Below are 72,089 nucleotides of genomic sequence, written 5' to 3' on the forward strand. Positions count from 1 at the left end.
TGCAGGAAGAAGCTATGATGAACAGTCACCTAAAGAACAGAGCAAAAACCTCACTATTGGACAGTTTCAAAATTGTTTTTTTTTTCTGCTTACAGGTCAGCTGTTGGTCCTGGCCTCACAGATGCACACCTTTGAGACTAAAATAGTGATGACTAGGCAATGTCACTGGTCGTCTTAAAAACTGCCTTCAGTCATCAAGATGCCTGAATTGGATTTATCACCAATGATCATATCGTTTACTTGGGGTTCAATTGCAATCTAAGTCTTTCAGTCTTTCTGTACCTCCACTTCAGTTATTGCATTAAGATGGATGGGTTGGTAATGCCACCCCTGGGGGAGGTCAGGCTACAGAATTCTGCCTGAATGGAGCCTTAGGGATGAAAATAAACAGCATACAGGGGCAAAGGAACAGAGAAACAGGATTCTCTGTTCACCTCCCCTGCTGCACAGGGAGCCACTTGGTCTGCGGCTGGTGGTGACCACTCACACGGGGCTGCAGGCACTCACGCAGGACTCCCCTCACAGGGTGTGTATTTGCTGAGCATCAACATGGTTTCATGGAGGGCATGGAGATCTTTAGAGCTGTTTGTCCCAGACCTGGCCTTCTTAGACTTCATCACTGTTACAATTTGGGTCTTGGTCAGTCCTAGTAGGTCCATCTCTGCTGTGATTGGGAACAGACTTCAGTGGAAAAACTAAAACGCTCTTCAGGTTGGTGGCCTGTGCCTGTGGGTCCTTGCGAACCTCCTGGAGCAATTACAATAAAACAGTGCAGGGAATAGACAGCTCCTGACCTCTTCTGTTTTGTAGTGATTGGCATCCGCCAGCTTGGTGTTCTAGCAAGGGCCTCCCCGACTGCTGGCCTGGCAGCCCTCTGACTCATCCTCAGCCCACCGGCCGCTGCTGCGGCACCCTGCGGACCCTTGCTGTGCAGCTAATTCATGACACGGTTGTTCCCACCCTCCAGGATGCTGGGACCCCAAGAGGCTCCTTGCTCCCCACTCAACACAGTCCCACACTTGCATGCATTTGTCACACTGAGTGTCCCCTTCACTTTAACTTTATGATTCCAGCCTTTGGCAGTCTGGGGGGTAGTTTTTGGGGCCTCGGTCACCCCAAGAAGACACCACCTGTGTCTCCAGGGATTTAAGTAGAACAAACATTTCCAGCTGCTGCTTTGCAGAACTGCTTCACTCAAGAGTAGCCCTGGGCTCTATGGATCTATTCAGGACATTTATTCCCAAACTGCTGGCCCCCCTGCACTGCGCCCTGCATGGTGACATGCCTCTGGGCACCTTTTGATGTTAGAGGCAGACTTTCATTCACAGTATAATTTAAAACTTTGTCTGGATGTCATAGTTCTCATCGTTCCTTTACTGGAATCCATAGTGGGGCAACTCTGGGTGAATAACCTGCTTGGACCTGCCTGGACCCCCAGGCCCACTCCCTTAGCACAGGGCCCTGTGGGTGGCAAGCAGGCCAGGCCGATGTGCTGGCCCTTTCTTGGGAAGCAGAACCTGGCTACTCCCACCTGTGTTCCTTGACTCATCAGTTCTTTCTATTCAGTTATAGACAGATTTTTTTTTTTTAAGGAAGAAAGTGTTTAATCTTTATGATTCTAATTCTTTCACTCCAGAGCCTGAAAATATTGATTGCAAAAAGCCATTTGATGCTCACAAAACCTACAGAACTTTTTAATGAGCTGCTAAAAACTTTTGTTGTTTTTTTTTTAAACCACAAAGATTGTGTTTTACTGAATCTGAACAGCCAGCCTTCTTTGAGAAAGGTTAGAAGGTTGTTTGAACCGAGGTTTTCCTCAGGCTGAGGAGGGAGATGGTTGCTTTACATGGGAAGCAGGAGAAACCCTCTGTCTTTGGGCCAAGAGGCTGCTAATAATTAGGGCAGACTCCCGTGTCTGCTACCTGCCGACACTGGTCTAAGTGTGTCACATGTATGTCATCCCACAGAGCCCTCCTGACACCACCAGCAACCAGGAGGAGGGGGAATGTCACCAGATGGAGACTTGACAGCCCCTGACCGTACGTGCAATTTCAGTTTCTCTGATTGAAGTGATACAGAAATCCAGTTCCTCTTGTCTCACGGTTCCAGTCTTATAAAGAGCTATTTTTTTTTTTTTCTGAAAAATCATAAGCATAGTTTTGGAGAAGGTAGGCCACAAAGAAGGCTTGGGTTTAACCGGCCTTGATAGTTTCCAGCCAGGTGACCTCGGCCTTGGACAAGACAGTTTCTGTTTCTGGGGGTTGTTTATTCACGGCACATTCCTGAGTGTCTTCCACTGTAGGAACTGTGCCGTGTTCTGTGTAGCTGCTTGACAATAACGATCACGGCAGTTCTAATGGCAGCTACCACTGACTGAGCTTGTCCTATGTTTTAGGCACTGGACTGTTTTATATGCAACTTTTCATTTGGTTCTTCCATAAATCATTAAGATAAGCAGTATCAACTTGGGGAAACTAAGGCTAAAAGGATTGAATTAATTTCTTAACAGTCACACAGCTTATAAATGACGTAGCAGAGACAAACTCAGTTCTGCTAGACTTCAAAGCCCATGTTATAACCATCAAGTCACCAAGATGACTCGTGGTAATCCTTTGCTCACGGTTGATAGCTTAGAGAAGAGATTAAACCTCTATGTAACTATGACTGGTGTCCTTAGAAAAACATTAACTTATCAGACAACAGATACTAAGATACCAAGAATTCAGACTACAGAGCAATTGTTTCCACCTGTGGGGATCAAGGAAAACTTTGTAGAGAAGTTATTATTTAACTTGAAAACCTGGTTATCGTTTGTGAATGAGATATGTGTGCAGGTATTGGCTAGAAAGGGGCCCCTTTCATTCTGGGTGTTCTAGCAAGTGCTATGCTAGAAATTAGTATGAGGCAGAATAGAGATATGGGGGAAGAAAGGGTTGGTTCTGTCTGGCATCTAGCATAATACATTCTTAGTCACGGTAAGCATATGAATTTACATATCTTTGCCATCTACATCTGTCTATACCTTCATTCCTGTATCTACAGCTCATCCATCTTATAGGGATTAATTTCACCCTGGGAATATGCCCCTCGCATGAAGACATGAATATATACTGTGATGTTTTCCACAGCATTGTGTGTGTGCTTGTCAGGGTCTGGGAGAGCACAGATGCACGCCACTGCTGACCGTGACGCAGGTAGAAGCTCCCAGAGCAACATGCATGCGCCTTAAAAGCACAGTGCTGGATGGGGGAAGATACGCACTTCAATACTATTTATGTAAGTGGAAAAATGTATGTACCCCAAATAACAATGCATCTTTTATAAGGGCATTTACAGATGAAAAGGCAAACACAAAACACATAGATCTGATTGCCTATGGATGGGGGATGAAATGAAGAATGGGAATAAAAGGGGTCACTAATTAAATCAAGGATTAGCCCAAATCAAGGATGATAATGTGTCATGAACTAAGGGACATAACTTATTCAACCCTGTGAGATTCATCCCTTCCACTCACACCTGGCTGGGATGGGATGGGCATCAGAAAAGCCTGCACCCTGATGACACATCAGGTTGTCCGCTGTCGCAGGTGGCCACTGTGTGTGCAGAGAACTCCGTGATCTTCGGACATGGCTCTGCTCCCAAAATCTAGACAATATGAGTAACAAATAGACCCAGGATCTTAGAGACTGAATACAGCAAAAAAGAGTCTGACCTGCAGGGTATCTGCATGTGCTGAGTCAGAGAGAAAAAAATAAAGTCCTCACCTGAAGGAGACGAGCAGAGGTGGGAAGTTCTCAGAGCGGGGAAGGTGGGACAGAGACAGAGCCTGGGGAGTCTGTGCGCAGAGCACGTGCACTACACAGGAGGATGGAGGGAAGAGGAAACATGACACCAAGGGGGCTGGGTAGTAAGTCAGAGGATGCTGCCTTTCTACGAAGCTTCCAGTGTGTTGCTCAAGCAGAGGTGGCTCCTTAGAGGTTGCTCCAAGACAAACATTGCGTGCACTGGCCCGCGATCCAGAAGATAAAATTGTCCAGTGATCATGAATGTATCATCATTTGGCCTGAAATTAGTTTCTATGCTTTGCTAACGTAGTTTCACTGGCATCATGCAGGGCGGAAGTGTATAGTGGGGACAGTGTTCTTTAGTCACATCTTTCTCTGCCATATGAATGGTCAAGTTTTCCCTCCAGTCAAGCCACCCAGCTAGCTGGGTGGTTCTCCCCAGATAGCAACACAAGCTCATCGGACAGCTCTCTCAAAAAGCAGTCTGACTGGCAGGTTCTTAAGTTGACTTCTGAGTTTTCTTTTTCCACAATTGAAATTATAATTGCTTTTTGCATTTCCTCATAAAGCTCATCTCTTTTCCTTAAAGAAAAATGCACTCAATAACAAAGGCAGGAGGATGCTGGCATATTCAGTATCAGCAACTGAGAGAGTAGCAGGTGATGAGGTCAGTGAGGAAGGGCCAACGAGACCATGTAGGAGACGGTGGCCGCTGCAAGGGGTTGGATTTCATTTGAGTGAGATGGAGTGAGAATGGAGGGTTTGGATCAGAGGAGTGACATGATCTGACCTGGGATTTAAAAGAATTTTGGAAAATAGGGAGCATGTCTGAGTCACTTTCGTAATGCTAGTGTCAGAAAATTATTTGGCACCTGAGAAACTTAACAAATATGAGCAGAATTGTAGTACCTGGCTAAAAACAAGCAAAAAAAAGTAAAAAAAAAAAAAAAAAAAAAAAAAAGCCACAGTCCCAGGTCATTGATAAGAGCACAAGTTGTGTTTGAGGGAGATGATAAAAAGACTGGTTTGGGGCATATTGTATTTATTATTTTATTTATTTATTTTATTTATTTTTTTTTTTAATTTTTTATTGGATTATAGGTTTTGGGGTACATGAGCAGAGCATGCAAGACAGTTGCGTAGGTACACACATGGCAGTGTGCTATGCTTTTCTTCTCCCCTTCACCCACATTTGGCATTTCTCCCCAGGCTATCCCTCCCCACCTCCCCCTCCCACTGGCCCTCCCCTTTTCCCCCCAATAGACCCCAGTGTTTAGTACTCCCCTTTCTGTGTCCATGTGTTCTCATTTTTCATCACCCACCTATGAGTGAGAATATGCGGTGTTTCATTTTCTGTTCTTGTGTCAGTTTGCTGAGGATGATGTTTTCCAGATTCATCCATGTCCCTACAAACAACACGAACTCATCATTTCTGATTGCTGCATAATATTCCATGGTGTATATGTGCCACATTTTTCCAATCCAGTCTATTATCAATGGGCATTTGGGTTGATTCCAGGTCTTTGCTATTGTAAACAGTGCTGCAATGAACATTCGTGTACATGTGTCCTTATAGTAGAACGATTTATAGTCTTTTGGATATATACCCAGTAATGGGATTGCTGGGTCAAATGGAATTTCTATTTCTAAGGCCTTGAGGAATCGCCACACTGTCTTCCACAATGGTTGAACTAATTTACACTCCCACCAACAGTGTAAAAGTGTTCCTTTTTCTCCACATCCTCTCCAGCATCTGTTGTCTCCAGATTTTTTAATGATCGCCATTCTAACTGGCGTGAGATGGTATCTCAATGTGGTTTTGATTTGCATCTCTCTGATGACCAGTGACGATGAGCATTTTTTCATATGATTGTTGGCCTCATATATGTCTTCTTTTGTAAAGTATCTGTTCATATCCTTTGCCCACTTTTGAATGGGCTTGTTTGTTTTTTTCCTGTAAATCTGCTTGAGTTCTTTGTAAATTCTGGATATCAGCCCTTTGTCAGATGGGTAGACTGCGAAAATTTTTTCCCATTCTGTTGGTTGCCGATCCACTCTAGTGACTGTTTCTTTTGCCGTGCAGAAGCTGTGGAGTTTCATTAGGTCCCATTTGTCTATTTTGGCTTTTGTTGCCAATGCTCTTGGTGTTTTGTTCATGAAGTCCTTGCCTACTCCTATGTCCTGGATAGTTTTGCCTAGATTTCCTTCTAGGGTTTTAATGGTGCCAGGTCTTATGTTTAAGTCTTTAATCCATCTGGAGTTAATTTTAGTGTAAGGTGTCAGGAAGGGGTCCAGTTTCTGCTTTCTGCACATGGCTAGCCAGTTTTCCCAACACCATTTGTTAAACATGGAATCCTTGCCCCATTGCTTGTTTTTGTCAGGTTTATCAAAGATTGTATAGTTGTATGTATGTTGTGTTGCCTCCGGTGCCTCTGTTTTGTTCCATTGGTCTATATCTCTGTTTTGGTACCAGTACCATGCTGTTTTGATTACTGTAGCCTTGTAGTATAGTTTGAAATCCGGTAGTGTGATGCCCCCCGCTGTGTTCTTTTTGCTTAGAATTGACTTGGCTATGCGGGCTCTCTTTTGGTTCCATATGAAGTTCATGGTGGTTTTTTCCAGTTCTGTGAAGAAAGTCAATGGTAGCTTGATGGGGATAGCGTTGATTCTGTAAATTACTTTGGGCAGTATAGCCATTTTCACGATATTAATTCTTCCTAACCATGAACATGGAATGTTTCTCCATCTGTTTGTGTCCTCTCTTATTTCGTTGAGCAGTGGTTTGTAGTTCTCCTTGAAGAGGTTCCTTACGTTCCTTGTGAGTTGTATTCCAAGGTATTTTATTCTTTTTGTAGCAATTGCGAATGGCAGTTCACTCTTGATTTGGCTTTCTTTAAGTCTGTTATTGGTGTAGACAAATGCTTGTGATTTTTGCACATTGATTTTATATCCTGAGACTTTGCTGAAGTTGTTTATCAGTTTCAGGAGTTTTTGGGCTGAGGCGATGGGGTCTTCTAGGTATACTATCATGTCGTCTGCAAATAGAGACAATTTGGCTTCCACCTTTCCTATTTGAATACCCTTTATTTCTTTTTCTTGCCTGATTGCTCTGGCTAGAACTTCCAGTACTATATTGAATAGGAGTGGTGAGAGAGGGCATCCTTGTCTAGTACCAGATTTCAAAGGGAATGCTTCCAGTTTTTGCCCATTCAGTATGATATTGGCTGTTGGTTTGTCATAAATAGCTTTTATTACTTTGAGATACGTTCCATCGATACCGAGTTTATTGAGGGTTTTTAGCATAAAGGGCTGTTGAATTTTGTCAAATGCCTTCTCTGCGTCAATTGAGATAATCATGTGGTTTTTGTTTTTGGTTCTGTTTATGTGGTGAATTACGTTGATAGACTTGCGTATGTTGAACCAGCCTTGCATCCCTGGGATGAATCCTACTTGATCATGATGAATAAGTTTTTTGATTTGCTGTTGCAATCGGCTTGCCAATATTTTATTGAAGATTTTTGCATCTATGTTCATCATGGATATTGGCCTGAAGTTTTCTTTTCTCGTTGGGTCTCTGCCGGGTTTTGGTATCAGGATGATGTCGGTCTCATAAAATGATTTGGGAAGTATTCCCTCTTTTTGGATTGTTTGAAATAGTTTTAGAAGGAATGGTACCAGCTCCTCCTTGTGTGTGTGGTAGAATTCGGCTGTGAACCCATCTGGACCTGGGCTTTTTTTGTGAGGTAGGCTCTTAATTGCTGCCTCAACTTCAGACCTTGTTATTGGTCTATTCATAGTTTCAGCTTCCTGCTGGTTTAGGCTTGGGAGGACACAGGAGTCCAGGAATTTATCCATTTCTTCCAGGTTTACTAGTTTATGTGCATAGAGTTGTTTGTAATATTCTCTGATGATGGTTTGAATTTCTGTGGAATCTGTGGTGATTTCCCCTTTATCATTTTTTATTGCATCTATTTGGTTGTTCTCTCTTTTCTTTTTAATCAATCTGGCTAGTGGTCTGTGTATTTTGTTGATCTTTTCAAAAAACCAGCTCTTGGATTTATTGATTTTTTGAAGGGTTTTTCGTGTCTCAATCTCCTTCAGCTCAGCTCTGATCTTAGTAATTTCTTGTCTTCTGCTGGGTTTTGAGTTTTTTTGATCTTGCTCCTCTAGCTCTTTCAATTTTGACGATAGGGTGTCAATTTTGGATCTCTCCATTCTCCTCATATGGGCACTTATTGCTATATACTTTCCTCTAGAGACTGCTTTAAATGTGTCCCAGAGGTTCTGGCACGTTGTGTCTTCATTCTCATTGGTTTCGAAGAACTTCTTTATTTCTGCCTTCATTTCGTTGTTTACCCAGTCAACATTCAAGAGCCAGTTGTTCAGTTTCCATGAAGCTGTGCGGTTCTGGGTCGGTTTCTGAATTCTGAGTTCTAACTTGATTGCACTATGGTCTGAGAGGCTGTTTGTTATAATTTCAGTTGTTTTGCATTTGTTGAGCAGTGCTTTACTTCCAATTATGTGGTCAGTTTTAGAGTAGGTGTGATGTGGTGCTGAGAAGAATGTGTATTCTGTGGATTTGAGGTGGAGAGTTCTGTAAATGTCCACCAGGTTTGCTTGCTCCAGGTCTGAGTTCAAGCCCTGGATATCCTTGTTGATTTTCTGTCTGGTTGATCTGTCTAGTATTGACAGTGGAGTGTTAAAGTCTCCCACTATTATTGTGTGGGAGTCTAAGTCCTTCTGTAAGTCATTAAGAACTTGCCTTATGTATCTGGGTGCTCCTGTGTTGGGTCCATATATGTTTAGGATCGTTAGCTCTTCTTGTTGTATCGATCCTTTTACCATTATGTAATGGCCTTCTTTGTCTCTTTTGATCTTTGTTGCTTTAAAGTCTATTTTATCAGAGATGAGAATTGCAACTCCTGCTTTTTTTTGCTTTCCATTAGCTTGGTAAATCTTCCTCCATCCCTTTATTTTGAGCCTTTGTGTATCCTTGCATGTGAGATGGGTTTCCTGGATACAGCACACTGATGAATTTTGGATTTTTATCCAATTTGCCAGTCTGTGTCTTTTGATTGGTGCATTTAGTCCATTTACATTTAGGGTTAATATTGTTATGTGTGAATTTGATACTGCCATTTTGATTCTAAGTGGCTGTTTTGCCTGTTAGTTGTTGTAGATTCTTCATTATGTTGAAGCTCTTTAGCATTCAGTGTGATTTTGGAATGGCTGGCACTGATTGATCCTTTCTATGTGTAGTGCCTCTTTTAGGAGCTCTTGTAAAGCAGGCCTGGTGGTGACAAAATCTCTGAGTACTTGCTTGTTCGCAAAGGATTTTATTCTTCCTTCACTTCTGAAGCTCAGTTTGGCTGGATATGAAATTCTGGGTTGAAAGTTCTTTTCTTTAAGAATGTTGAATATTGGTCCCCACTCTCTTCTGGCTTGTAGTGTTTCTGCCGAGAGATCTGCTGTGAGTCTGACGGGCTTCCCTTTGTGGGTGACCCGACCTTTCTCTCTGGCTGCCCTTAGTATTCTCTCCTTTATTTCAACCCTGTTGAATCTGACGATTATGTGCCTTCGGGTTGCTCTTCTTGCGGAATATCTTTGTGGTGTTCTCTGTATTTCCTGCAATTGAGTGTTGGCTTGTCTTGCTAGGTGGGGGAAATTTTCCTGGATGATGTCCTGAAGAGTATTTTCCAGCTGGGATTCATTCTCTTCGTCCCCTTCTGGTACACCTATCAAACGTAGGTTAGGTCTTTTCACATAGTCCCACATTTCTTGGAGACTTTGTTCATTCCTTTTTGCGCTTTTTTCTCTGATCTTTGTTTCTCGTTTTATTTCATTGAGTTGGTCTTCGACTTCAGATATTCTTTCTTCTGCTTGGTCAATTCGGCTATTGAAACTTGCGTTTGCTTCACGAAGTTCTCATATTGTGTTTTTCAGATCCTTTAATTCATTCATATTCCTCTCTAAGGTATCCATTCTTGTTATCATTTCCTCGAATCTTTTTTCAAGGTTCTTAGTTTCTTTGCATTGATTTAATACATGATCTTTTAGCTCACAAAAGTTTCTCATTATCCATCTTCTGAAGTCTAATTCCGTCATTTCGTCACAGTCATTCTCCGTCCAGCTTTGCTCCCTTGCTGGTGAGGAGTTTTGGTCCTTTCTAGGAGGCGATGTGTTCTGGTTTCGGGTGTTTTCCTCCTTTTTGCGCTGGTTTCTTCCCATCTTTGTTGATTTGTCCGCTGGTCGTCTGCGTAGTTGCTGACTTTTCGTTTGGGTCTCTGAGTGGACACCCAGAATGTTGATGATGAAGTATTTCTGTTGCTTGGTTTTCCTTCTACCAGTCTAGCCCCTTCGCTGTATGACTGTTGAGGTCCGCTCCAGACCCTGCTTGTCTGGGGTGCACCTCTAGTAGCCGTAGCACAGCGAGGGTTGCTACCAGTTTCTTTTTCTGCTCTCTTTGTCCCAGGATGATGCCTGCCTAATGACAGTCTTTTGGATATAGAGGGGTCAGGGAGCTGCTTGAGGAGACAGTTTGTACTTTATAGGGGTTTAATTGCTGAGCTGTGCACTCTGTTGTTCATTCAGGGCTGTTAGGCTGCTATGTTTGATTCTGCTGCAACACAGCTCATTAAACAACCCTTTTTTTTTTTTTTCTCAAATGCTCTGTGTTGAGGGGTTTGGGCTTTATTTTTGGATGTCTGATCAGGTGTCCTGCCCAGCTCAAAGGCAGACTAGCCACTGTTTGGCTGCCGAGGCTCCGCCCTGCTGTTGTGTGATTCGCGCTGTTCCTGCCGGCTCTGCTGTGGTCTCCGCCACGCCCTGCGGCAGAGTCTCTTCGTTGTAGCGTGTTGCCTCAGCAACGGCAGGCTGCGTCAGCAGTGGGCGTGTATCTCAGTAGGGACGGGTTGCCTCGGCAACGGCTGGCTGCGTCAGCAGTGGGCGTGTATCTCAGTTGGGGCGGGTTGCCTCGGCAATGGCTGGCTGCGTCAGCAGTGGGCGTGTATCTCAGTTGGGGCGGGTTGCCTCGGCACCGGCTGGCTGCGTCAGCAGTGGGCGTGTATCTCAGTTGGGGCAGGTTGCCTCGGTAGTGATGTACGCCCCTCCCCCACAGAGCGTCTCGGACCGTCTGCCCGGGATAGTTTGAAATCGCGGTTTTGTTCGTCCCACTGGGTATCCCAAACGATCTGTCCCTGCAATCCCCTGGGCTGGGCTACTGTGCAAGTCTCGTTCAGTCTCAAGTCCAGCCCTCTCAAGTCTCAGGTTGCCGGTTCAACAAGGCACCCGGACAAGCGCGCCCTGTGGGGATTGCTGGGTAGGGCCGGCCGCCGCCGCCCCGGCTGCCGGCTTCGCCAGGCAGACCTACTGCCTGGCGTCCCGTGTCTTTTTATACTTGGGAGTTTCCCCGTTCTGTGGGCAACAAAGATCAGTCTGGAAATGCAGCACTGACTCACCGTTTGCGAATTCAACGCGGGCTCCAATCCTGGGTTGTTCTCACAGCGCCATCTTGAGTCCCCTCTCCCGTATTTATTATTTTAAAGTCTTAATGTTTACATTCTGTCCAGGACTTCAATGCCCACATGCCAATACCATAGCTCATCCTTCAGAGGGTATCCAGTGAAAGCCAGCTCTTTCTATCACATTGATGGCGCTTCCTACAGCTCAAGAGGCTCTGTGTCTACCTTGCACCTCTACCTGGCCAGGACTGACTGGCTTTCAACAGTTCAGTTTCAATCTTCACATTGTGAGAAGCATGGAGCAAATTCAGATGTGAGCTGCACTGGTAATCCAGACATTTTAGTTATAATCCCTAGGAAATCGTGGAGCCAAAAGAGCTTTTTCATTGGGCAACAAAAAAGCTTTTATCCTCTATCCCCAGTTGACGTACTTTCACGGAGAACTTGTCTTTGATCTGCCGTATCTGTTCTTTGTTTGTTTAGAATGGGTTTGTTTCTTCATTCTTCAAGGCTGTGAGCTCCCTGAAGACAAACTTCAGGAGGGAAAGCAGATCAAGTTCTGAGTGCGAGGTCCCGGTCTCTTATTGCAGTTCTACAAGTGCCCTTTCACCAGGGTCCTAAGTACTTTGGTGGGAGTCCCACTGCGGAGTTTGCAAAAGGGCTAGCCTGGAGCTTGGAGATTTAAATTTAAACATAAAAGTTTCTTCCCTGTCTTTACCACCCATCAGCTGATGACCTTGGGCAAGGCAACTCATCTCTTAGCACAAAGGGAGACAGAAACATTCACTGAAATCCATTCATGGGCTCACACTAGGCCAGGCGCTAACAATGCATGATAGTCTAACGCTCATCACAACATTGTGAGTTGAATTATCTCCTTCTTAAAGGAAAGGAACAGAGCCTCAAAGATCTTCAATAAGTGGCCGAAAGACACGTACATGGCTGATGAGTCCTGAAACTAGAATCAGCATGTTTTCAAAGACCACGTACTTTCCCTGCCTCCTCTGAATCTGGGCTTATTCCTCTGTAAGATGAGTTCCTTAGTTATCCTTCAAGTCTTTCCAGCTTCAAAAGTTTGTGATTGAGGTTGGATTCTGAGAGCACGAGAATTCATTATATAGTGCTGGAACTCAGCTGAGTTCATAACCCTTCTCTTTCTTCTAACCAAGACTTTCCATTCATGAGGGCTGGTCCCCACCTCCAACATGACACCACAGCCTCACACACTCCTCATCACTCTTTGTGCCACACTGGAAATTCTCGCTTCCATCTCCCAAACCTGCTCATTTGCCTTTCTCCTTCCGTAGAGACCTCTTTCTCCTCTTCTCCCCACCTATGTCTTTCCCTCCTCCAACATGGCTCTCTGAAAAACTTACCTTCTCTTTGTCCAGGCGTATCTCATTTCTATCTGAAAGCTTTCCTGGTTAAATAAACAATTTGAATGGGTTTGGAAAAGTCACTTCACTCTGCACTTAGTTTTCATTTGTGAAATGAGACCATTGCATTACATGGCCTCCCTAGGCCCTTCCAGTGCCAAAATTCTGTGATTACAGATAAATCTGGAATGTCTTTCTTTCGCCTGTATTTTCTTAGCAGCTGTGGGCTTTGTTTCTGCGTTAAGTCCGTGTGCAGTCTCGGTCATACTTCTCTGTTTTTATTCCTGGATTTTTGCTGTATGCAGCATTTAGGTAGTTCTAAATGAACTGTAAACTCTTGAAAAGAAGAAACCTTGTGATGTCCTTCCTAACCCTTCCACACCTATCCCTGGTACACAAGACTAATCCGCAAACTCAGGGTTTATTCAAATAATGCCATCAACCCTTGGACAGATATGACAAGTCCCATCCACAGCCTTGTTTTTCTGGTGTCCTTGTCATATTCTCAACATTCAGCTCTTTCAAAAATATCTTTAGTTACTCATTAGTCTGAGAATTAGGCCTTAGCTGTGGCATATTCTATGAATTGCTTTTTCCATAGAAACTAACTGAATCTGTATCTATGCCCTTAATAAAGAGAAATTTAGATGAACTGTCCCCTTGTGATGCCCACTGAATTTCAGAAGTGAAATTTGGATCTTCTCAGTCTGAGAGAACGCATAGCACTTTCAGAGTTATCAGGAACCTGTCAGAACCATTATGGTCAGCTATAAGTGTTTTTCTAAACGCTGCTGTTCATGGGGTCTGATGTTTGCACTGGAGTGGTGGAAGGCAATGTGTGTGTGTCATTCACTCAGACACCATTTTATCGGGCACTTACTATGTGTCAGATACTGGGGTAAAAGGATAAGTATAACTTGGTTCTTGCCCTTAAGAGGTATTTGGGAAAAAAGGAAATGGGTATTAAAAGAATTACTGTAATGCATGGAGATGCACTGTTGTAATGTATGTAAGAGCATATACAGATAGGGAGGGTCTCCAGGGACGATGGAGTCTAATCAACTTGAGCAATCAGTCTGTTTTATGGCCTCCTGCCCTGCAGCCTATGTGGAATGCAGTCACCCTGTTGGTTTAAACTGGCTTCTGACAGACCCTGGCAACTTAGAGATGAACCCAAGCGAACTTTCCTCATTACCATGCCAAAGTCTCCACTTGGCAAGGAGCTATACCTGCATTACCATGACATGCAACCCGTGCACTGGCATCATGCCATGTCTATGTAACTGGGACCCCTCCTCTACCTGCCATGATGCACCATCTCCCTTCTCCATTGCCCCATAAAACCCTCCTGTTACCTGCCCTCTGAGAGACACTGCTTTGGAGAGCACGCTTAGTGTCCTTCTTACTTGCACCAAGTAATAAAATTCTTATTGATCAAAACCTGCATTCTCAGAGAGTTACTCACCAGCTGAACACATTTTTATTGAGGGTCACAGAGGTCCTGAAGAGCTGGGAATTGGATATAATCAGAGGCGTCATGGATGATGCCACAGAGTGTGTGAAGTTAGGGCTAAAATTTAGTAAGACTTGGCAGCAAAAGGGAGAAGGCATTTCAGTGATAGCAACACCCAAAGGCACAGGGCAAGTATGGAGAATGAGGGCATGGGTGAAGGGACTGGTGAAAATCACATTAAAAGGTAAGCAGGGGCCAGATAGTGAAGGGCTTTAAATGTCCTACAGAGGAAGCTCTATGCCAGTGGCACTCTGGCTGTAGTGGGCTGAAGGCTTATACAGGGACTTGACTGAATATGTAGATTTCTGGGACCTACTGATTTGATTCAGCCGGCTTGAAGTGGAGCTTAGAAATCTGCATTGTAAGCCAACCTCCTGGATGATTCTGATGTAGGCAGTCTGCTAATGGTCTTGTGCAGACGTTGTTGGCAGTGGAAAATACGAAGAGCGACATACAGCCTCATACTGGGGCTTAGAGAGACAGGTCTAGCAGGTGAGTACAGCAGCTGAGTTGAGAAAGAAAGGCTCATCGTGGTGTGGTCAGTTTGCATTTTGTTGTGATGGTTCAGGAGAAATGCCCAACGCCTGAACTGTGGCAGCAGGCAGTGGTAATGCAGAGACAGAGGCGAGGACTGTTGCAGAGCCAGAATCCTCAGAATTCAGCAAATGAATGGAAGTTGAGGAGAGAGGGGGAGAATCCCAGGCGCATTTGCTAGTTCTCAGAGGAGTAATTAGGGTCTAGTGCCATTAACGCAAAGTAAAATGTGTTTGAGGGAGAAGATAAAAAGATTGGATTGGGGCATATTGAGATTTTGGTGTCAGTAGAAGCTACAAATAGATATTTTATTCAGGTCTTCTCCAGGTTTGCTTTTGGGGAATATGAATATGCATAGGGGATAGTTGAAACTCTGGGATTCTATGAGATAAAGTGATATCTTTGGGATAGAGATCAGAGAAAGTCTAAGACAGTGCCTGAGGCACCTTTGCCTTTAAGGGAAAAGAATATGGGGCAGGACCTATAACTAATATAGGTGAGTGGAATCTCACCTAAATTAAGGGGAGGGGATAATTTAACTGAGGGCTTTTTCAACATCAAGCTGGGACTGAGGCACAGCTTGCCCCCTAGAGGCAAGGAGGGGAATTGTGGGGAAGAGCCAGGTGAGCCGAAAGGCAGAGGGGAAAATCCACACACACAGATGAGGACTAAGAAGTGGATAATGGGTGCGTCAATATGTGTGTGTGTGCGCACCTGGGTGTATGTGTGGGCATGAAATTTGTGTTCATTATGTGCTACATATGTAAGTAAGAGCCTTCTTTGTGACAGGCATATGACAGTCCTGTGAGTGAGGTGGGGGAACAGTAACCAAAGTATGCGGAACGCCAAGAGGTCAGGAGTCAAAGGGCCAGGGAAGGTGCGGGGCAGAAGCTGTGGGGCGGGGCTGGAGGAACCCCAGGGAGCGGTGCAGACACACATGGGCAGACGGAGGGAAATTGCACGTGGCCGGAGTGAGACTCATAGCAGCGCCAAATGCAGCAGAGGGATTTAAAAAACTGAGAAGTGGCCTGGAGATCGCCCTTCGGAAGGTTATTGGTGACCTTTGACAGGGTGGTTTCTGTGGGGTCTGAAAGGTGAGAAGGTTGTTGGAGCAAAGGGAAGGAGAGAGTCAGCGATTCTGAAGCTGGAAGCGGTGGTGATATGAGATGAGGCAGTTTTGCCCATTAAGCATGTTGGTGCACCTTGGGGACTTAAAAAAGATTTGTTTTGGGCAACTTGTACTTCAAAAATTAGTCTTTTTCCTAAGAGGATAATAAAACTTAAAAATGCCATTACATGTTTTTCTGCAGTATTTAAATAGCTTTTGATCCTGTCTGTTGTTAACAGTTGCTTCTCTAGGAATCTGAGGCCATTGGCAATAAACCAAGTAAATATTCTAACAGAAAATAAAATTGCTGTTTACTACTGAAGCGTTTTTTATAAATAGCTCTCTCAGGCTAACGCAGACGCAGTGGGTGTATATGTGTGTCTGTATGTGTGTTCACACACAAATGTAGATGCAGGATGTCTGTGTGCTCATTTAAACAATATTTTTTACCTTCTGTATGTTAGCAGTGTAGGTGCTGAGCATATACCAGTGAAAAGAATAGCCACAGATTAAGCTGATTATTACCGTGAGTTATGTAAGTGCATGGGCAAATCCTTCCATGTTGTGCTGGCAAGGGAGGAGGACTACTCAGGAAAATAGGGTAATTTAATGGACCAAAAATTAAAAAAAAAATCAAGATGCCATCTATTTCTACATAAGGATGACCTTATGCAGTGATGCGCTGGTAAACTAGCTCTCTGGGAGGTGCAGGGAAAGCCCTGATATGTAGCATTTACCAGTTACTGTGATGTAAATACCCCCCCCCAGGGCTGATTTCAAACCTCCAACTTGACGTCACTGAATGAAGCTGAAGGAAGAGATGTACACCATTGGCTGTAGCAACCCAGCATGAGCAGCTCCAGCATACCACTAACCCTTCGTGTAGGCAGAAGAAGAACAATGATTTCTTTCATTTATGGAGCTGTTTGAAGTTAACCAGGTGCTTTGACATATTTTTCCTTTACCTGCTTATCGCCCAGAGTGTGATGTTAGAGGATGTGATTTGAAGAATATGGAAAATCTTCTTGGCCAGCCACAAAGCCTTACATTACCACTGAGGTAACTCTCTTTGGTGTAATATTCATGAACGAAGATCATGTCTTTTAAATAACAAAATAAAAGGTATATAAATGCTGTTAACCCAGGGTAAGACAAGAAAGATCTCAATTACAGGATACCATTAGAGAAAGAATTCCCAAAAGAAGCCACAGAGAAGGAGGGTGGGTAGATATGTAAGGAAAATGTTCAAAAGAGAGATCCAAGGATATTAAAGACATTTTTTTCTATGTCATAATTTTGCTTAGGGTATGCCCTACTCCGAGATCATAGATAGTTAGCAAAGATAGTACATGCTCCATTATCTGCTCTAATGGAAGAAAATTGGACCGTATAATTCAAAACAATGAACAATCTTGAAAGAGATATACAATTGGATTTTTAGAGAAGATAATGACTATTTCCTGGTATCTGTAGCGTCCTGTGAATGGTTTACCTATTCTCCCTCTGAGCTTAAAGAATCTACTCATGACAAAGCATACTGCAGGAAATTGACAAGTGTCACATAATTACTACCAATCTAGACTTTGTTGTACAAATGAGTGTTGGATTGGAGTGGTTATATTTCCTTATAAACAATTCAATGAAGTATCATTTTAGAGTTAGTTCTAATTAAAAGAATAAAAAAAATCTCTCATCCTATTGTCCTAGAAATGAAAATACTTTTCTGACAGAAACATAATTTGATTGTAAGGTTTAAAGTGCACTGTGTGTGTTTGTGTGCGCGCACACACACGCACCCGTGTGCATAACTGCTGCTGACTACAAAACAAATCAGCCTCTGGCCACTGGTGGTTGTGGGCTGTAATGACTTGGTGACAGTCCTGGTGGCCGGCCATGAAGAGAATGGTGAGTGTGCATCCTATCACTTTTATGAGCATATTTTCCCTCTACCAGTAGCAGTAGCTCTGCATTCTATTTGTCATTCCTGGCCTTGAAAATAGGAGTTAATAAATGACAGTAACTTTTAGCACACCAATCTTTAGCACAACAAGCCACATGCTTTTTCCTGTGCTGCAGTTTAGTTTCAGTGTGGAGAAAGAAAATTTTGAATCGCTCATGGAAGGGGTGGTAGCGGCAGGACTGGAATGTAAACTTGGATATGAAATGCAAGCCAGATGGTGGCCTCAGTCAAAAAGGCTGACACTCGATGGCTGCAAACCATGTGCTGGAGTTTCTTTCTTTTGTTTGCCACTAATAAAAAATGGTTTTTTTCATAGCTCTATAGTCCCAGCCACCACCAATGCAATCAACCACCAACTTAGATTTTTTTCTCTTCAGTGTATATTTCCTCTGCTTCCTCCTGTCCATGCTTTTTTGCTTCCACTGCATTCTGGGATTTCATTACCTCACATAGGGATGAATGCAAAACCTTTCTAATGGTAATGATGATAATCACAGTCCTAGTACTGAAATCCAGGGAGTGTTCACATTTGGCTGAGGACGTCCACCTAGCTTGCCTCATTTAATCCCTATGGCACTCCTGTGATGCTGGAAACTGAAGCTCATAGTGGCTAAGTGATGTGTCCGGGCTTACAGAGGTAGCACGTGTGGGTGAAACTTTACTTTTTGCCTCCAAATTACGTGCTCTATTCCCTACTCAGACTGTCCCAGCCTCTCTTTGTGCTCTTACTTTCCCCTTTGTTCTCATAAAACATATACGCCGTTGCTGGAACAATCGTCTCATAAACGACTTTCTGTGAGAATCCTTTTCCTGACAGATCCAGCTTAAGTCCCTCTGCCTCTTTCCTGAGGTTTCCCTGAGCACTCAGGTGTGTGTTAAACAACCATTGGCCACTGGCTTCCTTCTACACTGAACATCAAACTTTTCTAGCCCACGTTGAGGCTGGGAACAATGAACCCCCCCATATTTTTTTCACGAGAGCTTATCAATCTTTTGGTCATGTGACAATAGGTACAGATAGTACTGATAGGAAAGTTGCCCATCAGAAAAGTCCTGTAGTCTCCGTTTAAAAATATTCTTTCGTTCATCTCTATGATGAAAATCTACTCATCCTTCAAGGCTTACATCAAAAGCTATTTTCTTCTCATGGGATATTTTTCTGATTCTCCAGTCAAACACAATTGCCCCATCATCTGAGTTGTTTCTTACTTGTCGTGTAGGAATTTTACGGTTGTATGCCCTTCAGTAATCTGTGTAATCCTAAGAGTTGGGGGGGGAGGGGGGGAGTTCACAAGTAGAAGATGCCTAGCAAACATTTGCTGAATTCAATTCAAATTAATTAGTTTGAAAGCACTCTAATTACAATAGGTGGCCTTTTATCCAGTGTTCTTGCTACAGTATTTTTTGGTTAATCACAAATGTTATGTTAACACGGACAATCATTTTACAAAACAAAGCTCCGTATATACCATAAACCGCATTTAACTTGAAATCTACATTCACTTGTCAGATTTGTAAATGTGGCGCCAAGGACCCTCTTTGAATTTGGGTCCGTTGACTGAAGTTCCTGGTTTTCATTCTTGCTTCAGGCATATCCATAATGAATCATTTGACATTTGCAATTTGAGTTTTTATCTCGGAAGGAGAGCTTACAGACACTGGGAATGCAATCTGAGTGTAGTAACTATTAGAAAGTTCTACCAGGCTGTGCGACATAGGAAAACACTGTATCTCAAAAAAAAAAAAAAAAAAAAAAACTATTGGTTGAGCATGGTGTTAATTCACCTGTGGTCCCAGCTACTCAGGAGGCTAAGATGGGAGGATCCCTTGAGCCTGGAGGTTGAGCCTGCAGTGAGCCATGATTGTTCCATTGCATTCCAGCCTGGGGGATAAAGGGAGACCTTGCCTCAAAAAAAAAAAAAAAAAAAAATCCCACCAGTTCATAATAGTTGTCTGTGTTAATTAAATGTCAGTTCTATAGTGTTGCTCTGTCCAATATAGTAGCCGCATGCCACATGCGTTTACTGTGCATTTGAAATGGGGCTATTCAAAAGCAAATGATGACAGAAATGTAAAATACCCACTGGATCTCCAAGATTTAGTACAGAAGAAGAACATAAAAGATCTCAATCTATATGAACATATGTTGAGATAATAGTTTGAATATGCTCAGTAAAATGCAATGGATTATTAAAATTAATTTTATCCGGTCCGTTATGCTTTTTTTGTTGTTGTTGTTTTGAGATAGGGTCTTGCTCTGTTGCGCAGGCCAGTAGCACAATCACAGCTTACTGTAACCTAGAATCCCTGAGCTCAAGGCGTCCTCCCACCCCAGCCCCCTGAGTAGCTGGGACTACAGACGTGTATTCTTCTTTCTACTTTCTAAATGTGACTACTAGAGAATGTCAATTTACATAAGTGGTTTGTATTTCACTTCTCTTGGCTGGCGCTGCTTCAGAGAATTATGGTTATTGAGACTTCACAAAACACCCACTGTCACTTTCACAGAGATGACTGCTCCTTCCCTTTTATTTTAAAATTTCTTAGTTATACTTAATATTACATTAAATTACAGAATGATAGTGAGAAGAGCAGCGATTACAATCAGGTTTGGAAGCAAATACAACTGAATTTTGGCATGCTCACTTTTCAGCTTGTGGGAGCACAAGTTCACAGGAATTCAGAGTCACATCTTGTACCCACCTCAGTTAGCGTGATGTTGAACAGAGCGGAAGGGGAGTATAGTTTATTTGCTGAAGCTGTTAAGTGGAGATTGGTTAAGAGAGTTTCTTCTGGACTCCATCATCCTAATACATGAAAGAGCAGCAGCTTGGAGACTGTTACGCTGTTTTAGAATGACAATATCACAGCTCACTTCCCTGACGTGCTCAGAATTGTAGACGTGAGAAATGAATTTCAGGGCTAGCCTGACTAAACTGAACACAGATGAATTCTATTATGGGGAAACCAACCTAATAATGGTTCTCTTAATGAAAATGGCTACATAAAGCTGAAATATTGGGGGTAGGAAGTTGTCCATATCCCACTAGTAAGTTAGCCCTCAAAAGGCTATTGGGATTTGGGTTTGCTTTCAAGCTGCGCGGATGAGGAAAAGAGGCGTGACGGCTCTCAGAGAGGAATTTGCTTTTGGTCAGGATCTGGCCTGCAGCATAGTCATCCCTCATCTATCTGACTCCATCGTGGCCTGCTGGAGTCATGATGAGGCACTCACTTCCATATAAGAAGACATTTCTCACCCACAGCCTCTTTGACTAGAAGAGGTGAATAGTTTGCCTGTTATGTTATGTCTGCAAGACACATGAGAGAGGATCGTGGAATCTGCTTTCATATCCCATCTGTGGCTAGGACAAACCATGTAAGTGTCTCTACTGTACTGGCCATGCGGATGTACTGGGTGGGGGATGTGGAGCAGGGAGGTGCGTGTGCACTGATCCGTCCGTACGTTACTTCTCTGTGGCTGGCAGCCTCTCACTGGGGTTGAGGATCTAAGCATGAAGCATCACAGTTCTATTGTGTCCGCAGCCTAACATATTAAATCTGAATTCACCAAATATAGTGGCAAAACAAAGACAATGGTTATTTCCTCAGCAACTCTCTTACTCTCTTCCCTAGTATCCAGTGCTATGGAAATGGATATTTTAAAACTAGATTAGGTGGGTGTCATGCAAATGTAACCCTGATCTAAGCGAATGTCAAGGCTGCACTACTGGACTCATTTGGGCCACTGAATTTAACAGTGTTAGCGGCATGTACCCAAAACTGACTTCAGGGAAGGAACGCTTGTTAGAAGATGCTTTTCGTTAGCACTGTTGGTTTGCTTGCAAATGACGACATAGAAAATGATAACCAGAGGAGAAAAGAGCAGAAATACAGCTCTCGTCTGTTCTACTCTGTTTTGTAGTAAATAAATGAATGAAGCATTTTGAATCTCTCTGGAACTGTTTATTTTATAGCTGTTCCACTCCATGGGTTTCCTTCTGGAGGACGTGTCAGAAACTGGGCTGCTTGTCAGAAATGACTGTGCTCTGGAAGGCCATCAGGGTCATCATGAAGGTCTGGCAGATCTCAGACATGAGGTCTTGAGTCTTTTCTCAGCCTCCTCACTCCGCTGTATGCTCATGAGGGTGAGGAGATCAAAACTCTCTTCCCCGATGTTACCACTTCAGCGCTGACCCTGTGGCTTGAGCATCTGATCTGTGTGCACTGTGGCAAAATCTTGGTTTTACAGGTCTCACCTGACAGCTGGTCCTGATGTTTCCATGAGGTGTGGGTAAAAAGTGGGTTCTTGGAGGGAAGCCTCAATGTAGCTTTGCTCTTGAGAAAATAGTGTGTGCACCCACTTCTTGGATAGAAAAGAAAAAGCAGTGAGAGAGGAAAACGAAGTCTTATAGAAAACCACACAAAGCTTTAAGAAAGGAGTGATCATTAATGCTGAGACAGAACTGCTTTCTTCTTCTTTTTTTTGAAACAGAGTTTTGCTCTTGTTACCCAGGCTGGAGTGCAATGGCGCGATCTCGGCTCACCGCAACCTCCGCCTCCTGGGTTCAGGCAATTCTCCTGCCTCAGCCTCCTGAGTAGCTGGGATTACAGGCACGCGCCACCGTGCCCAGCTAATTTTTTGTATTTGTAGTAGAGACAGGGTTTCCCCATGTTGACCAGGAAGAACTGCTTTCTTCTATGTTAAGTATGTGAGAACAATTTTTGCGATTTCTTTCTCCATTCTAAACCTGAGAGAGGGGAGGCCAATTATGTTGCTGTTCATATATATATAGGCTCTTATCTGTACAAAGTTTAAGTACTTAATTCTGATACTGTGATTAAATGAGATTCTAAGATCAGTGAGTAGGGGCACGTGTAATGAATGGTCAAATGATGTAGACTTTGCAAATGTGCACAAACAGTAGGCTGTGGTGTTTACTGTTATCCCGGGGTTTTTTTTTGTGGCTGTGGAAGTTGGGGCAGTGTTTCCATTCCCATTCTGTCCCTTTTATTCTTTATATTTATTTTTATAAATTCTTTAAGGTGATACATTTAAATTCTTTAAGGTAATCATCTAAGACCATACCTGATGGGGGAAAGAATATATGGAGAGACATAACTTTCTAAGAGATTGTCCTGAGAGGAGGACTGATGACGTTCCTCCTCCCTAATTTTCATACTGTGTGTTTACTGTGCATGTCTTAGAGCTCTGAGCACTCCAGTCAAGACCACGGCAAATTTGGGAAGAGAAGACCTCTAAGAAATTGCCTGGCATGATTGTTAATAACGGTACTGCTAGTAATTTTATTATTATTACAGACGTTTCTTATGTTCCGCCACTTGCTAAATACTTTATATATAAAATTTTATCTTACAACAGTCCAGAAAAAGGGATTGTAATCTTCGTTATCCAGATGAAGATATTAAGGTTTAGAGAGGTTAAGGTCATTTGCCCAAGGTCACTGAGCTTGGAAATAATGAGACTAGGATTTTAATCCAAATCCTTGTGTTCTTAAGAATTACGCTGCTTTCACATAAAAGATGCTAGAAACGTTTTTTTCAAACCAGTATTTCAAAGAGTCAAAACAAAACCAGAAAAGTCCAAAGACAATTTACAGCCTGATTTTTTCTTGGCCTTGTAATGCAGAGTGAAAATTGCTGAGCCTATGGTTTGGAAGGAGCATTTGAAATGCGAGAGAAAACCTCGATGCCAGGGTTTGCCTCATGTTTGCCTTTAAACCGTAATGGCCACGAGCTCCAGTACTGGAGTCAGATTTATTAATCACCCGTTCTGTGCCTGGTCCTGCAGGTCCTTTGGGTGATGGAAGGCACTGGCTTTGCAGTTGACAGAGCACACCTGCCGACATAAATCCTCACACGTACCTTGGAGCCAACTCAGTGTACGTGCCAGAGCAGGAAACTGAGGCTTGGAAAAATTAAGGTCCAGGTTTAGAAAGTGTAACAGCAAAGACTCAAGTGAGGTCATCTGCTCCCTGCCCCGGGGCTAACTGTACTGCTTCAGGCTCCATTATGAAGAATGCACACGGCGTTCACCCATACCTGATGCTCTGTCCCTCCCATTTTCAACCTGTCATCGGTGACAAACCTGCATTTTCTTCTGTGGCTTTCTGATATTTCTTTTGAATTTGCTTTCTCAGCATCAGTAAGGTCAATGTGAACTGCCTTACTCTGTATGTTGTGAAAAAATGTTCATTTCTTTTCTTTTTTTTGAGACGGGAGTTTTGCTCTTGTTGCCCAGGCTGGAGTGCAATGGCACGATCTCGGTTCACCGCAACCTCCGCCTCCTGGGTTCAGGCAATTCTCCTGCCTCCGCCTCCTGAGTAGGTGGGATTACAGGCACGCGCCACCGTGCTCAGCTAATTTTTTGTATTTTTAGTAGAAACGGGGTTTCACATGTTGACCAGGATGGTCTTGATCTCTTGACCTCGTGATCCACCTGCCTCGGCCTCCCAAAATGCTGGGATTACAGGCGTGAGCATTTTTTTTTCTTAAAAAATACAGTCCAATTAGCATGATGCACTACACTTTTCTATTTCTTTCCGATTCTTGCTGTAGAATATAACAGTGCTTAAAACTGTTTAATTAATTGCCTTCCTGAATATAATATTTATCCACTTTCCTTCTCTTTTAGACATAGTCCCTGAGAGATTAAGAAATCAGCTAGCATTCCAAGGAACCCTGAGTTGTCTGCGTGGCTTTCTGTGTGATGCCCGTGTTTGTGTCTCTTCCTGCTTCCTTGAAGATGTGCACCTCCCTCAATTGATGGAGCCTTCTGCCTTTTAACCTCTTTAAATATCTCCTTTTCATATTGCATTATAGAAAGATTTGAACATATACATAAATAGAAAAACTAGTATAATGAAGCCAGTGTACTTGACTTCAACAAAGATCATTATTACATGGATAATATTCCATTATCTGTATTCCCACCTATCCCCAGCACCTGCATTATTTTGAAGTAAATCGAAAATGTCGTCTCATTTCTTCTGTAAATATTTCTTAAGCATTTCTAGCAAATGAGGACTCTTTTAAAAAGCATAACAGCAATATTATCACACCTAGGTCAATAGTGATTCTTTAATTAAGTATCCATTTGTTGCTCACATTTTACTTTTTAATTGTTTTAATATTTGAATTGGTATCCAACAAGGTCTCAACTATGTCATTGGTTGATGTATATCTGTAAATGTCTTTTACTTTACGAATTTCCTCTCCATCTCATTTTTTTTTAATGATTGTTATGGAAGAAGATGTCTGCTTTTGCTGTAGAGTTTTCCAAGGGATTGGATTCTGCAGAAATCCCTTCTAGTTGACGACTGCCCACCATGCTTCTCTTTGCAATGAGTACCTGTGAATGGTTTTGAGTTCTGTTTCCAGGGCTGTCTAAAGCACAGCTGTCTTCCCTTCACTCCCTCTTGTACAAGTGCTGATACTATGAGGGTTCCATCGCTATCAGTGGTTAATCTCCATGTTGACATAAATCTTTTTATTTAAGGATTTGTGGGGATCCCTTTTCACCTAGTTTTGTTATAGCAGTTTTTAAATGTATCTCTGGTTGTTTCAAATGAATCTACTCTAGTTGCTCTACTTTTTATACATCATAATGAACATTTTCAATAACACATGACAAGGAAACCCATCCAGGTGTAGGTGAAATGCGGCCATGTCATTGAATGGAGTGATTCAAAGGGTGTACTATGAAGACCCTTTTGCTACTATTCAGAATGTTTGAAAAGTGCCTGCTAACATGTACTGGAACCAAACTGATCAGTACTATTTCTTTATTGCTTTAAGGCATGTTTTCTGATAGACAACTTCCAGCTGTTGGGTCAACAGGCAACAGCTCAGATGTGAATGTGCATGCGTTTGTGTATTTAAGAAACGAGTCCCAATATTGGCTCTAGCTTTCGCTGTGTTGTGCTCTAAGCTCGTGGAACTGTTGGTTTCTGTGACTTATGTACAGAGGATCGTAGACAGACGCTCATGCAGTTGCCCCCTTAACCTATATATGTGCTAGTCTCTGTGTAAAGAAATTGTTAACATAATCTGGAACTGAAATGCACATTCCATAGATATTTGTTGTTATGGCATGGGCTATTTGTGTAGCTCAAAATACAAATGTACAGATAGAGGCATTCTGGGAAGATGGAGATGGCCGCAGAGTTGTTAAATGTCTTTGAATATTCTCTTTAACACAGACAGAGAAAACAGCAGAACACAAATCCCATGGGTAACATTTACAATAAAACTAACAGAATATACTCCTGAACCCCAAAATAGAACTGGGTAGAGAGAAATTGCCGAAAGCCCAGAGACTTACATGAGAACATGACATCAGTGTCTGTGTAGAAGGAAGCAGAAGAAAGCAATGGAGCATTTAGTGAATGAGAGAAGAGGAGAAACCTAACAAGTGTTCACTAGAAAGCAGAGGGGCCCAATTGGAGAACAGGAAATAAAACTCGGGCAGGTTTTTATCATTTCCAAATAGTGGACTCATCATGAGGTCTCCAGGGTGTGGAGCGGTCTAGGTCCTGTGACCTCTTAGAGTTTACCAACCATTTCAGGACAGTGCCTTGCATGGTGGAGAAATTGTTGGAAGTGGAATTAAAATAAACCACCACCAGGGCAGTAGAAACAATGAAAAAAGTGTTTACAGATAAAATTGTGGGAGGGAAATAGAATAAGAAAGTCTTAAAAAGCAATCTGTCATACTTTTAAACATTACCCCAAAACAACAGAAAGGAAAGGTTTCCTAAGTTAGAAAAGCCGTTTGAACCATGCTTCTTTTTATAATTCAAGAATCTAATAACATAAAAGTGAGTGACAGGAACATATGAATATCAAATCTCATGCAAAGTTATAAGCAAAATAAGACAATAGCAAAATAACATCCCTAAATACAATGAAAGATTACCTGACAGACATGTTCATAAAATAGATCAAAACTGTAACTTATTTTTTATTTTTTATTTTTTTGAGACGGAGTTTCCCTCTTGTTACCCAGGCTGGAGTGCAATAGTACCATCTCGGCTCATCCTGGGTTCAGGCAATTCTCCTGCCTCAGCCTCCTGAGTAGCTGGGATTACAGGCATGCGCCACCATGTCCAGCTAATTTTTTGTATTTTTAGTAGAGACGGGTTTCATCATGTTGACCAGGATGGTCTCCATCTCTTGACCTCGTGATCCACCCGCCTCGGCCTCCCAAAGTGCTGGGATTACAGGTGTGAGCCACCGCACCCGGCCCGCGACTGTAACTTTTTAAAGACAAGCTGAAACGCATTAAGAAACTTACGTAATGACGGAGCAACACAAATCAGAATTAGAGAATTCAGAAAGAGGATGACAGACCTTAAAAAAGAATTTTAAATGGAAGAAAATAATTGCAGAAAAAGAAGACTAAAAGTATAAACACAAGAGAAGAAACATAGCACATTAAACCTTCAGATAAATGGAACCTTAAAAAGAGAACAATTTTAAAAATTAAATGAGAACTGTGATATATAGGATTTTATGAAAATGACAAATATTGAAACTAGACAAAGAAGGTCCAACATTCAGAGCATCCTTTAAAAAAAAAAAAAAAGAAAGAATATGGAGCAAATATTAAGCAATCAGTGGAGAAAACGTTCCTGAAATTAGGAAAAAATGTTTTGAACTACGTGTTGAAAAAACATATTGCATGCTTAAGGACATAGTCTCAGGATAACAAACAGCAAAACATATTCTCCTAAAATTACTTGAGGTTAGGCCGGGCGTGGTGGCTCACGCCTGTAATCCCAGCACTTTGGGAGGCCGAGGCGGGTGGATCACGAGGTCAACAGATCGAGACCATCCTGGTCAACATGGTGAAACCCCGTCTCTACTAAAAATACAAAAAAAAATTAGCTGGGCATGGTGGCGCGTGCCTGTAATCCCAGCTACTCGGGAGGCTGAGGCAGGAGAATTGCCTGAACCCAGGAGGCGGAGGTTGCGGTGAGCCGAGATCGTGCCATTGCACTCCAGCCTGGGTAACAAGAGCGAAACTCCGTCTCAAAAAAAAAAAAAAAATTACTTGAGGTTAAAGTGAAACAAACTAAAATTTTTCTTTAGGCATCTTACCAAAAAAGAAAAGGGATTTATAAGAAAAAATATTAGATGATCATATTTTTTCAACATCAGCACTTTGTGCTAGAAGAAAATGAAATAACATAGTTAATATAATCAAAAAAGAAAATGTGAGCCCAACACTTTATATCAACCCAAATTTATTTTCGAGTATAAAGGGCATAGAAAAAATGTTATCCACATGCAAAAATTCAGGGATTGTTGTTCTTGTCTGGCATTCTTGGGTTATCTTCTGGAGAGCAAATTTCAGACAATCAAAATGTCTAGAAAAAAATTAACATAATTAGGCCGGGCACAGTGGCTCATACCTTTAATTCCAGCACCTTGGGATGCTCAGGTGGAAGGATCACAAGGGCAAGAGATCAAGACCACCCTGGCCAACATGGTGAAACCCTGTCTCTACTAAAAATACAAAAATTGGCTGGGCACGGTGGCATGTGCCTGTAGTCCCAGCTACTGAAGAGGCTGAGATGGGAGAATCGCTTGAACCCAGGAGGTAGAAGTTGCAGTGAGCGGAGATCAGTCACTGCAATCCAGCCTGGAGGCAAAGGGAGACAGGAAAACGTTACCATAATTAATTAATGGTGAGCATTAAATATATATTTACTTACAGAATTTAGACTTAAGAAGGACTGAAAAGGGAGAGGGTATAATATGTAATGACTTGTAGAATGTAGATATAGTAAAATATAAAAATCAGGAGAAGATTGGAAGAGAGTAATGCAGAAGATGTTGTGATTGTTTTAGTATTAGACTTGTTTTCTTGGGACTGGTGAGTATTTAAAACAGGATGAGGCACATGAATAACTGTGGACTACTCTCAGGTTATCACTCCATGTGTTTATGGAAACCAGGGGTCTTGATCTGGAAGGAAGGAGACACAGATGCTTTATCACAGCAGGAGTTAAAAGCCTACAGATATGTGTTTGTATATAGATAAATATATACACACATGTACATATATATCTGTATATATTTATCAGTATAGATATATACGAAATATCAGTATAGGCTCATAAAGCCCTTTGTTTCTAAAAATATAAATACAAATGTAAACTTTCTAGCTCTGTCCACTGCAAAGGTCTAGAAACAATGACCAAATAACAGTGATTCCCTTTTGTGAAAGACTGTAATCCTGATAGAAACCAGTGATTTTTGGAGATTCCATTTCTGGCACAAGCAATGTACCAGGTGAGCTCAAAACATCTTGTCATAGCAGATCACAGAGAAACTATTAAAGACTAATGGAGTTTGTGTTAAAAACATATAGGAGGTAATTTTATGAAGCTTCCATTAGCCAAAATGAGAAAACTTAAATGACAGCAAGAATGATAGTGTCGATTGATTAAGACTCAGCAGTTATGTTTGAGTTCATAAATTTATAATAAAAATTTAACTTGTCATTTTTGGAGGATGATATGGGACAAATTCATTATTTTGAAAACTGCAGAGAAAGTGGATGAAGCATTTTTCATGCTTTCCCTACATGAAATATAACTTACTGGGAAGCCAAAGAGTAGGTAACAGGAAATGTTTATTAAAGTATCATAGCTAATAAATGAAAAAATTAGTGATAGAATTAGGATAACACAATATATAGATGTAGTCATTGAACACCAAAGGCTGCTAACATCAGAAAAAAGAAAGCAGCAGACAAAGTGGGGCCTCCTGAAGAAAAACAGACCACCAGCACCTACACATGCCCAGAGAATCGAACGTGAGTCTGATCCATTTTATGGATCCAGCTGCCCATTCGTATAAAATACAGAGGACAAAGGAACATATTCAACTGCACCATGGGTTATCAAAGAAAACAGCTAGACACTAGTGAAAACAGTAAACTTGATTTATTCAGAAACTGCTACAATAGGAAAAAGAGACTGGTGTTGAGCCGAAGTCAATTCTGGATATCAGAAGGAAAAGTGGGAATTTAAGCTCAGAGAGCAGGGTCAGGGGCCAGTGGATGAAAAATAACTAAGAGGAGTTCTCAAGAGTAGGAGGATTCTTGCTAAAATGACTTAACAAGAATCTTGCTGAAGATAGGCCAGAGCGATTAGGTATTGTTATGGCTTCAGTGTTTCCCCTTCAAAACTCATGTTGAAATTCCATTCCCAATAGGGTAGTGTTGGGAGCTGGGGCCTAGTGAAAGGTGTTTAGATGATGGGGGCATTGCTCTCCTGAGTAGATGAACGCAGTCTCCCTGGAGTGAGTGAGTTCTCACTCTCACAGGAACGGATTCGTTCCCATGAAAGCAGGTTGTTCTAAGCAAGCCCAGCCTCTTGTGCGTGTCTCTTTGCACACACTCATTTGCATTTTTGCTTCTCTGTCACATCGACACGGCGTGAGACCCTCATCAGAAGTGGAACATGTGTCAGTGCCATGCTTTTCGTCTTTTCGGCCACGGGAACCGAGAGATAATGACATGTCTTTTCTTTATAAATTATCCAGTCTCAGCTATTCTGTTATAGCAACATGAAACAGACTTAAACAGATATCAAGGATGGGGGTTATGGAATTTAATTAGATATCAAGAGTGATCCAATATTAAGGATGGGGGAATTTTTGGTAAACGGCTGCAATTTGGACTGGCCAGGCCAAAGAGAGGGCCCAAGAACAAGGTCAGAAAGAGGGCTCAGAGGAGCCTGTTTAAAATTTGGTCAAGGAAGGAGTCTTAGAGTATGCAGGCAGCTATGTCAAGATGGTGGAAAACTACAGGTGAAATGGCTTAGTCCTTTTAATAAGTTGCAAAGAAAAGAAAGGGATGGAGGAAGGCCTATATATTAAGAGTTCAATCATATAACACATTAAAAATGACAAATAGGCACTATTAAACTATTGAGACTAAGGATACACACAGGGTAAAATTATATCCAAGTTCTCTCCCCCAGTACCTGTAGATGTGAAATTATGTAAAAATAGGATCTTTACAGACGTAATTAAGTTCAAGATCTAAGATCTATCATCCTAGATTTAGGCAGAGTTTAATCCAATGATAAGAGAAAGGAGAATGAGATTTTAGACACATAAACATACAGGAAAAGATCATGGGAAGACAGCGACAGAGATTGGAAATAGAGACAGCTACACATCAAGAAATGCCAAAGATTACCAGATACTGGGACATAGTCATGAAATGAATTTTCTCTTAGAGCCCCCAGAGGAACCAACTCTGCCAATGCCTTGATTTTGAATTTCTAAATCTCGGAGGGAAAAAATTTCTGTTGTTTTCAGCCACTCACTTTTTGAGAAATTTGTTAGGATAGGCCTAGGAAGTGAACAGACATGGATATATCAAAAAATACAAGGAAGAGACTACCATGCAAATAAAAATTCTTCCCTGTCCAGGGAGGAGGCTGAGAATAGAATGAGGTATGTGGAGATCTTTTTTTTTTTTGAGTTTAAATCCCAGAGATAGAAATGCCTAATGCCAGTTCCTCCCTCCTCTTTTTTTTTTTTGAGTGTTATGTGGAGATCTTACATGGAGGCTGAAAGTTTCTGTTCTTTCCCGAGGTGGTGAAGGCAGTGGTGTTCACTGTACAGTTCTTGACTTCCACAGTTGTTTTATGTCATTTGCTGTTTCTGGGTCTTATTTTCCATACCAATATTTTTAAAGTCCACATAAAATCCTTATGGCCTCACCCCATATAAAATTCCCAGCATTTTTTTCTATAAGAAAATTACATTTGTCTGATAATGTATTCTTGACAAATCCACATTAATTGCATCTCCTACAATTTTTCCCAATTAAGAATTTGTCTTTGTTTAATACTCCCTTTATCAAAAGCATTATCAACTGATTTTGTTTACCAGTTGTATATTCTCCTCTCCTTTCTATAAAGAAGTACCTTTTTACTGCCAAGTTTGATTGAAGCAATCAGCCCAGCAATGGGTGTCATTGCCCTTTACTGATTTGAACACACTACTTTAAAAAGCAATCTTGAATCACTTCCCTCCCAAGTCTGATTTAGATTTTTACCTTCCATCATGAATGATGCATACTCTGTATCACAATTGACCTTTTAAAATATGTTATCAAAAGGGAGGCTAAAAATAGCATTAAGCATTTCTCCTTGGGTTTTTAATATTTTCTATTATGTGTTTTTCATTTTCTACCTGTTGAGTATGGAAAATTCTTCTTGGTTCCCCCAGTCTTCTCTTTTGGGTGATGAAAAAGGCAAAGGTCTCTCCATTGCCTTTATGTATCTTATTAGATATGCTGCTTATTGTTTGTCTATACCATAGCACTGAATCACAATAAAAATCATATTCCATTTCCCAGGAACCATACTGAACCTTAATGAGTAATTTTCCAGCTCATGACTGATTTGTTAGTCTTCTGAAATAAAAAAAATCTCTGTGTATCATGGAGCTTTCTGTGCTTACTTACTAATATGCTCTAATTTTTTTTTCCTTGGGAAGACTTTTGGGGATTGACATAAAATGGAAAAGAGTGAGTAAAACCAGAAATAATGCCAGGGCCAGATAGAATACAGAGGCCTGCACACTGGCTTACCTTTCATTCTTGAAGTACCTTTTCTTGCTGACTTTCTATCCTCCTGCCCTTAACTCCTATTGCCCTCAGTGTTGGAAAAGTACCAGATTGAGTTTGCTCTAAATCCTTGCTCTACTTTTCCTTTACTTGGCTGTGTAAAACTGAGTCATTTGCTTCCACATTCTTGATCTCTGCTTTCTTGAGTAAGTTATGGTCAAGAAACTTTGTTCAAATGAACCTTCTTCAGGAAAAGTCCTACAACGAAAATAGGTAAAAGCAGAAATATTCTCTCTCTTTCTCTGTGTGTGTATGTGTGTTTACTTTTTGAAAGTGGAGGGGAAAAGACGGGAGGCCTGCCCAATTTTTTTTGCCCCCTGGTTCTGGAACAGTATACAGTGATGTCTTGGGCTAACGAATTTCTCTAATTCCTGCTGTTTGAGGACATCCATTTGTAAATTAGTTTTCAGGCTGAGTCATGGACCTGAGTAGTGACACATTAACTTAGAAAAATACGAGTCTGTTTTTGTTTTAAATATTTTAGTATCTTAGGGTAATGTGTTAGAAACACAGGAGCTAGATGTGTAGATATGATGAAAGATCTTAATGTATTAAAAATATGTGTCTTCATATGTTCCAAATAATGCCAATTTACAGACAACCTTTCAGAATGTGGCAGCACAATTATGTGGTCCAGACTTGAGCAGGAGGATCTCCTTGGCAGGGACAACATGCTTCAATGGCCAATCCCCAGCATTCCAGGATCAAAACTTGATTCTATCTTTGTACCCAGAATTAGGCTGAGGATTGTGAAGCTACCCTTTTAAGGGAGCACAGTATGAGCAAGAATGCAGATTTACTGATTTACAATGAGAAATATAACTTCCAGTCTAATAAGGCAGTCAAGCCAACTGGTCAACACATTCTTTTCTCTGTTGGAAAGTAGTTTTTGACGAAGCCAAATTACCTTCACAAGATTGATTATCAAGCAGAGAATTGGAGTTGGATTTCTTTAAGAACTGGTGACATCAAATTTATGATTGCTTGGCAAGCTCATCCCTCTATAAATGTGTGTCTACAAGAGAACTGGTTCCAATCACTTTTAGTTACTAGACAAGATAGAACTGCTCATTAGAATAAGCAGGTGAAAACAGAGCTACTCTTGATTGAGACTGGGGACCCTGGAGTTCTGCCTGTTGGGCTCCTATCACATCAAGTGTGTCTCAGATACCCCCAAAGGCTTGCCTGAAACCCGAAGAGCCTTGGTTTGCCTTTATTCCCTAGTCAAGGCTTTGGGCTTTAATTTCTCATACTACTTGGAAATAATCTCATAGTTAATGCATTTTTCTTCAGATTCATTAGGTTATAAGTTTTTTAAATGTTGATATTGCTAGACTTTTGTGATCTTTGGATTTGGGTATTATTATATAGCCTCCATCTCATATTCACTATTTTTTAGGATTGGATTCTACTTTTTAAGGAATAGTTGTAAATACCTAACATTATTTATTACCTAGTCATTCCTCTTCCTTAATTTGCTTTCAAAATATCATTTTGGCCGGCCGCGGTGGCTCACACCTATAATCCCAGCACTTTGGGAGGCCGAGGCTGGTGGATCACAAGCTCAAGAGATCGAGGCCATCCTGGTCAACAAGGTGAAACCCCATCTCTACTAAAAATACAAAAATTAGCTGGACATGGTGGTGTGTGCCTGTAATCCCAGCTACTCGGGAGGCTGAGGCAGGAGAATTGCCTGAACCCGGGAGGAGGAGGTTGCTGTGAGCCGAGATCGTGCCATTGCACTCCAGCCTGGGCAACAAGAGCAAAACTCCATCTCAAAAAAAAAAAAAAATATATATATATATCATTTTGTACTCATAAGGGTGGTACCATATTACAGCATTTTGCCAATATTTCACTTTAGTTATAGCACCTTTTCACCCTGTTACATAAAATATCTAAATGATATCCCATGTGAGGGATATGAAACTGTTTTTGATAAGTGGGATTATGGAAATAATTGACAAAACAGAAACAGAAAATAACAAAACAGTGGAATAGAGGTCAAGAAACAAAACGTTAATTATAACTTTGCCACTAATTTGCTTTGTAACAAATTGGTGGCAAATTAGAATTTCCTCCCCCAACATTGGGAATTATAATTCAGCATGAGATTTGAGTGGCAACACAGATCCAAACCATATCGGGGATAAAGAGAAAGATCATTTGAGGGTTGACAGGGAGGCTTAGTGGAGGGGATATGTTATTTAGCTGGAATCAATGAAACTAGTACAATTTGAACAAGGAGGCAAAAGCATAACCTAGGGAGAGAAAGCAGTGTGAATAAAAGCATATCAGGAAAACATGAGAGGGAATGGAGGTTTATGGGGGAATAGCATAGAAATTTTCCATAAATTATGGGAAGAGGAGTGGTGAGAATACTGGACATGTTTTTGAAAAAGGACCAGGAATATTTTAAATTTTTTATTAGCAAGGAGGAACTGCTGATCACGTCTATGGAAAACAGTGGCAAACTGAAGTTGTACTTTGGGAAAATGAGTCTGGTAGCAGTAAGGCGGAGGGGGAGGTATATGTTGGAGGAGGGGGAAACTAGAATGAGTTAGAAACAAGTCCAGGTAGAAAGTTTCTGCAGTCATTCCAACAAGAGGTGGTAGGAGCTTGAAGTAGAGCTATGGAGATGGGAACGAAATGGAGGAGATGGATGTGAATTATTTTATGGAAAAGAAAACCAACAGGTTTTGATGGCCTATTGGATGCAAGAGGTTGGTATTAAAGTTTATATCAAGACAGACCGCTAAGGAGCCTGGGAATATTTGAGTCTCATTTGTGGACAAAGGGAAACTTGAAGAACACTGGGCTTGGGAGGAAGGATTTTAAGCTGGTACTAGAAATATTCAGCCTGAGGTTCTAGTGAGCCTCCCAAGATGTCTGTTTATCATGCATTTGGGATGCTGGGACAGGCTGTAGAAGGAGAGTTGAGACTCACTCAGATAGTGATGATGAATGAGAATAATGACTGACAAAGGCAGGTGCAGAGAGAGTTCAAGAAAACCAGGAGTAATGAATGAATGGGCCACCCAGCTGCCCTTCTCTTTTCCAATCCATTCTCCCTATTGCTAGACATTCTGGCTCATTTTGTCTGTTTTGCTCCTACTCCTTCTCTTCCTGGTTTCTTGCCTGCCTGCATACCTCTCCTTCCCCCTCACCCACCCCTTGTATTCATCTTTCCCTATCTAGCTTTCATATCACCTTTCTGGAAAGCTTTCCTTGGCTGCTTCTGCCAACATTAGTTACTCACTTCTCAGTGCTTCTGCAATCGCTGGTTCTTATTTCTCTGTATATTCTTCAATTTTAGCTGTAATTTGATGTTTATCTTTGTATTGATTTCCCCTATTAATGATGACACTTGAAAGAGTTGCTAAATTTTCAGCTGTCTGCACAGATTCTGGCAGAGAACTCACAGTCATTAAAGATTGAGAGAATGGAGGTTCACATTTGGAGGACAGGGACTATGGCTTCTTCATGTTGGCATTTTCTCCATGGTGCCTAACACATTATAGATGCTCATTAACATTACTCGATAAATCAAACTCTATAACCGAGTTTGGGGAGCAAAAGGCAAAGGAGAAAAAGAAATAAGCAGATTGAAAGAGTTCATTGCGGCCGGGCGCGGTGGCTGAAGCCTGTAATCCCAGCACTTTGGGAGGCCGAGGCGGGTGGATCACGAGGTCAAGAGATCGAGACCATCCTGGTCAACGTGATGAAACCCCGTCGCTACTAAAAATACAAAAAATTAGCTGGGCATGGTGGTGCGTGCCTGTAATCCCAGCTACTCAGGAGGCTGAGGCAGGAGAATTGCCTGAACCCAGGAGGCGGAGATTGCGGTGAGCCGAGATCGTGCCATTGCACTCCAGCCTGGGTAACAAGAGCTAAACTCCGTCTCAAAAAAAAAAAAAAAAAAAAAAGAAAGAGTTTATTGCAAAGGTAGGAGGTAAACCGGAATAATGTGTGGAATAGAATTAAACTTTCATCAACTTTATGAGAAAGGGAAAGGATGGAGGATGAGGATGGAGTAAAAGTCACCGGTGTTAGGAATCAGGTAGCTGTCGGTGATCTCTGAAGGCGCTGTTTCAGTGGAAAAGTGAGGATCAAACATGGGTTGGTCTGAAGAATGTATAGAAATATGGAAGTGAAGGTGGGAGTTGTTAAAGTTTGGCTGTTTGAAAGGAAAATGAGGCAATAGCAGAGGGGTTGACACAGGAATGTTTGAAGGTGATCATGTGTGAGTATATCTGCAGGCTGCCAGAAGGGATCTGGGGAGAAACAAACAATTATCGATATGTGACTATTTCTAATGGACCTGAAAAGGCACATTTACAAAATAATTTAACTATTTTCTTATTAATCTTAAATGTTATTTTCTGTTTCTTTAGTTTTATGTCCTTAGATACCAGTCTCCTTGAGCTTAATGTCCTTGTCTCTAAAGTGGGCACAATAATATCTATCTAAAAGATTGTTGAGATAGATAAGCAATAAATGCAAAACACAGCACAGTGACTGGGACATGGAGAGAGTGTAGCTAATGCTCATTACCTTTTTCCTTATTACCCTGTCTCTTTGTTAGCAGTGCGAGGGTTTGTCAGTTAGATCCCTATTCCAGTTTCCACAAAGCTGCAAACATAGTACAATTGAACTCGGCTTTAATGGATTTGAATTAGTTTTTTCAGCTTTGATATGGGTGTCTAATATTGCCACCCTTGTTTAGACTATAAATGGTTCTGAGGAATGACCTTTGTTAATGCTCTGGCTATTTACCCAGTCAGAATAAAAATCCTTGGAGGAGGTATCCTTATTATATAAAGTTAACCATTTGACCGGGCACGGTGGCTCAAGCCTGTAATCCCAGCACTTTGGGAGGCCGAGGCAGGTGGATCACGAGGTCAAGAGATCTAGACCATCCTGGTCAAAATGGTGAAACCCCGTCTCTACTAAAAATACAAAAAATTAGCTGGGCATGGTGGCACGTGCCTGTAATCTCAGCTACTCAAGAGGTTGAGGCAGGAGAATTGCCTGAACCCAGGAGGCGGAGGTTGCTGTGAGCCGAGATCGCACCATTGCACTCCAGCCTGGGCAACAAGAGCGAAACTCCGTCTCAAAAAAAAAAATAAAATAAAAATAAAAAAATAAAAAAAGTTAACCATTTAAAGTTAATCTAAAATTTCAGAAGTAGTTACATTAGTAGCAGTTGCTAAATCAAAGAGGATAAAATACTGTTATTACTTTGTTACGAGGAGGTAATGATGTTCACTCAAGGTCATATTGGATCTCTCTCTCTCTAGGCAATTCAGTGGTAACTTACTCCTATCCAGAATCTAGTGGCTATTTTGAAGACAATTGTTTCTATGCATTTATATAGCCCATGCCTATTCTAGATATCTTCATGCTTTTCAGATAATTAAAAAAAATGTTAGTGCCGCTGGGCAGAGAAATAATAATGGTGACCCAATGTTGTCAGTGAGAAACGAGGTAGAGAGGATTTTGAAGTTGCTCAAAATTGCTCAGGGGACTGATGTTGAAATGAGAAATAGCTTCTCTAGAGGTTTGCTGCTTGATCAGATGTAATCCAAGGGGATTTAAGTATTGCTACATCTCAGAAAGAATAACGGTTTCAGAGATGAGTATATTTGGGTTGAAAGTCCAACTTGCTACCTAATAGCTATGTGACCTTGAGCAAATTATTTAACCTCTCTGCGCATCAGTTTGCTTATGTGTAGAATAAGAGTAAAAAATACTTCACTATAAGATTATTGTGATGAACAGAGGAAATGATGTATATACAGTATCTAGTTTAGTGCTTTGCTTGTGGTGGGCACAGGTCATAATACTAATTACCTTTTCCTTTAGCAAAGACCTGAATATATGTAAGCAATAGGTTCTATGAAAGTTTTCTTCCCAGGATGCAGAAAAAGATGTTTTTCTTCCTGACTACTCATTGTTTTTATGTCAATGGAATGATTTGCTTTATAGAAACTGTGATTATTCATTCCTTAAGGGCAGAGAGCAGTTCTGTTTTATGACACAGTTTTTAGGTGCCTATAAGTGTAATCAGTTTAGTGGATCTGGGAGTAAAGATCACAAATAACTGGTTGAATTCTTTTGATATATGGAAGCTCTGCAGTTTACAGAAGTCACACTAAGAAATAAATTGTCAATGTGGTTTCAGATCCAGGGCGGCTGCACCAAATCTGCGGGCACCTTCACGTAGACTGGGATGAGAGAGCTGCTCTCAGGAGTGTGCAGTGCAGGAGCTCCATCCAGACCCGCCTCACTCTATACCCTAATACCTTACTGGGTCTGTTTCTCACCTGCAAACTGGCAATCATAGTAACTATTTTGTTTACATCTTTGTGTGATTGATCATGATAATACAGCCCATCCTCACGGTCTGTGGATTCTGTATTTGCATTTGCCTGCTCACTAAAATGTATCTGTAGCCCCCAAATCAAGACTCACTGTGCTCTCTTGGTTATTTGCAGAGTTCTGAAGAATTGGAATTCCTGATGGGCACTTTTCAGCCGAGGTCCCCACAGGGAGACCCTGTTTTCCTGTGTCAGCTCTCATACTATAAGCAAGTGTTACAGGGTCTATTTAGTGCTACGATTTTCATGTTTTTGTTCTTTTTTGTTGGTGATTTCACTGTTAAAATAGCCTCCAAGCTTACTGATAAAGTGTTGTCTAGTATTCCTGAGCAATAGAAGTCTGTGATGTGCCTTATGGGAAAAATATGTGTGTCAGAAAAGCTGCTTTTGTACTCTTGGCTGGGAGTTCAGTGTTAGTGAATCAATAATATACATTACACAAAATGTTTATAAATGGAAAAACACATAAAATAAGGTTATGTATTAACCAATTGATGAAAATATTGTTAACAGAGGCTCGCAGGAACCTACCCTGTATTACCTCTCAGAGTGATGGTTCGGTATTCACTAAGTCAGTTTTTGCGGCAACTTTCTAGAACATAAAAGCCTACTGTGAATAACAAGAATCAGCGGTATAGATATGATCTTCATGGAGCAATGGGTTCGAGAACTTTACATGCATACGTTTATCTCCTTTAACTGTGAAAATGGCCCAATGAGGTAGATGCTATAATGATTTCCCTTTTACAGATGAGAAAACAAGTTCGAAGGGGTTAAAAATCCTGGCCTGATGTTACTCAGCAGACTGGGGAGCCAAGGCGAGGACCAGGGCGTTTTGTAACCCAGAGTCCCGGGGTTTCTGGATATTTACCCTGTGAAAAATTACCCACTTGTAACTTTTGCACCTTCAGTTCTCGTTTCAAAAAGTTTCAGCAAGAAGAGATGCCAGAGCTAGAGATAAACTTGGCTAATGCTCCTCATTACCATCGCTAAAAACCCCTTCTGGGGAACTTTATTCACCGTTTTTCACACCTGCAACATAGAGAGAGGCACGATCGAAGACTGCCCATGCTGCCCTCCGCCCACCTCTGCATGTAGAAGCTTCGTGTTCACCCGTGTTCAGAGAAGCAGCGCTTTGGGAAACTATCCCCAGTGTCTTCCTTCCTTCTTATTAATTGTTGCAAGTAATAAAATCCCCTGGTTAAATCCTCCTTGGTGGTGGTCATTGGACTGTCACCTCTCAAGCAATCAAACCCATCCCTGGTGTGGGTAACAGTTTAGCTCAAGAATGTTTAATATATCTCATATTAACCAACATTTAAAAAAATCTGCAAACAATGCACAGTGACTGTGGAGGTCCACCCCGCTCTGCCATCAGGATGATGGTGTTGCGATTCTATGACTAGAGGTTACCTAGACCAGCCAGACGCCCGGGACTCAAATCATCTCTTAGTCCTTGTCGGAGAGGTTGAAATGTCAATGGCATGAGAGCCAGTCTGAGATCCAGTTCTAAAATGGCTGCCTTGTGAGAAAAGGAACAAGGATGGGAAAGCACTCCTAATCCTGGCCTCAAGGGTTACTGACTTCCAGAGAATGTCCCTCCCTCCCACGTCTACCAGAGGCCTACCCATCCCAAGCTTTCCAAAAGCCACATGTTGTTAGCAGTTTATAAATGTGAATAATGTGATTTATATTCTTTTGATTTAATATAATGATTAAGCTTCTTTGTACTCTGTTCCAATTCCCTGAAAATGAAACAATACATTTTCTTTAAAATTCTTCGTCCTTTATTGGTAATTTCTCCTTCCAAATTTGCTCAGCTTTGGCAAATGAAAGAAAGATACATTTTGCTTTGATTTGGTAGCACAGAGCGCAAAGGGGAATTAAAACATTAAAAGCTCGAGGGAATTGAGCAGCGAACAGAAATTAAGTTAGTCGAAGCAAATTACCTTATGGTTGTAAATCAACCAACGTTCAGATAGATGCAAGGATTTTATTTCTGCTTCCAAATAATTATTTTTGCTTTTCAACAATAGTGCTCAGCTGTATTCCTATGGGCATTTAGGCACTCCATAGCCAACCTTTAATTAAAAGGAGGGGGCTCCTCTGACTTTAAGTCTAACTTGATCAGTTTATGATGGGCTGGGATTTGGGGATAATCACAACCTTTTCCTCTTCCTCCTAACCTGTGAGTGACCCAGGATTCACCCTCTAGTGAATTTCTTGTTAAAGTAAAATGATACAAAGAGAGGTTTTAGAAAACCCCAATAAAAAGATTCAATGAGTTTTATTATGATAGATCCTTTGAAATGGAGACTGGGAAGATTTAATTCGTACCTGGAAAATAAGAAATTGGAATAGTCCTCCTGGTGAGGCTTCCTGTATTGTAGCTTTTTGACTCTAGGAGAAAGGGGAATGGAAGGATGGAAGGGGAGGGAGGGAGGCTTCAGGGCTTTTACACCTGTGCACAGTGAGGGTCCAGGACTGGATTTGCCCAAAGAGATAGAACACTTGTCCTTCTCTCTGTTCACTCCAGCCAGATATACCAGACAGAAGGTGTAAGATCTAGGTCGAATCCCAGCTACAGAACATCTACACAGCTACAGAAGATCTATGTCTAATCCCAGTTTTGTGAATCAGGGGAGAGCTTTTTAACTCTCTGGTGTCCATTCCCTCACCTGCAAGATGGGATTCTTGTTTTGTGCTTTGTATGTTTCAAAGGATTTTGGTGAGGATCAATTAAGACAACTTGTTTAAAATGCTTTGTGAAAATGTAAGATGTTTAAAAAGTAAGAATATGAAATATCCTATCTTGACCACAGAAGAGAGTTCCTGAACCTAGCTTTGTATCAGATTCATTCAGAGTGAGCTTTAAATACGAAACACATCTCATTTTATAGATTCCAGCCTCAAATCACAAGGCAGAGGGCCTGAAATCATAAAAACAAAAGCAAAACCAGAGCCATAGAAATAAGAGTAAAAACACAGATGTGTGGCATGACGACGAAAAGGATGATAAATTAGGCAAGGCCTTGTTTTTGCTAATCCAGTGGAGTCTGATTGGAACCTGGTCCATCTCAGATTCTGAGTGGCAAGGAGCCTTAGGTGATGCACTTTTGTGGGGTGTGGGACAGATCCTGGATATTGATGCTAGTTCTTCTTTCATAAAAGCGTAAGGCAAGGAAATAGATGATTTTAAGGACCTTCTCTATACCAGAAATGGGTAATCTTCAAGCCTTGAAGAGGCCCCCATGGACTCCCAGGCCACTGAAAAAATGCCTGGTCGGTCCCAGAGGATGAGAGGAGCCTGGCTGGAATAGGGAATCTTTCTTTTTGAGCAGAGCTGGAGGTTCTATCAGGCAACAGCAGCTTTTTTTTTTTTTTTAAGTCAGGCCCCCTTCTCACATCTCTGCATTGAGCTGGTACATCTGCCATTTTGCAGGGGCAGCTTAAATACTCCTTCAGAGGAGTACCATGGTGCTTAATCAACTAATTCTGTTAAGAATTTGGAAGAGGAGACAAGGTATTGTATAGAAGTTTCTTCAATCCCAAGGAGAAAAGGCAACGGCAATGTGTGGCCTCTGCTTTAGTCTACAGATCAATGCAGAATTAGGATGAGTAGCCTTGCCAAGCACACCCTCATAGCATGCAGAGCTGTGCCTGCAAATCAACTTCCACTTACATCTAAAGATCAGGGCAGCTTAGAAATCTTTGGTTTCGACTTCGGCTCACTTATTCCTTAAGGATCGCAGCTGACTGTTCAAAGGAGCCGCAAACAACTGCCTATTCATTTGCACATTTGGTCTGTGATAAGCTCATATTAGGCGTCTCTCCAACTCCACTTCTCCTGGGACCGCATGGGTCACAGCAGGACACTTCAAAACAGTTCTCCAAGAACATTTAGAAACAGGTTGCAAATGCACATTGATTATTTCCAGTTGCTTTAAAAAACCAATGGGATTTTAAACTCATTACCTTTCTTTTCCTTTTAATAAAGTAACTGCTGGTTGAAAAACATCGCTTGGTTATAACACAAACTCAAAGTAAATTGGTTATTCTTTCCTCAAGTCATAAATGCATAGGAAATGCACCAATTGTAATGGTCCCATGAGGGTATGAAAATCAAGGAACCATTTTAATGCAAAAAGACAGTGATGGTATAATGAACTGTGAGGCCTTGCCCAGTGTCTCTGTAATCTCCGTCTCTCATGATTATCAGTATTCAAATATATTTAAACCTTGATGATGTGTCCCTTCTTAATAATCTATCATTAGGATAATATAGTTAATGAAATATGGATCATGCTATACGGGTCAATATGTTCATTTTGTGATATCCACTGTCCAATTCAATTTTCTCCATTTGCTGTTTTGTCGAGCTGCCAGATGTCCTCTGATCCCTTCTTGTCCCTCCATTCTCCCCAATGCCTTCAGGTCTCATCTCTCACTTGGATATAGTTGCAGCTTCATAACTCCTTTCTCCTTGTCTGTTCTGCCTTGCCTTGAATCGCCTCTTCACTTCTTACAACTTTTCTGGGCCTCTCCCTGCTGCTCACAAGACCCTGATATTTCAGCTCTTGTAGACAAGGCGGTCCAAGAACAAATATCTGCATCTTAATTTACAACCCCCAATGCTTTCCTTAAACAAGAAACTACTTATAATTCCTACATTTTTCATTCCCGCATTACAGCTCTTTATCTAAATCATCCATTCTCTCATGTTTTCATCCAGTGCTATAGAAAGAGTGTTCAGACTTTCCCTTTAGGAAAACCACTCTACCAGTGCCCTGTCCTTCCCTTAAACATTGATAGGTTTTGCTGTTTCACTGATTTCCCTTCTCTCCAGTGGTTTGCTCTTGATGTTGGCTTATTCTGTTTCCAAATAGGCACACAGTATCCTTCCTCCTGGAGGCAGGGGGCCTCACTTCATTGAACTCTGCTTCCCTCTCTAGCCATTGTCCTTTGGTCTTTCCTCACGGCTGTCATCTCAAAGGAGCAGTGTGTAGTGGTGTAGAGCTCCCTATCTACTGTGTCTAGGCACCCTGGTGTTTTACAAGTGAAGGTTTCAGGAGTCCCAAGATACTGGCACCTTCAGCCCTCGAGGTGACTAGAGAGCCACTAGGTTTGTCACACCTGCCCACAGAAATGCTTATCTGCTCTGGTGTGCCATATAAAAATGATAATCTCCTACATGTGCCATGAATGTGAAATAGGTTAGAGAAGCCCATACAAATTCTTTCTCACTACTCACTTGATTTATAACCCTGTTCCCTATCCTATTGAAAGGCGTCTGGAACAACCTCCTAATGGAGGAATCCAAGGGACTGTTTTGTCCTTCTTGAACTTTCTTTATCATTTTCATCGTTGAAGTTCTTCATCTTTTCTCCTTTCTTGGTGTCTGTGACTCTCTATTAAGTAGCTCCCTCATCTTCCTCCTTGATTATTCTAGTACATTATGGTTCACTGGGTTCCTCTTCTTCTGTCAGCATATCTTGAGGTTCTCTTGCTATTGTCTTTCTGTTCTTTTTATTTCAGAGATTTAATCTGCCTCTCCTGGCTTCCATTATTTTCTCTGATAGGTAACTGTGAAATCGATGCTTCCAGTCCTGTCCTCTCTAAACTCCTCCTGGCTCTCCGATATTCCCCTGGACCTTTCCAACATGATGCCCACCATCATCACATACTCAGTATATTCAGTGCCCAACTCCGGATTTAACCAGCTTCTCTCTCTGTCATTTGTACTGTGGCTTCTTAGGCATTTAACATTCCCCCCTTCTTGGATTGTATATACTTTATAAAACATGATTGACCATAACTCTTTCCTAGGAGGCCCCATGTTGCCAGTAAGACAGTTCAAATCTCTCCACATGGCATTGAGTCCCACCATAAAGTGATTCTAATCTGTCCCCAGGCATCTTTTCTGCCATTCTTTGACATGTGCCCTTGCCCTATCCATACTAGAACACTTAAAATTCTGTGAACATTTCCCACTTCTGTGCCTTTGCTCATGATGCATCCTCTTTCTGGTATGCTCTACTCACCATGCTTTTAACTTCCTGTTGTGACTGGGCTGGGTGATATGATGTGCTCCCTCTCTTGGGACTTAAATATTTATTCCCCCAGCTACAGAGAGTGTTGATAATTGATAAGTGGGAGATGAGCCATACTGTTAATGATTGACATGGGCTGCAGAGAGCTCCATGCTTAAGGTCACACTCCTCTTCCTGGAGGTAGCCCCACATCCTATTGATTCTGGGTTATATTAACCTGGTCCCCTTTATCCAATTAAAGACAACTGGGCCATTCCAGTTTCATAACTCACCCAAGGGTGAGTGGAGACCTTTACTGTGTCTGCACTCAGACCAGATTTCCATTGTGCCAAATGCTTCTTCCTTTGCTCCCCTACAGTTCTGATCCTAAGAGCACTCCTCAGTGAAATTCCTGCATGCAGATGTCTACCTCAGAGTCCACTTCTTGGGAAACCCAATCTATAACGGCAGACTTCCTTAAATTTTCTTGAACTTCTGACCTCAAGTGACCCACCTTCCTCGACCTCCCAAAGTGCTGGGATTATAGGCATGAGCCGCCATACCACGCCCTTGAATTTTCTAATATGAAATATTGAGGTCTATTCTGAGTGGCTATATTATTTTGTTTGTATGAGTAGAGTAGGATCCATCCCATTAAAATAGAGTTTATTTTTGACTTCTGTCTTTGCACTCAGTTACCGTTTCCTAGAGGGCAGGAAGATAAACCTTCTCAATATTCTCAACAATACTGGCTGAGTTGGCATTTGCTCAGCAGTGGACACCTGACTGTTGTTGGCTGAGCAGAAACATCCTTTGCAACAACTTCATTTTATAAACAGGTTTCTTCTGCACCCCATTTGTCATCTTACTTATCTCATCTATTAATCTGGTAGGCTGGATTATATGGTGGTGACAACTCAAAACCTGTGTCCTCAAACAACAAAGGTTTATTTCTGACTCATACTATGTGCCTCCTGCAGTTGAGCTAGTCATTCTGTTTTGCTTTAGTCCTCTTCCAGGGGTCAGGCTGAGAGAAACGTCACTCTCTAAAACATTGCTAGTGTCAGCGGCTGAGGAAAAGGGACCTCTTAAGGGTCTCCCTGTATCAATTAAATGCTCTGGTTCAGAGTAGTCACTTGACCCTTCTGTTCACAAGTCATTGCTTGGAAGTGATCTCATGGTCCCGCTAAGTCATACGAGGGCTGGAAGTGTAGTCCATGTGCCTAGAAGACGGAAAGCTGAAATGTTGTGGTTTATAGCTCTAAGACCACCTCCTGTCACTATAAAACTGTGCCCTCACACCAAGTGTGCTAGCTTCTGTGTCTTCCCTTGGTACTGAGAGTGTAATCATATACTGTGAGAGTTGCGACATCCACAGACATAGTTCCTGACTCCAGTCAGCCCTGGGGTCATCAAGATGCCCAGAGCAGAGGTGCTGGAAGAAAATCCCTTGTCCTCCAAGGCTGCTTTGCTTTGCACACTTTCTAAGGGAGAATCTGCCCTGAATATAGACCTCTTTCTCTTGAAGAAAGGTAATAAGAATAGAATGAGGAAAGAAACCTGATTCTGAATGAAAATTTTGTTTGATCAAGGGATAGACGACTCTGTGAAGTCAATTTTGATGCACATACATATCCACATGTACACACACATGCACATACACAAAGCACTTTTAAAATACTATTTTTGAGTACAGACTCAACTCATAGTGACCTAAGTGACCCAGCAAGGCCCTACAGAGAACTGTCAATTGCCTATCAGTGACAGGCAGTTAGCACAGCCATTTTAAAAGAATTAATTGTCCTTTTAAAGTAGTTAAAATTGAATTTTTAAAACTTGCCTCTTCAAAATAATTTATATGTACAAATTGCATTACTTATAAAGAAAGAGCTTGGTAGCCAAAATTTTGTAGGGTTGTATGCTTGAGTAATAATACTGGTGTGTGGGTTCCCTGATATTTTTCACACAAAATGTAATTTGTATGAAAGAAGTAAGACTTTTTTTTCTTTATTTCCTAAAATACTTCTAGACTGGGTGCAGAGGAAGGACAAATCCTGTTTAATTGCTTTAAATAGTTGTTTGAAAACCTAAATGAGGTTTCAGTTTGGAAGTAGCATTTCATAAAGAATCAGAGGATTCCTGGACATTTATGTATATTTGTGTATTTTAGACCAGCTCTGTCCAATATAACTTTTGTGATCATGGAATTGGCTTATATCTACACTGCCCAATATGGTAACCATTCACTTCATGTGTTTACTGAACACTTGAAATGTACTTAGTACAACAGAAGAGCTGAATTTTCAAATTTCATTTCATCTTAACTTATTTAAATTCAAATTTAAATGGCCACATATGGTTAGTGACTGCTGTATTGGACAGTGTATCTTGACACTTGACCCAGAGCAATCTTGAGCCTGAGTGACCTGACAGCCTGAGAACCTTGCTTCCTGGCCTGGTTGTGGAGATGTTTGCCTGTCTGTGTGTAGACCTCCGCCTACCTTTCTGTACCTCTCTTGCCTCTACACACATGCAGGATCAGAAGTCCAGAAAAGGCACGTGGCTTTTAAACATTTTTAGATTAGGTAACTTTGTGCAATTCATTTAGGATTCCTTAAATTTGCTGGGCTCTGGGACAGTGCACCTCAGTGTCAGGTGGTGTCACAGACAGAAAAGTCCTCCCAGGGATCCTAATATCTCTCCTTGGACCTCACTGCCCCCTACTTTTCCTGCCTTCCCAGGTCACAGTCCCATTTTTTGGCTGTGACGTTAGTTCTATGCATTCGGGGAGATCTATTTTATTTCCGTTTCTTGTCTAGACATTTTGGATGTATTTTAGGCAGGCAAATGGTCTTCTTTCCCTTGTCACATTTGGTGAAAATTGAAAGAACGGAAAATCGTCAGGACTCTTAGTAAACATGAAAGGAGGTTAGATTCCATACTGCATCCTTAATACTCCAAATCACCCCAACTCCAGTTAGCAAAACTGAGACTTGATGCTCTCCATTCCCCAGTGAACTAGAGTTTAACCCACACAAATCTAGAATACTCCTCTCCAGCATATGGATCTCAGCACGTTTGCATTAAAATCACTACACAAAGAGGCAAAAGGTTTAAGTAGTTCCAGGTGCTGGGAGGAGAGTTTAAAGGCAAAGTCAGACATCCGACTCCTCACTGGCACTTCAGCACAGAGTGAATGTAGTTTAATGTGGTGTTTAGTTCAATTCGGCTGATGATTTTGAAATAATGTGTGTCATATTTAAAAATAAAAGTCATTACTACATAGTAATGTTACTGGCTTTTATGTAACTGTAGTAACATAAACACCAAAATGAATTTTCTTCTTCAAAATGGACAACTCAGGAGGGGAGCTGCTTATTTCAACAGTACTGCCCTTGCTAACCCACTCTTAGATCAATCTTCTGGGGGTATAATAAACACATCTTTTCAATATTCTTTAAAATATTAAATCAACTTCACTATTGGATGGTGGATTCTATCTGTAGGAGTGGCAGGTGGTTATAAAGATTACATAAAATCACAAAGAGATTTAACTTATTTTCTTTTTTGATTCATTCATAGTCACTTTGGTAAGAAAAGCTGGATGATAAAACTGGGTAGCACAACTTTGGCCAAAAGCTTATGCTGTAGTTCATTTTGTTTAATCTTTCCAGTGACCACACAGCACCAAGTGTAAAGGTTTTATTGAAACACCAAGGGTTCTGTCTAGGTCCTGCTGCTCACCGTGAGGAAAGTCAATCACTGAGACAGTAAGTATTGCCAATGAAGAAGGCTTTAATCAGGTGCTGTAGCTGAGGAGATGGGAGATCAGTCTCAAATTCATCTCCCTGACTGATTAAATCAATGCCTTTTGATGTTTATGTTCTCACATGGTTATATAAAAGTCAGTAACATCACTATGTAGCACCTGATTAAAGCCTTTCTTAATACTTGTTGTCTCAGTTTATATAGCAGGGAAAAAATGTCACCATATGTGGGAAAACAGGAATTAGGGATGGGTAAAGAAGAGGAGTTGGTCAACAGGAAGCAGGTCATCAGTTAGTCAACCATGACGGGTGGTGGGTCTCATGGCTCATTGTCCAAATGCAGTGATCTGGTGAGTTTCAGCTCCTAATGGCTCTTTGTCCAAATACAGTGATCTGGTGAGTTTCAGCTCCTTAATAGTATCTGGGAACCCTGATGGTTGGTTTCCTAAGTAATGAACTCAAATAAGACAAATATAACCTCAGGTTTTAAAACTGGGGGAATAAATTTCTATATTTATTCAAAGAAACCATGAACATCAACTGTATGGGACTAGTATGGTTTGGCTGTGTCCCCACCCATATATCATCTTGAATTCCCATGTGTTGTGGGAGGAATGTGGTAGGCGGTAATTGAATCATGGGGGCAGGTCTTTCCCATGTGTGCTCATGATAGTGAGTAAGTCTCACAAGGATGGCTTTATAAGGCTAAGTTTCCCTGCACAAGTTCTCTTTGCCTGCCATAATCCATGTGAGATTTTATTTGCTCCTCTTTGCCTTACCCATGATTGTGAGGCCTCTCCAGCCATGTGGAACTTTTTCCTGTGTAAATTACTCAGTCTTGTGTATGTCTTTATCAGCAGCATGAAAATGGACTAATACAGTAAATTGGTACCAGGAGTGGGGTTCTACTGAAAAGACACTGGAAAATGTGGAAGTGACTTTGGAACTGGATAACACTCAGAGGTTGGAGCAGTTTGGAGGGCTCAGGAAAATGTAGAAGAAGATGACAGGAACATGTATAAAAGTGTGGAACTCCCTAGAGACTGTTGAATGTCTTTGATAAAAATGTTGGTAATGATACGGACAATGACATCAGGCTGAGGCAGTCTTAGATGGAGATGAACAACTTGTTGTGAACTGGAGCAATGGTGACTCTTGTTATGTTTTAGCAAAGAGGCTGGCAGCATTTTCCCCCTACCCTAGAGAACGGTGGAACTTTGAACTTGAGAGAGAATTTAGGGTATCTGGTGGAAGAAATTTCTAAGCAGCAAAGCATTCAAGGAATTGACTTGGATGTTGTTAAAAGCATTCAGTTTTAAAAGGGAAACAGAGCATAAAAGTTTAGAAAATTTGCCACCTGGCAATGCGATACAAAAGAAAATTTCATTTTCTGAGGAGAGATTCAAGCAGGCTGCAGAAATCTGTGTAAGTACCAAGGAGCCAAATGTTGATCACTAAGACAATGGGCAAAATATCTCCAGGGCATGTCAGCGACCTCTGCAGCAGCCCCTCTCATCATAGGCCCAGAGGTTTAGGAGGAAAAAAATGGTTTTGGGGACTGGGCCCAGGATCCCTCTGCTGTGTGTAGTCGAAGGACTTGGTACCCTGAGTCTCAGCTGCTCCAGCTATAACTAACAGTGTCCAAGGTACAGCTCAGGCTGTTGCTTCAGAGGGTGGAAACCCGATGCATTGGAGCTTCTGTGTAGTGGTGAGCCTGCAGGTGCACAGAAGTAAAGAACTGAGGTTTGGGAATGTATGCCTAGATTTCAGAGGATACGTGGAAATGCCTGAATGCCGAGGTAGAAGTTTGCTGCAGCAGTGGCCTTCATGGAGAACCTCTACTACACAATGCAGAAGGGAAATTGGGGTCAGAGCCCCAACACAGAGTCCCTACTGGGGTACTGCCTAGGGGAGCTGTGAGCAGAGGGGCACTGTCCTCTAGACCCTAGAATGGTAGATCCACTGACAGCTTGCACCATGCACCTGAAAAGCTGCAGATACTCAAACCCGGCCTGTGAAAGCAGCTGGGAGGGAGGCTGTACCTTGAAAAGCCACAGGGATGGAGCTACCCAATACCATCGAACTCACCTGTTACATCAGTGTGACATGGATGTGAGACATGGAGTCAAAGGAGATCATTTTGGAGCTTTAAGATTTGACTGCCCTGGATTTCTGGCTTGCGTGGGGCCTGGAGCCCCTTTGTTTTGGCCAATTTCTCCCATTTGGAGTGACTGTATTTACCCAATGCCTGTACCCCCACTGTATCTGGGAGGTGACTAACCTGCTTTTAATTTTACAGGCTCATAGGTGGAAGGGACTTGCCTTGTCTCAGAATGCTGAAATGAGTTAAGACTTTAGGGGACTTTTGGGAAGGCATGATTGGTTTTGAAATGTGAGGTCATGAGATTTGGGAGGGGCCAGGAATGAAATGATATGGTTTGGCTGTGTCCCCACCCAGATCTCATCTCGAATTCCCGTGTATTGTGGGTGGGACACAGTGGGAGTCACCTGAATCATGGGGACAGGTCCCAAGCCATGTGGAATCCTTAAACCCTTTTTCCTGTATAAATTACCCAGTCTCATGTATGTCTTTATCGGCAGTGTGATAATGGACTAATACAAGGACAGTTGGGTCAGTTTCAAAGGTAGAGAGTCCACTCTCCCAGGTGCTAACCTAAGCAAGCTGAATGCTGATTGGGCCATGGTGCCAGCAGATGAGTCCCTGCATATGGAAACAGTTATTAAACATAGTGGTGCTGCTCTGCTTTTCCTGTAGGTGGCAGGGATGGTAAGAGGGCCTGGTACCTTTTTGCTGTGTTGGAAGCTTGGCAGCCTTGCTTTTCTCTTGTCTCTCTCTTGCATTCATACTGCTAAACCAGTTTCTATCTTGCTACCTCAGGGCAGGCCTGGTCAAAACTGAGCTGTAGACATCCTCTTCCATTCAGTCTCTTCTTCTTCATCTGGTCAGTAGAGGGTGAACAGATTGAGGGATGCAGCTTTGAACTTAGACTAGGAGAAAAGGATGGGATGGGTCCCCAGTTAGAATGCCAACCTTGGCTCATCAGATTCTTCTGGTTGAATTCAGAGACATGTGTTGTGTTTATAGTAAATTGTTCCTTTGCTTCCTTTTGTCTGATGCTTTGTATGTGCAGCTCTATTGGGAAGTGGGGAGAAATTATCTTGCTCTCCTGTTAATAGCCCTTTAATCATGTCATTGTTTCTAGTGGCATTATCTTTATAATTTTGTAGAAGTATAAGTGGATACTTAGAAAGGCTAATTGACTTGCCTCAAGTCTTAGATTGGGAAATTATGAGCTGGGATTAGGATAGGGTCTACTGGAAGTGGAGTGCTGGAGCTGGCTGGCATCAGCTTTTGAGAGCTCATTATCATCATTTCTTACAACTCGATGTGCAGTGGCATCATATTGATTTCTTGAGATGAGTCATGATTGGAGTATTTACACCATGGAAATGGGAAAATTCTATAAATCAGAGCTCTCTTCCTCCCCACTGGAGAGCTGGTGTTGCTAAACATTTATCAGAAAAACAAAACAAACATTTCCCAGCATACCACTGGGTCTATGTGGCTCCAAAGTCTATATTATTTTCACTATTTTGTGGTTCTTTATATGATTAGCAACACTGGTATTGAAAGAGTTGGGTTTCTACCACTCGGCACGTTTGTATCGCATGTGTTATTTGCAAGATCAGGGATGTATTCCAGGGTGGGCCAAGAAACTGACTTTGGTACCCGGCTGAAACTGGAAAGAAAAACACTTTAGTCTACACGGCCCTTGCACCCAGCCTCCCTGGCTCCATACATGTATGCTGCTTGTGAAAAGGATCAGATAAGTGTGGATAGCTCTGTGTAAACATATCCCCAACTTGTGCTCCACTGATGGAGAGTTATGGGCAGATAGTACTGCTCATTTCACATTTGTAAAACAATAGAACTCATTGTACATGAGGCAGGTAGAGAATATGGAGAGTGTGAGAAGTAACCCAAGTTTAGACCCTGATTGCTAGTTAAATAGCTTAGGGCAAGTAACAACTTTTCTATGCTTTAGTGTTCGTATCTGAAATATGAAGACATTATCATCCTTGGAGTAAAGAATTGGATCCAGTTATATAAATTAAAAATAACTAAATCAGCGCTTGTATTAGACACATACTATATGCTCAGTTAACAATGGCTTTTAAAGGCAGACATAAAAAACTAAATTCTCCTGTAGCTGATGGTTAAAGTTTATGTATCTTGGTAATTTGTAATATATCTGTGTTTATCTCTTTTCCTGATTAGCAAACCCACTTCCAACAAGAACCACATCGGAGTGAAGTTCTAACCCCAACTTCATGTTATCTGTATTAGATAGCAGTAGGGTAGTGGAGACAAGGGGCTCTGACATTCTGTTCAAATTCCACTGATGCTACAAGCTTATTATCTTTGGGTTTCTATATTTGTTTCCTCCTATGTAAAATGGAAACCCTCATAAACTATGAGGGTTAGCTGGGACTTCTGTGTAAGTGCTCAGGACATTACTTGATATCTAGCTCAGTACAATGAAGGTTTGCAGTTTTTGCTACCACTGTTATCACAGATTTTTAAAAGCCTGATGTGGTGATACACACGTTTCGAAACAGTCATATTTTAGAGGTAAGCCTGACTGAGAGGAGAGCATTGGGAAGCAGGTCCAGGGAGGTCCTACTGCTGGGAACTTAAGAATTGTGCAGGTGAGCAGGTGTGAATGAAGACCCCCGCTTCCGACTTCATGACAAAGATGGTTTATGTGCAGTAATTTTATAAAATAAAGGAAGAAAAGCAAGTTTGACTCCACGTGGTCCAGGCTAGGGCTAGGATAAGCAATGTGAAATGCTGGCTCATTTGTTACTATTGATTTATGTTTTGGGTGATGGTGGGTAATTGCTCTTGCTTTGTGTGCCTGCTGTTTCCTAGAAGCTGTGATGCTAACGGGAGGTGGGAGAATTCAATATAGATCAAGATAATTGAAAGCGAGTTTTGCAGAGAGCCAAGTGGTACGGAGCGGCCTCCTCTGTGCTGTTTTCAGTGTGGGAATGCACATTTGCTTATAATTTAATGAAAATGCCCATGAGGACATATGATGCAGTGCCAAATTTTTAGCCTCTTTGAAGAATTTCCTAAGTGTTAGAGACTTTGAAAACAGACTGAAAGGCTTACATAATCACTAATTTGGTTGCAAGGTTCTGCCCGTTTCTGTCAAGCAGGCTACTGCTTTCTCTGGCCCCAACGTGACTTGAGCTAAAGGCAGATTTTTCCAAATTTTTACTGGAAAACGTCAATTGTCTAGTAAAATGCCAGTTGGCCAGTCCAGAGATGTGGCCAACCTTTCATAGAGGCCTCAAATGCTCCTTAAAAATAGTGATGCTATTGAGACTATATTCCTGTACTGGAAACGAGAATATCACAGTTTAGTCAAAACTCTGGGACTATCTTATGATAAATTTACATTCATAAGTGTCAGCTTTTTTATTCACAAACAAAAGCATTGAGCACTAGGCCAATGACAGTCCTCCTTCATGTTCTGATTAAATATACGGTTTTTCTCCCATAACAAAACACATATGCACATGTATTTAATTTCAAGGATTCTGAGTCTCTTAGAACCTTTGGTTAAATTATCATAAGAGTTTCTTGTAATTCTGAGATCGGGGCTAATATATTTTCTTAGGAAAAATTTAATGATTCTTTTCATTTTCCCTGAGTTAGACAATCAAATGGTACAAATTAATTTCATTTCCTTGTTCTCACATCCTGCAAAATCTATTCCAATGGATGTTTGCTTTCATTTTTTAACATTTTCTCTGAAATTATTACTATCAAAGAATGAAGCATTATACATTCTAATAGTGTTATAAGTCTTGCCTTATAAAACAGTGAATTTTGAGCGAAGATGACATGTTGCATAATTTTGCTATGTCTATGCAAAGGGATGGTATAAAACTTTTGGCTTGGGTGAAAGAGGGTATTGTGTAGTACAGTCTCAGTTGTAAATGTTGTTTAATACAAGGAATTTGGTGTCTGCCTTCAGTGTTCTCCTCAGGGGACAAAAATGTCAATTTTCCTTTTAGAAAGGAATTTGTTGGAGAGCATGATGTTTGTGAAAGTAGGGTCTGCTCATCAGTATCCTGGATTCATAGCCCCTTTAGACATGGACGAACCCTGGGTAGGATAGCACTGAGAGTGCTGTTTCCTAATGCCCATGCTGCAGAGTCCCTGTGTGATGGCCTCCCGGCACTTGGGCAGTTACTTTCGATGAACCTGCTCAGCTGTTCAGGGGGTTTCTGCTGGGCCTTGTCACTCTCCTTGACCTCAGCTCACAGTAAGCTGGCTTCTAAGGAGCTTGCTTCAATGCAGGGGCACTGCTAGTTTTGCCAAGCCAGGTGTCAACACCTGGGAAGGGTCAGGCTACCATGAGGCTTTGCGTTTTAGTCAGAGGAATCTTAACATGTGGTGGAATGCCGTGGGTGTTGGATTAGGCATGACTGACTCTTCCTTCTGGCCCCAGGCAGAAGGTCACATGCTTGGAGCAGAGCAGAGGACATTTCCTACTTCTACACTCCAGAGGGTTTCGGTCTTGCCAGAAGAAATTTGAGAGAAGGTCGCAAAGTGGCTGAGGAATTCACTAACACGACATGAGGGCACTTTGCACAGGTGGAGAATGGTAGGTATATTGCAGCCGAGCTGGAATTGGAGTCAAGCCCCTAATTCTTGTCACAACTTTATCTGGTCTTGCATTTTAGAATATTTGTGTTCCCACTGAGTCAAAGACCCAAACTGAAAAATTAACAACTGCTTGAGGATCTGGCTTTAGTTTGAGAAAGTGCAGAGCTTGGTGGTTCAGTCCCCTCAATCTCACATTCTTTTTTTATTGTACTTTAAGTTCTGGGGTATATGTGCAGATCTTGCAGGACTGTTGCATAGGTACACACAGGCCATGGTGGTTTGCTGTCTCCATCCCCCCATCAGCTACATCAGGCATTTCTCCCAGTGGTATCCCTCCCCAATCTCCCCACACCCTGCTGTCCCTCCCCTAGCCCCCCACCCCAGTTGTGATGTTCCCTTCCCCGTGTCCATGTGTTCTTATTGTTCAACACCTACCTATGAGTGAGAACATGCAGTGTTTGGTTTTCTGTTCTTGTGTCAGTTTGCTGAGAATCATCTTTTCCAGTTTCATTCATGTCCCTGCAAAGGACACAAACTCATCAATTTTTATGGCTGCATAGTATTCCTTGGTGTATATGTGCCACATTTTCTTTGTCCAGTCTGTCATCGATGGGCATTTGTGTTGGTTCCAGGTCTTTGCTATTGTGAACAGTGCTGAAATGACCATACTTGTGCATGTGTCATTTGGGTATATACCCAGTAATGGGATTGCTGGGTCAAATAGAATTTATATTTTTAGATTTTCAAGGAATTGCCACACTGTCTTCCACAATGGTTGAACTAATTTACACTCCCACAAGCAGTGTAAAAGTGTTCCTATTTCTCCACATCCTCTCCAGCATCTGTTGTCTCCAGAATTTTTAATGATCACCATTCTAACTGGCATGAGATGGTATCTCAATGTGGTTTTGATTTGCATTTCTCTAATAATCGGTGATGATGAGCATTTTTTCATGTTTGCTGGCCTCATAAATGTCTTGTTTTGAAAAGTATCTGTTCATATCCTTCGTCCACTTTTGAATGGGTTTGTTTTTTTCTCGTAAATCTGCTTTAGTTCTTTGTAGATTCTGGATATCAGCCCTTTGTCAGATGAGTAAACTGCAAACATTTTTTCCCGTTCTGTTGGTTGCCGGTTCACTCTAATGAATGTTTCTTTTGCTGTGCAGAAGCTCTTAAGCTTAATTAGATCCCATTTGTCTATTTTGGCTTTTGTTGCCATTGCTTTAATCTTACATTTGTTAAACTGACCTACTGGTATCCTGTCTAGGATTCTATATTTTCCTATATAAGTTAGGTGTATTTTCAGAGAAATCTAGAGGCTTTGTTAAAACTGGTAGTTTTTTCTTTTTAGGTTGAAATATACACTACCTGAGGGTAGATAACTCATGAATTCTGTTGTCAATTATATTTTTGTCTTTTTAATTAACTCATTTGGAAACAGTATCCTGAGGACCTAAGCCTAAGAATCTTCAAGATGGGAGAGTAGAGTGAGCAAGGATTGAGCACAAGGGCTCTTGTCCTTGGCGTGCAGCTCTGGGAAGCCAGCAGGTGGATATGAGACGTGGCTTGCTGGAAGGGCCCTGGCAGGAACAGATGGCAAAGGTCAGTGACTCCAGTTTTTTCCCCTTACTGTGTAAGAACTGCACTAATATAAAAAACAACAAAAGCAACAACTTAAACAAAAAGGTTTCTGGAGGATATCAGAAAAAATAAGTTATCGACTAAAACAAATTGAGGCAAAAAAAAATTAGACATTGAAAACGTAGGCCAGGTCTTGGGGCACAGGTTGGGGATCTTAGTACGGAAATTCAAACTATAAGGTAATTAAACCAGAGTACTATGACTGAGCCAAGAGATTTGAGGGTGGAAAATACAGACCTGGGCAAATGATGATCCTATTCCTTTTGCCTCTAAGGAGAGAATACACCAGTTATTTAGAAGAAGTCAAGCTCGTCCTGTTGCGTGGCTCCTAAAGACGGTCTCCCCCAGGGCTTCATGCACTAGGCAAAGAATGATGTAGAGGGACGTGTTCTCTGTGGCATCTGCACATAAAAAAGAAATGGGTTTACTAAGGCAACTGAAGAGTCCTTTCCAGAGTCCATGCCCTGATGTGTTCCTGAATGACATAAATTCTGTGGGGAGCACAGCAGCGTGCTTTCAGGGTGTAGGTCTCTGATGGCTTATCTAGCGCTAAAGAGAGTGTTCACGACACACTTCAGCCAATAACGCTGTAGCGTAAGTCTTAGAAACATTACCTTGAGATTCGAATCTCATCTCTGCCACTTCCTAGCTTTCTGATTTGGGGCCTGTCTGTGATTGTCTGACCTCTCTGAGCCTGTTTCCTCATCTAAAAAAAGTAGAGGATTGCCTCATGGGTTTGATTTGAAGATGACAAGTAAAATTGATCCAAAGTGCCGAACACAGTGTCTGCCACGTAAGACACAATACACGAAACACACGACATTGTAATAAAAGCCTCTCATCCCACAAGTAGCCTGCTCCAGAAGAAAAAATGTAGTATGGTGATTTCCAGCCTTGAGTATGAGAAGCCTTTTTGTCATCACGTATTTCCCAGACTCATGCATGACAGTACTTTTACCTTCAGTGCCTCTCATGGAGGAAATGCATGACTGTCACACTTCAAACTGACTTTGTAATTGGCTAATCCTAAGAGCATGCCCACGTACTGGCAAAGGCGTAATGCTATGTGAGGGAGGTGTGTGATTCTCAGGCTTTTCAGCATCACCCAGCGTCCCACCAGGGCTCTGGGGCTCCTGGCTCCACCAGGACTGGATGTTGTCCTGGTGGGTCATGTTGTTGGGCTATACTCCTTGCTCCTGCACCAGCCCCTCTCCTCATCCAGAGCAGAGACTGAGGAGGACGTGGGCCCTGTGCTTCTGAGAGCTGAAGGTCTGATTTTAGGAATGAAAGTTTAATAGGGTCAATGGGGATCTGAATATCCCCAGGGGGGATTCAGCTACTTACAGCCATATGTACTTCGTTGGATATCATTTCCCAATCCCCAGAGTCATGTCCACCCAGAACCTTACTTAGAACGTGACCTTATTTGGAAATAGGGTCTCTGCAGATGGAAGTTAGTGAAATTCCGATGAGGTCATACTGGATCTGTGTGGGCCTATAAGAAAGCCATATAGGCCGGGCGTGGTGGCTCAAGCCTGTAATCCCAGCACTTTGGGAGGCCGAGGCGGGTGGATCACGAGGTCAAGAGATCGAGACCATCCTGGTCAACATGGTGAAACCCCGTCTCTACTAAAAATTACAAAAAATTAGCTGGGCATGGTGGCGCGTGCCTGTAATCCCAGCTACTCAGGAGGCTGAGGCAGGAGAATTGCCTGAACCCAGGGGGCGGAGGTTGCGGTGAGCCGAGATCGCACCATTGCACTCCAGCCTGGGTAACAAGAGCGAAACTCCGTCTCAAAAAAAAAAAAAAAAAAAAAAAAAAGAAAGCCATATAAAGACACAGAGAGACACAGACAGAATGCCACCTGAGGAGTGAGGCGGAGACTGCAGGGATGCACCTGTCAGCCCAGAAACACCAAGGCCTGCCTGCAACCACCACAGGTTAGGAGGGAAGCAAAGAACAGATTTTCTCTCGGACGATCTAGAATGAAAGACTTGGCCAATACCTTAATTTCAAACATACGGCTTCCAGGACTCAGAGAATAACCGTCTGCTCCTTTAAGCTACTCTGTTTGTGGTGCTTAGTTATGGCAGCCCTAGCAGACTAATATACCACCTGTGCTCGTTCTGTCATAGTCCTTATTGATTGCTTTTCCCTTATGATAAAGTAATAAATATCCATCATGGAACTTCTATAAAATACAACCGGGCAAAAAGAAAAAATATATGACCTCTTACTCCACTGCCTGAAGGTAAGAGTTCTAAACATGCTGATCTTCCTTTAACTGTACTTCTGTGTACAAATATGTATGTGAATTATCATTTTAAAACAATTTAGATGATCCAGGTCTGTGCTTCTGCATTTCACTTCTGAGAGGGTAAGAGCAGAAAACACAAACACGTGTAACCCAGTTCTTCTTAATATCTTCAGGTAACGTTCATACCAACTTTCAGTCTTTCCCTATCCCAGAGAGAGTGGCCCATTTGGCAGGGAGGCCCTCCCATTTGGTGGATGGATGCTGACAGCTGTCTGGTGAATTTAGCACTTAGCTATAGCTTCTGTTCAACTCCACAGTGCCCGGGAGATATGACAGAATTGGTCGTGTGTACATTCCTTGACAGCCTCAGGATCTGAGGACTCAGTATGTCTTTATCATCAGGTCTGTTTACAGAGAAAAGTCTTCGGAAGGTTTTTCCCTGTGGAACAGAGTTATTTCAAAACAGCATGTGGTGAAAACGTTACATGAGCTTCCAGCAGCCTCCGCACCTGACAGGTTACAGGGAGAAATTGCTGTTGGCAGCCCAGGCTAGCCCCTCGAAGTCCACCTGTTGCTCCCTGGCTCTGTGGCAGTGTTAGCTGTGTCTGCCGCTGATGGCAGAGAGGACAGGAGCGAGACACCAAAGCAGAGTGCAAGTCCTCAGATGGCGAGACTGGCTAGACTCGGCACCCACCTTTCCTCCAACATGAAGGGGTCTGTGTCCTTCCCCCAGTGTGGAGCCAAATGTCTAGTGTTGGCCTGGAGGAGCACTAAGGGGTATAGAGTCTCCACCTGTGAACCCTGAAAATCTAGACAGGTCTCAGTTAATTTAGCGAGTTTATCTTGCCAAGGTTAAGGACGTGTGCCTGTGACACAGCCTCGGGAGTCCTGACGACATGTGTCCAAGGTGGTCAGGGCACAGCTTGGTTTCATACATTGTAGGGAGACAGGAGACATCAGTCAATATGCGTAAGATGCACATTGGTCTAGTCTGGAAAGGTGGGACAACTTGAGGCAAAGATGGGACAACTCCAAGCCGAGCGGAGCAAGGTTTCCCAGGTCATAGGTAGGTAAGACACAAATGGTTGCATTCTTTGGGGCTTCTGATTAGTGTCTCCAAATCAGGCAGTCAGATATTCATTTCTCAGTGAGCAGAGGGGTGACTTTGAATAGAATGGGAGGCAGATTTGCCCTAAACAGTTCCCAGTTTGAGTGATTTTGGGGTCCCGAGATTTATTTGCCTTTCACACAACTTTCCACTACCTAAGGAGACCCCACTACTCTTTGATGTAGGAGCTGTGGATTAATCCTGTGGTTTGTCTGGTGCTAATTATCAGCACAGAGGTGGTGAGCCTGCAGTGCCTGGCCACTCCAGCATGCAGAGGCAGCAGGCCTAGGGGTTTTCCTTCTCTCTCTCTCTCTACTTCTTGCCTCCCTCCTCTCCCTCCCTCCCTTCTTGATTCTGTTCAAATAATTTGAATTATTTGCCAAAATATAAAACTTGGGAGATTTCCTGCCAAAAAAGAGATGGATTCTTTAGTTTGTCTAAAAAAAGCAGAAGACGTGGTGTCACTTGCCTACTTTCCCACATAGCAACTATTGTTCAAAGCTGAGTGGTGGCTCTGTCTTTGGACTGGACCTGTGCTGTCTACCTCTTCACATCCTTGGGCTCAGCCTTTCTGTCATCGCCTGGGCCCCGGGGACATTTTGAGGGTGGCCTGCCTACATGAGCAGAACCTGCTGTGTTCCAAATCATGTCCTCACGTGCCTCCGGCACGCACAGAGGCCTGGAGGCCCTTGCTCTGGTTTCCTTCTATAAATGCATCTCTCACCCTGGGAGTCACACAAGCCACCTGATCTCAGGTTCCTCATGTGGGCAGGAGGACTGGGCTAGATGGAGGTTTTCCAGTTCTTCGTACCCAGGGCAATGCCAAGGCAACCTCACTTGGAACTGGTGGCATAGCACTGGCTGACCATTGGCAGCCTTCTACCCTTGCTTCAGGCAAGAAGGGGGATGCATTGTCGGTAGAAAATTCAAAACTCTCCCAAAACCCAATTCTTTCTGTTACTTTTGATCACTCAGTCACATAATACTCTACCAAAAACTATTTTGCTGGTGTGAGTTCTCAACAATTTCTGTGGCTGCTGCCGAGTTTTCATAAAATATAAACTTAAACATAGCATGGCTTATTAATTATCCTTTTGAAAATGTTGTGATTTACACTGAGGTTTATTTGAAAAGCTCACAGTTACGCAGCTGTCTTGTCACACATGAGCGTTTCCCTGAACACATTTGCTCTTCTGTGTGTTTGTAATTGTGTAGACTCCTTCGAGCGCTCCTGGTGCAATTCCTGTCTCCAGTCCCTGTGGAACTACATTTTCCTGCATTTAAACCGTAGTTTCAAAATAAGTAATAATCGTGCAATGAACAGAGAAAAGAAATAGAATGACACATAAATTTGTGACCACTTAGAATTTTCACTTAAAATTTTAAAACATTGAAACACTATAAAGTGTAAGGTATAATATCTATATTTGTGTGTGTATTTATCTATATATATTCATGTGAGTTTAAATTATGAAATACTAAAATGGAATAATACCTCCAAAACTTGTTTGTTCTTCTTAAAAAATGATTCTTTTAAAACGGAAAAGCAAAGCTAGAAAAAACAAATAGCATTACATCAGCAGTACAATTAGTCATCTAAATTACACTCCTTATAGACACTTCTGTTTTATTTAAATGTACATATTAGCTACTAGAGAGTCATTTATATGAAATATTATATTCCACTGTAACCAAAGAATGTTTCAAAACTGATAGGTAAGTATAAAACTTTTGAATAAATAGCTGTGCTTTTTCTCCCTTTTTGTGCTGTAATATTTATTTTCTCATATTTTAATTTTATTTTCTTATTTAAGAGCATGGTTTTTTTATATATGAAATTCAATGAAAGCAAATTTTCTCTGTTTCCTCTTAGGTCATTATTAGCATTGTTTTCATTCATGATTGTTACTAAAAATGATGTGGCATAGAAGGGCAGGGTGTTAACAAATGACTCATCAACAGAGCCAGGTGCATGGGGTGGGGTTGCTGGGAAGCCCCATGGTGAGGCAGGTGAAGCTGAACTGTTTGGGTAGGAATCAGGAGCGATGCTGGAGACCCCTCGACCTTCCCTTGCACACCTCCTTTGGTGCCTCGAGCTCTTCTGAAGAGCAAAGGAGAGCATCCCTGCCCTTGGAGACATTCTGCAAATATTAGAGCCCCCTTCCAGGTATGACCTGACCGCATCTGAGTCTTGCTACCTCCACCTGCATCAAAGCCGCCATCACTCCTCTCTGCAAAAATTTCCAGACTGGTTTTCTGCTTCCACTCTTGCCCCCCATGGCAGCTGGAATAATGTTAAAAGTGAGTCACATTTGTTCACCTCCTGCCTCAACACCTTTGAAGGGCTGCATCCCTTCACGCTGGGAGCAAATGCCTGCATCTTACCTTGGCCGCCAGCCCCCTGCCTGTCTTGGGCACGTCACCTCTACCCTGGGCTCTGTGCTGTCACTCCAGTGCACCAAGCTCATGTGTGCCTTAGGGCATGGCACTTCTATTTCCTCTACCCAGACTGTTTCACCCCCGAATCACGATGTGACCCAGTCTTCAGCCCGTTCAGGTTGTACTCCATCACTCCCCTTCCCAGAGACATTGCTGGCTAAACTGACCTGCGTTCCCCAACTCTCAGCTCTTACCCTGCTGCAGCTTGCTCACAGCCCTTAGAATAACCCAGTGCTTCATTTATTTATGTATTTCTTCACTTATTTATAGATGGACTCTCTCACCAACTAGAAACTGAGCATCAGAGGGCAGGGCTCAGTTTTTTTCTTGGCTGCCTCCTTAATCTCAGAGCCTAGAAAAGTGTCTGGTGCATCATGGACACTCAATAAAAACTTGTGAAACTGTTGAATGAATGGATCTCAGAGTCGTCTTCTAGCTCCGATGTTTGTAGAATCACCTGTTAATCATCCATCATTCATGGGATACTAGGTTAAGGGTGGCCAGTTTTCTGAAGAATTGAGAAAGTGGTCTTCATTTAAGGGATCTTACAGTATGAAGTGGGAGGCGCTCAGGATGGATGGGTGATCATAGCAGCTTTAACCATCATTAGGTAATTAAACAGAACAACAAACCGAAGTAGTCTGAGGGTTATGGTGAAGGAGGTCAAAACGTGGTCAACAGCTCAAGCAACAATTTGGTTGGTTCCCAGCCCAGTCCCACCAAGGCTTGTATTAACTGGCACCTGAAGTCCTGCTTGTGTGTCATCTCGGGAGGGGCGAATGCTTTAAGGGCTCTTGCCTGCTGATAGATTGTTAAATTTCTCTTCATTTTCTTGGATTCCTATGTATCCCTATATAATATGTATATACGTGATAGTATCAGTATAAATAATAAGAGTAATACTTTCTGTTTACCCTGCTTTTATAATTTTCAAAACCTCTTATTATCTTTTATTGAATCCTCACTTGGCGGTTCTCATTATCCTTATTTTGCCAACGAGGACACTGAAGTTGAGAGGGGTAAACTCCGTGTCACACAGCAGATGGCCTTGGTTTTGTTGTTAATGCTGTTGAGACAGGTTCTGGCTCTATCACCCAGGCTGGAGTGCAGTGCTGCTCCAGATCACAGCTCACCTAGGCCTTAATCTCCTAGGCTCAAACGATCCTCCTGCCTTAGCCTCCCGAATAGCTGAGACTACTGGTACATACCACCATGACTGGCTAATTTTTTTTTTTTTTTTTGGAGAGGCAGGCTTTCCCCATGTTGCCCTGGCTAGTCTCAAACTCCTGGGCTCAGTGAATCCACCTGCCTTGGCCTCCAAACAGTGCTGAGATCACAGGCATGAGCCATCACACTGAGCCAAGAACTGACAACCTTTTGAAGGCAAGGGACCTGTATTAGGCTTCTCTAGAGAGACATAGCTAATAGGATTGATATACATATAAAGGGGAATTTATTATATGTAATAAATAATAATCACAAGGTCCCACAATAGGCTGTCTGTAAGCTGAGGAGCAATGAGAGCCAGTCCGAGTCCCAGTCTGATGTTCGAGAGCAGGAAGCATCCAGCACAGGAGAAAGATGTAGGCTGGGAGGCTAGGCCAGTCTAGTCTTTTCAGGTTCTTTTGCCTGCTTTATATTTTAGCCATGCCGGCAGCTGATTAGGTGGTGCCCACCCAGAATAAGGGCAGTTCTGCCTTTCCCGGACCACTGACTCAGATGTTTGTCTTTGGTAACACCCTCCCAGACACACCCGGGGTCAGTACTTTGCATCCTTCAGTCCAATCAAGGTGACACTCAGTATGAACCATCACAGGACCTAATGCAAGAAAAGCACCCAGGAGGCAGTCATAGACACTCCCTTGCCACTAACCACTTGCTGATCCCTGGTGAGGAATTCACTTTCTTGAATCTTACTGACGTGGACTCTGAAACGAAGGAGTTTAACTAGAATCACTGATTCTCAAATGTGGATGCACATCAGAATCCCAGGGCCTTGGTCTTACTCTGTAGGTTCTGTTTCAACAGGCCTGTTGTCAGACCCAGTAGTCAATATTTTTAGGAGATCCCGGGTGATCTGCTCGGCATCCAAGTGTGTGCCTGTTGTCCTGGTGCTGTCCCTGAAGAACACCCCCTTTTCTTCTGAAATGCGTCCGGGTTCATTTTGCTAAAGGTCCTTTCCCAATCTGACTTCTCCTCTGAAAAGCAGAGAATTTCCCCAAGGTGTGAGTAATACAAGGTATATTTCTCTTTTTCTCCCAGGTGTGGTGGAATCTTTAGTGAATGGCCAGCAGCCAGCCACTGTCCCTTTAAGTAAAAACCCATCCTGTCACAGATAAGCCTCTCTGAACAGGAGTTATACCAAGAAGGAGAATCATAAAGGCTATTACAGACCTTTGAGATTTCTCACTTTCACTTAAGCGAAGCAGGATAAATCACTCCCTCCCCAGTAAGAATGCTTTCAGCCACTTTCCCGTATCACAAAATCAACATTTCCAAGTATCCTCTAATGCACTTCAGTTTTCTTTATTGTTAGCTTGTCTTGTTTGCATGACAATTAGTATCTTTTCAATTAAACATTTGGGTAATTTTGCTGGGGCATATGGCCCACAAATATTGTTACAATTTTAAAAATAAAGGTCTCAAATAAGATACATGGGTACATACACAGCATACAGAAAAACAGCATTTGCCTTCACCTCTTCTCCTGCTTTTTAATATAACATTAAAAAACACTGAACAACAGATTACATTTTACCATTCACCACTGCAATATATTTTTCAGGAAGGAAAAAAATAACCTTCACTTTGAGGGGCCCATAGTTCATTAGGATGAGTCAGAGAAACCACAGGACGAGTTAGCGATGGAAACGCTCCTGCTGTTTGTTGATTATAAACTTCTCCCAATGCAAGACAGTCAGGCAGAAAGACCACAGCAAATAGCCCCAATTAGAAAATGACACGTTTACTGAAAATTCCCCAAAGGCCTTCCTCCGTGACGCAGCTTCCTTACACTCCTTACTCTCTCAAAAAATGTGGGTAAAAACGTGGGAAAAAAACAACAAAAGGCTTGGTTTGCTTTCCAGAGGCCCATCCAGGGACCAGTTGCCTTGAAGGCCCATGTTGTCCAGCAATGGGGTGTGTTCCCCACTTCTTACACAGGAGGACCTGTGCGCATCCTGGAGGGAAGCACCGTCCAGGCTTCTCTCTTAAGTGGCGCTCAGGGAATGAGATATTTTCTGAATTTTCCTTTGGGAAATGGGGAGGGAAGGGATGGGTGTGAAGGAGCCTGAAAAAATCTTTTTTTTCCTTTTGTGTCTTTTCTTTCCCGATGACAAGCGAGGAGATAATGATCTGGTTCTCTTCTCCTTCTATTATGAAAACTATCTTCATAGCCCCCATGGTAGTAGGAAATGAAGTGGGATTTTTAATATGAGTCTGAGAGTAAAAGCATTAGTCATAAACTCGAGCTTCAGATATGTCAAAATCCTAGGTTTCATCAAGAAGAGGAACCTCAAGAGTACAAAAATTTCATCTTCTCTTACAGGAAGTCTCTGTGCTTTGGTAAAAATCAATAGTAATAAAAATAAAATTTAAATAATATAAATAATGAAGATGAGAAAGAGGATGATATTACTCAATGTTACCAGTAGGTTGAATGGAAGGACTCACAAGCATGTAATTATAAAAAGAACTTTGCTTTTTTTTCCCCCTAGTCCATTTAAACTTGCTTGTTTGCAGAGAGTCTGTCCTTTGTCCTCATATGAAAACGCAGAAAGACTTTCAGACCATTCTGATCACTCTTAGGCAATTGTAAAGCACTCAAGCACTATGTCACACGCAAGCTCAATTCAGTAATTAAGAATATCTTGTGCTAGCTAAAATGCAAAAGACAGAAAACACCAAGCATTAACAAGGGTACAAAACAACCAGAACTCTGATCACTGCTGGTGGGATTATAAATGTTATAGCCACTTTTGAAAATTGTTGGGCAGTATTTACTAAAACACACACACACACACAAACAAACACACACACACACACACAAACACACATAATTGTCTGTGATCCCATTAACTCCAAGGTGCCTACGATTCTATTAATCCCAGGGCTTATGCACAGAAAGGTGTACACAGGTTTACTACATGCCATGTGTTAAAATGTTCACACTACATGTGATAACTCCAAACTGCAGACTACTCAAGTTTCTGTCAACAGTGGATGGTTAAATACATTCAAGTACCGTCATTCAAGTGAATACTATACAGAGAAAGTGTAATCTACAACTTCGTGCAAACACGGATGACTCTCATAAACACAATGTTGAAAGAAGCCAGACACGGAAGTGTACATATTGTAAGATTCCATGTATATAAAAAATAAAAATAGGCAAAATGAATCTGTGCTGTTAGACAATTACTCTAGCAGTTACCACCAGGCACAAGTGAGAGGAGAGTGACAGGAAGGGAGTGTGAAGGGCATCTGGGTTGCTGGCGAATTTCTTTTTATTAATGGTGGGGATTGTCACAGGGGTGTGGTCAGCGAATACTTATTTAGCTGTGTGCTTGTGGTAGGTGTCCTATTCTGTATGTATATCATATTGCAGTAAGACGTTTAAAAATGTTCATTCCTATGTAATAGTCAAAGCATTCAATTTCGTTCAAAGTTAAGACTTTTGCCCTAACTCTAGCTAGGGCTATTACAGTGCACGGGCACTGTTTCTGACCCTCAGGGGATTGGGAAGAATGGGGAGCAAGGAAATGTAAGGAGAACTATTAATAAAAAGCTCTTCACTGACAGGCATGGAGCTGTTAGAGCGAATGCGTTGCTGTTCCTCCCCAGTCTCCTCCATCCAGCGAGGGCTGTGAGTATTGGTTGCTAATGGCTCACAGTTGTCCCCTTTTGGGAGAATTTGCTTTTGGCCAAATGGAAGCCACCTTTTCTGAGTCATGGCCCTTTCTCTCTTTATCTGACCCCCACAACGTTCTCCCCCACCGCTTCCTCGCCTTCCCCCACATTGCACTCAGCAGCCAATGACCAACTGACGGGCGTAAAAGCCTGGCCCCATCCCTCCAGGACAGACCAGAGTCAGGGGCCCTAACAGAGACCACATCCTTGTTTTGCGTCTCTCCCTTTTATTCTGCTTTGCCGAGAGCACTCCCTCGGTGAACCACTTCACAAGAATCCCGATTTCAGACAATGCACCCAGGGAGCCCAACCAAAGACAGCTGGCTCTGAGCTCAACAAGCTTGGGAACACTGGCAAGCTGGAGCTTTCTCCTGTGTGTTTTTCTTTTTCTTCCAGTAGGGCTTCTCTGTTCCCTGGTGGTCTTTTACCTTCAGCCCCTTGGATGCCATGATGCTCTCCATTCTAGTAGTCACATATCTTCTCATTAGCCCCTGGAAACCTCTGCCGACCACCCCGACACCACCACATCTGGCCCTTGAACACACCCTGAGTATGTCATCTTAACAAACTCCAAGGGAGTAGCTGCCTAACACCATCATCGTAAGGGTGAGAGGAGGGCACCGCTCTACATCCATCCTCTAACTGCAGTGGGACGTATCATAAACTCCCACACCATTCCCTGAGGCTTCAACTATGACAACTGAGGGGAGGTACAGACACCCTCCCATGCCATACTCTTTGAGGATTGTGGGGTACTCATAGTGCAGGCTTCTCCAAACAGAGGGTCATGAAATGTTAAATCATTATTGGGTGGCTTTTGAGATATTTCTGTATATGATATTTATTAAATCATGATACTTCAATTAAAACTTCGAACGTAGAATCCTGTTACACTGAAATATTTGAAGAGTGCATTAGAGTCCACCAGAAAGGGTATGTTTCCTCTCATCAGTCCCTGGATTATCCTGCTATTTTCCCTCTGTAGTTTTTTTGCAGGACCCATCAGAGACAGGGAATTATCCACATGGTCTGCGGGTGAAAGAAAATCGGGGTGCTCCTTCTGTAATTTGACAGGACGCCTGTAGGTATGAGAGCCCAGAATACTGTCCTTCCCGTCTATGGTACCTGGTATTCCTTCTCTCCCACCGTGTTACACATTTATCTGATTCAACATGAAGTTCCTGAACCAGGCTCTCTTTCAAGATGCCAGGGAGTTTGTGAGTGTGCCTAATAAACTGGAAAGAGCCCCAGTAATTCTGCCTTCAAGTCCCAGTCTAGCAAAGTTGTTGGTCCTCACTTTCCTCCGCTTCAAATAACGGAGTCATACCTTGTAACTCCCAAGATCTCTTCTATTCTGATATTCTGGCTTTCATTATCTTGAATTTCATTGTTAGATTGAATCGACTGGTCAGCTTAGAAACAATGATTGGCACAGCATCCGTATTCAGAGACAGCGACCATCTGACTGTCTGGTCTTTGTTGAGACAACATGATCGGCAAATCTCAACCCGTGAGTCTTCTTTTAGAGACCTTAAAACAATCTTGAAAAAGAAAATAGCAACAATGTAAGTCGGAGAAGTGGGGCTCCTTTGCAAATAGCAGCGCTGTGGGTTCATACAAACAGATCTGATGCAGCTCCTATTTTAACTGAATCACCCACTTGGCAACTGAACAAAAGTAAGCTGCTTGTTGCTGGCTCATGTCTCTGTCAGAAAAAAAACACTCTCAAAGGCTTCTGAGCCTTTTGCTTTATTAAGAAACTTGATAAATATAGTTCAGTAAGTGTGTGGTCCATCTCAGATTTATAGCCAGCCTTCTAATCTGAGCAGATAGGATCTCAGGGCAGCAAACCATATGTCTTGTTTTTGTTTTAATGAGATGAAACCCTCAAAATGGGAAGCCCATGGTCTCCTGACTCGGTTTCCCAGGTCTGAGTGCCTGCCCTGCTGTAGCTTTGCTGCCCCTCAGGGCCTTCCCCCTCCTGCTCAACCTGTGGCTGCTTCTGTCCTTCCCAGAGCTACCCAGACTTTTACTCATGTGTGCAACCTTTTCAGAGGCCTGTTGACAGGTTTGAAAATAAAGCAGGCGATGTGAAGAACACGCAAGTCATAGATATATGAAAATCAACCAGTTGGGCTCTACGGAGCGGGATTAGTGAGGATCAGCTGTGCAGCCAGGCTGCTCCTGGGAGGGAGGCCTCCTGCCTGAGGCTGGGGTGCTGGGGCACTCTGCCTTAGCTGTGCAGCTGCAGCTCCGGGCAATCTCTATCTATTCTCAGACACTCCTGAGCTGTCCCAGAATGCCAGGGCACATGGGCTGCCAAGTTGACCAGGTGGGCCTAATAGTTGAGAATGTGGTGTTTGGGGAGGGAACTTTACTGTCCCCACACAGTGAGGGGCAGAGCTTCTGCGGGGGCCAGAGCCCTGGACCTGGGAGCTGAAGTGGGAAGGGGAGAGGGAAGACCCATCAGGGGCAGACAAGCCACAGAAGACACAGTAGCTTTGCACAGCGTCAGATTGTACTTGTAGATATTGGGAGAAAGAGTAAAGTAACTATGATCTGAAAGTGATATTCAGGAACTCTGACATAAACACGAACTGAAAATACTCACATCGTGGAGGCGGGCAGAGCCTCTCCTTCCCTTTCTATTTCACATTGGTGTGCAAAATAATTGTCCTGCTTCCAAAAGTCCGTGAGATGGAGACTTTTACTTCTTTGTGCAAATATGTCAACACTTCTCTGGGAAAAATAAAATAAAAGGTTCCGAGTGTTGGGTATCAGCTCATGCTCTGAAAGTACCCCAATGATATGATAGGAACAGCAAGAGCACCCTGCAGTGACAGATGATTCAAACGGGCACCCACAGGAATCTCATTTTTAAAATATGCTGACCTTTTGTACACCTTGCAGCCTACCCACGACTTGGTGTCCTGACTCTCCATCCCTGTTCCCATGCTGTCGAGCTTGTTCCCTCCAGGTTCAGGATGGCTGTCAGGTCCAGTGTGATCAAGCTCCCTTCTAGAATAGGCACTGGAAATTTAAGAGATTATGGAAAGGAATGAGCTTGAAACCTTTAGAGTTTTCACCAGATAAAAAATCTGCAGACATGTTTTTCTCTATAACCAGATTAAGTGATCACACTGTTATCACTAAACTGCCAGGTTCATCAAAATAGTAATAATTGTCTTAAAGAGCTGATGAAACCAGAATAGTCTGAAAATGAGAAAATGATTCTCCTGGAAAAGAGAAGGCTGAGTGATCTGAGTAGTTACAAAGGAAGCTCCTGTCTTAGAGAGTCTGGGAACTGGGTAGAGACTCTGATGGAATCTACAAAGTGTCACGAGTGAATGCAGACTAACGTGGAGAGGATACTTGAGGGCCTGCCTTTCTCCCATAATATGCTCTATGATTCAGGCAAACTAAGCCACAAGATATTCCTTTAATTGTCTTGTACATTCCCTTCTTTGCTCAGATGTTCCCTTTTCCAGGAATAAACGTCCCACAGTACCGTTATCTGCCACCATTTCTTAAGGAATTGCTTTGTGACAATGTACTAAAGGCTCGTGCATCACATCAACTCTCTCATTTAGTCCTTGTAACCGCGTTATGAGGCAGGTGTTAACATGAGCTCTGTCGTGCAGCTGCAGAAATTATGACGTAAAAGCTTAAATAACTTGCCCAAGGCTAGGCTGGTAATAAGAGGCAGAGCTGGGGTTCCATCTTAGGCAGCCTATTTCTAGAGGATACATCCTTAACATCTAAGTGTGCCAGTACAGAGAGTGCTACTGTTCTAAGACTCCTTAAAGGACCAGCCTGAATTCATGAGACTTTGTTTTGGATAAAGCACTCCCTTGCTGGTGTCCCCACAGTCTAGGCTGGTACCTCAATTCCAGTGTGGCATTCCATGCTGTCCTGAATCAGAGCCGCTTGTGCCCACGTATGCTGCCTTTGTCAGGGTCTGACACTGTTGCATTGTATATTACCTGTGTTGTCTTGCTCAGTGCTTGACAGATGCCCCTACTGATTCAGGTATATGAGCGAGTCAAATAAAAAATAATGTAATAATTTATTAGGCTTCTGCTGTACTCATAAAAGGTTTCATTTTATCCATACAACATTTATTATTCTTATTTTTCAATGAGGAACCAGACTTAGGAAGTTTCATAACTTGCCTGAAGTCACAGAGGTAAAGGGGCAGCATAAAGATTCCGCTGCCAATTTGTCAAATTCCAAAGCTCTTTTATGGCACCACCTCTCCTTCCAAGCATGCGAGAGCAGGGAGGGAATTATGTGTCAGTTGGATGAGAATGGCTTGGTAGAACTTGGAGGTGAGCATCTCATGAACAGGGCTTCTTGGGACCTGTGATTCTGTCTTACATGAGTCACACCAAATTATTAGAAATCAAAGCATCAATTGAGGAAAACCATACCAGTCCCCAGAAA

General features: G+C 42.2%; 1 long non-coding RNA gene across 1 annotated transcript; it reads left to right on the forward strand.

Annotated features, from left to right (window-relative positions):
* The first annotated feature begins 14,341 nt into the window (after positions 1–14,341).
* Positions 14,342–56,888, forward strand: LOC103789178 (uncharacterized). The gene is made up of 3 exons (XR_004737131.3): positions 14,342–14,629; positions 55,135–55,290; positions 56,734–56,888. It is a non-coding gene; the product is annotated as an uncharacterized LOC103789178 (long non-coding RNA).
* The last annotated feature ends 15,201 nt before the right edge of the window (positions 56,889–72,089 follow it).

This window comes from Callithrix jacchus, chromosome 19 (assembly GCF_049354715.1).
Source record: "Callithrix jacchus isolate 240 chromosome 19, calJac240_pri, whole genome shotgun sequence".
Taxonomy (NCBI): domain Eukaryota; kingdom Metazoa; phylum Chordata; class Mammalia; order Primates; family Cebidae; genus Callithrix; species Callithrix jacchus.